Genomic DNA, 72,089 nt, shown 5'->3' on the forward strand with positions numbered 1-72,089 from the left:
GAAAGAGCAAATCAAAAGTTTTAGGAATCCGAGAATAAGCTTATTTTCATGAGTTCTGCACGATTATTGATTTTACTATAAATGAATGCCTTCACTCAAACTATGTTAAAACTGCTTTGTCCTTCATATTTATCAATGTCTAGATTGACTTCAACAAAGAACAACACTGGATTTTGCAGTAGAAGAAAGAGCAACACTGAAGGATCAGTAATCCGAGAATAAACTTATTTTCATACGTTCTGCATGATTTGGGATTTTATGTATAAAATGAATTCCTTCACTCAAACCAAGTTAAAACTGATTTGTCCTTCATATTTATCAATGTCTAGATCGACTTCAACAAAGAACAACATTGTATTTTGCAGTAGAAGAAAAAGCAACACTGAAGGATCAGGAATCCGAGAATAAGCTTCTTTTCATACGTTCTGCATGATTTGGGATTTTATGTATAAAATGAATTCCTTCACTCAAACCAAGTGAAAACTGCTTTGTCCTTCATATTTATCAATGTCTAGATTTACTTCAACAAAGAACAACATTGTATTTTGCAGTAGAAGAAAAAGCAACACTGAAGGATCAGGAATCCGAGAATAAGCTTATTTTCATACGTTCTGCATGATTTGGGATTTTATGTATAAAATGAATTCCTTTACTCAAACTATGTTAAAACTGCTTTGTCCTTCATATTTATCAATGTCTAGATTGACTTCAACAAAGAACAACATTGTATTTTGCAGTAGAAGAAATAGCAACACTGAAGGATCAGGAATCCGAAAACACGCTTTATTTTCATACGTTCTGCTTGATTTGGGATTTTGCTATAAAATTAATTCCTTCACTCAAACAAAGTGGAAACTGCTTTGTCCTTCATATTTATCAATGTCTATATCGATTTCAACAAAGAACAAGGCTGTATTTTGCAGTATAGGAAAGAGCAACACTGGAGGATCAGGAATCCGAGAATAAGCTTACTTTCATGAGTCCTGCACGATTTCGGATTTTCCTATAAAATGAATTGCTTTGCTCAAACCAAGTTAAAATTGCTTTGTCCTTCATAGTTATCCATGTCTAAAATGTATCAAGCATAAAGTTCCTCATATTACCCTGAATGAGAAAGAAGCATCCCTTTGGTTGAGCAATACGTTCCTTATGCAGAGTTATGCATGATTTCGGATTTTGCTATAAAATTCATTCCTTCACACCTTTTTTTTCACCGCATTTTATAGATTATGGTTGGAAATTTCAACCACTCTAATCCGAAGACCTCTCCTCCCGCTTTTGTTAATATATTTGAACTTTAGTTGGACATTCACCCCTTTTTGCAGCTAAACCACCTCCGCTCCCTGTTTTGATCATGTATGGTCTGGCAATACTACATTTTCTTACCCGTTTGTGAGTAATTATGGCTGGATATTGACACCTACTTGCAGCTGAACACAATCTCTATCGCTTTTAATTATGTTTGGATATTCGAACCTTTTCTTTACTGCTTTTTGCCAACTTTGGTCGGACGTTCACACCTTCTTGCAGCCGAACACCTCCGCTTCCGCTTTTGATGGTATATATTCGGGCATTCGAAACTTTTCTTACCAGCTTTTTACAAACGATGGTTGGACTTTCACACCTTCTTGTAGCCGAACACATCCACTCCTGCTTTTGATGATGTATGGTTGGGCATTTTCACCTTTTCTTACCCGCTTTTTACCAACTATGGTCGGACATTTACACCTTCTTACAGCGGAACACCTCCGCTCCCTCTTTTGATGGTCTATGTTCGGGCATTCGAACCTTTTCTTACCCGCTTATTACCAACTATGGTCAGACATTCAAACCTTCTTGTAGCCGAACACATCCACTCCTGCTTTTGATGATGTATGGTTGGGCATTTTCACCTTTTCTTACCCATTTTTCAGTAATTATGGGTGGACATTCACACCTTCTTGCAGCTGAACAACTCCTCTCCCGCTTATGATCATGTGCGGTTTGATATTCGAAAATTTTCTTTCATGTTTTAAAGCAATTATTGATGGACATTCAAATCTTCTTGTAGCCGAACACATCCACTCCTGCTTTTGATGATGTATGGTTTGGCATTCGCACCTATTTTTTACCCATTTCTCAGGAATTTTGGATGGACATTTAGACCTTCTTGCAGCCGAAAACCTCTGCTCCCTCTTTTGATCATACATTGTCGGGCATTCGCACCTTATCTTACCCTCTTTTTACAAACTATAGTCAGACATTCACACCTTGGTGCTGAACCACCTCAGCTCCCTGTTTTGATCATGTATGGTCTGGCAATACTACCTTTTCTTACACGTTTGTGAGTAATTATGGCTGGACATTCACACCTACTTGCAGTCGAACAGCTCTGCTCCCGCTTTTGATTATGTTTGGTTGGATATTCGAACCTTTTCTTAACTGCTTTTTACAAACTTTGGTCGGACGTTCACACCTTCTTGCAGCCGAACACATCCACTTCCACTTTTGATGGTATATATTCGGGCATTCGAACCTTTTCTTACCCGCTTTTTACAAACCGTGGTCGGACTTTCACACCTTCTTGTAGCCAAACAACTCCGCTCCCACTATTGATTGTGTACAGTCGGGTATTTTAACCTTTTCTTACCCGCTTTTTACCAACTATGGTCGGACATTTACACCTTCTTACAGCGGAACACCTCCGCTCCCTCTTTTGATGGTCTATGTTCGGGGCATTCAAACCTTTTCTTACCCGCTTATTACAAACTATGGTCAGACATTCAAACCTTCTTGTAGCCGAACACATCCACTCCTGCTTTTGATGATGTATGGTTGGGCATTTTCACCTTTTCTTACCCATTTTTCAGTAATTATGGGTGGACATTCACACCTTCTTGCAGCTGAACAACTCCTCTCCCGCTTATGATCATGTGCGGTTTGATATTCGAAAATTTTCTTTCATGTTTTAAAGCAATTATTGATGGACATTCAAATCTTCTTGTAGCCGAACACATCCACTCCTGCTTTTGATGATGTATGGTTTGGCATTCGCACCTATTTTTTACCCATTTCTCAGGAATTTTGGGTGGACATTCAGACCTTCTTGCAGCCGAAAACCTCTGCTCCCTCTTTTGATCATACATTGTCGGGCATTCGCACCTTATCTTACCCGCTTTTTACAAACTATAGTCAGACATTCACACCTTGGTGCTGAACCACCTCAGCTCCCTGTTTTGATCATGTATGGTCTGGCAATACTACCTTTTCTTACCCGTTTGTGAGTAATTATGGCTGGACATTCACACCTACTTGCAGTCGAACAGCTCTGCTCCCGCTTTTGATTATGTTTGGTTGGATATTCGAACCTTTTCTTAACTGCTTTTTACAAACTTTGGTCGGACGTTCACACCTTCTTGCAGCCGAACACCTCCGCTTCCGCTTTTGATGGTATATATTCGGGCATTCGAACCTTTTCTTAGCAGCTTTTTACAAACCATGGTTGGACTTTCACACCTTCTTGTAGCTGAACAACTCCGCTCCCGCTATTGATTGTGTACAGTCGGGTATTTTAACCTTTTCTTACCCGCTTTTTACCAACTATGATCGGACATTCACACCGTCTTACAGCGGAACACCTCCGCTCCCGCTTTTGATGGTGTATTGTCAGGCATTTGAACCTTTTCTTACCTGCTTTTTACAAACTATGGTCGGACATTCAAACCTTCTTGTAGCCAAAAACCTCCGCTCCCTCTTTTGATCATACATTGTCGGGCATTCGCACCTTTTCTTACCCGTTTTTTACAAACTATGGTCGGACTTTCAAACCTTCTTGTAGCCCAACACATCCACTCCTGCTTTTGATGATGTATGTTTGGGCATTCGCATCTTTTCTTACCCATTTTTCAGTAATTATGGGTGGACATTCACACCTTCTTGCAGCTGAACACCTCCTCTCCCGCTTATGATGGTGTATAGTCGGGCTTTCAAGCCTTTTCTTACCCGATTTTTACAAATTATAGTTGGACATTCAGACCTTCTTACAGCCGAAAACCTCCACTCCCTCTTTTGATCATACATTGTCGGGCATTAGCACCTTTTCTTACCCGCTTTTTACAAACCATAGTCGGACTTTCACATCTTTTAGTAGCCGAACCACTCCGCTCCCGCTATTGATTGTGTACAGTCGGGTATTTTAACCTTTTCTTACCCGCTTTTTACCAACTATGGTCGGACATTCACACCTTCTTACAGCGGAACACCTCCGCTCCCTCTTTTGATGGTGTATGTTCGGGCAGTCAAACCTTTTCTTACCTGCTTTTTACAAACTATGGTCAGACATTCAACCCTTCTTGGAGCCGAACACATCCACTCCTGCTTTTGATTATGTATAGTTAGGCATTCGCACCTTTTCTTACCCATTTTTCAGTAATTATGGGTGTACATTCACACCTTCTTGCAGCCGAACACCTCCGCTCCCTCTTTTGATCATACATTTTCGGGCATTCGCACCTTCTCTTACCCGCTTTTTACAAACCATGGTCGTACTTTCACACCTTTTAGTAGCCGAACAACTCCGCACCCGCTACTGATTGTGTACAGTCGGGTATTTTAACCTTTTCTTACCCGTTTTTTACCAACTATGGTCGGACATTCACACCTTCTTACAGCGGAACACCTCCGCTCCCTCCTTTGATGGTGTATGTTCGGGCATTTGAACCTTTTCTTACCCGCTTATTACAAACTATGGTCAGACGTTCAAACCTTCTTGTAGCCGAACATATCCACTCCTGCTTTTGATGATGTATGGTTGGGCATTCGAACCTACTTGTTGCCCGCTTTTCATTAATTATGGGTGGACATTCACACCTTGTCTCAGCCAAACACCTCCGCTCCCTGTTTTGATCATGTATGGTTTGACATTCGCACCTTTGCTTACCTTCTTTTTATACTGATTGCTCAAGATTAAGTTGTTCTTTCTCAAACTACAAAATTTTTTTAATTGTTGAAACTTGATTTGAAGTGGATGAATAAGGAAGACAAACAGTTTTAAGTCAGGCTGATAGCAATTCATTTTATAGCAAAATCTGTATTTCGTTATTTGTCGAGAGATGCTTATTGCTGAAGAAGTTCTTTCTCATTCTACAAAGTACAACGTTGTTTATCATTGAAACTTGATAAGACATGAATAAATATGAAGGACAAAGCAGTCTTAACTTGGTTTGAGTTAAGGAATTCGTTTTATAGGAGAATCCGAATTCGTGCATAACTCGTAAAATAGAGCTTATTTTCGGATTCCTGAAGAATGAGTCTGGTTCTTTCTCATAATACAAAGTTTGTGGTTTATTGTTGAAACTTCATCAGACCGTTAGATATAGTCGGACTCACCTCGACGCACGGCTTGGGATCTGGAACCAGTACTCTTGAGAGGGGTTGGACTCTCTTCCACTCTGGAGTTGCCCGTGGTGAGAGGCGCAGAGCAGGTGTGGGCATACTTATTGCCCCACGGCTGTGTGCCAGTACATTGGGGTTTACCCCAGTGAACGAGAGGGTAGCCTCCCTCCGCCTTGGGTGGGGGGACGAGTCCTGACTGTTGTTTGTGCCTATGCGCCAAACAGCAGTTCAGAGTACCTACCCTTTTTGGAGTCTCTGGGGGAGGCACTGGAGAATGCTCCTACCGGAGACTCCCTCATTCTGCTGGGGGACTTCAATGCTCACGTGGGCAATGACAGTGAGACCTGGAGGGGTGTGATTGGGAGGAACGGCCCCCCCGATCTGAATCAGAGTGGTGTTATGTTGTTGGACTTCTGTGCCAGTCATAGACTGTCCATAACGAACACCATGTTCAGGCATAAGGGTCTCCATATGTGCACTTGGCACCAGGACACCCTTGGCCGCAGTTCGATGATCGACTTTGTGGTTATATCATCAGACTTGCGGCCGTATGTCCTGGACACTCGGGTGAAGAGAGGGGCGGAGCTGTCAACTGATCACCACCTGGTGGTGAGTTGGCTCCGCTGGTGGGGGAGGATGCCGATCAGACCTGGCAGGCCCAAACGTATTGTGAGGGTCTGCTGGGAGCGTTTGTCAGAATCCCCCGTCAGAAGGAGCTTTAACTCCCACCTCCGGCAGAGCTTCAACCATATTTGAGGTGGGGGACATTGAATGGGCCATGTTCCGTGACTCCATTGCCGAGGCAGCTGGTCGGAGTTGTGGCCGTAAGGTGGTCGGTGCCTGTCATGGCGGCAACCCTCGAACCTGCTGGTGGACACCAGTGGTGAGGGAAGCCGTCAAGCTGAAGAAGGAGTCCTATCGGGCCTTTTTGGCCAGTGGGACCCTGGAAGAAGCTGATAGGTACCGACGGGCCAGACGGGCCGCGGCTTCGGCGGTTGCTGAGGCAAAAACTCGGGCCTGGGAGGAGTTCGGTAAGACCATGGAGAACGATTTCCGGACGGCCTCGAAAAGATTCTGGTCCACCATCCGGCGTCTCAGGGGGGGGAAGCGGCTCACAGTCAACACTGTTTACAGTGCGGACGGGGCTTTGCTGACCTCAACTAGGGATGTTGTGAGTCGGTGGGGGGAGTACTTCGAGGAACTCCTCAATCCTACCAACACGTGCTCGGAAGAGGCAGAGTCGGAGAGCTCGGAGACGGGGCCTCCCATTTCTGGGGCTGAGGTTGCCGAGGTGGTTAAAAAGTTCCTCGGTGGCAAGGCCCCGGGGGTGGATGAGGTCCGTCCTGAGTTTCTCAAGGCTCTGGATGTTGTAGGGCTGTCTTGGCTGACACGCCTCTGCAGTATCGCGTGGACATCGGGGACAGTGCCTCTGGACTGGCAGATTGGGGTGGTGGTCCCCCTCTTTAAAAAGGGGGACCGGAGGGTGTGTTCCAACTATAGGGGTATCACACTCCTCAGCCTCCCTGGTAAGGTCTATTCGGGGGTATTGGAGAGGAGGATCCGTCGGATAATCGAGCCTCGGATTCAGGAGATGCAGTGTGGCTTTCGTCCTGGCCGTGGAACAGTGGACCAGCTCTATACCCTCGGCAGGATCCTGGAGGGTGCATGGGAGTTCGCCCAACCAGTCTACATGTGTTTTGTGGACTTGGAGAAAGCGTTCGACCGTGTCCCTCGTGGAGTCCTGTGGGGGGTGCTCCGGGAATATGGAGTGCCGGACCCCTTCATAGGGGCCGTTCGGTCTCTGTATGACCGGTGCCAGAGTTTGGTCCGCATTGCCGGCAGTAAGTCGGATACGTTTCCGGTGAGAGTTGGACTCCGTCAGGGCTGCCCTTTGTCACCGATTCTGTTCCTAACTTTTATGGACAGAATTTCTAGGCGGAGCCAGGGCGTTGAGGGTGTCCCATTTGGCGACCTCAGAATCGGGTCTCTGCTTTTTGCAGATGATGTGGTTCTGTTAGCGTCGTCAGGCCGTGACCTTCAGCTCTCACTGGAGTGATTCGCAGCCGAGTGTGAAGCGGCTGGGATGAGAATCAGCACCTCCAAATCCGAGACTATGGTTCTCAGCCGGAAAAGGGTGGAATGCTCTCTCCGGGTCGGGAATGAGATCCTTCCCCAAGAGGAGGAGTTCAAGTATCTCGGGGTCTTGTTCACGAGTGACGGACGAATGAAGCGGGAGATTGACGGGCGGATCGGTGCGGCGCCTGCAGTGTTGCAGGCTCTGCACCGACCCGTCGTTGTGAAGAGGGAGCTGAGCCAGAAGGCGAAGCTCTCTACTTACTGGTCAATCTACGTTCCCATCCTCACCTATGGTCACGAGTTGTGGGTAGTGACCGAGAGAACAAGATCGCGAATACAAGTGGCCGAAATGGATTTCCTCCGCAGGGTGTCTGGGCTCTCCCTTAGAGATAGGGTGAGAAGCTCAGTCATCCGGGAGGGGCTCGGAGTAGAACCGCTGCTCCTCCGCATTGAGAGGAGTCAGATGAGGTGGCTCGGGCATCTGGTTAGGATGCCCCCTGGGCGCCTCCCTGGGGAGGTGTTCCGGGCACGTCGCACTGGGAGGAGACCCCGGGGGAGACCCAGGACACGTTGGAGAGACTATGTCTCTCGGCTGGCCTGGGAACGCCTCGGGGTCCCCCCGGAAGAGCTGGAGGAAGTGGCCGGGGACAGAGACGTCTGGGTTTCTCTGCTCAAGCTGCTGCCCCCGCGACCCGACCCCCGGATAAGCGGCAGATGATGGATGGATGGATGGATATATCCTCCACCAACCAGACTTACAACCCCCGACTAGGGTAGCAGAATTTCTAAGCAGCTGTACCCCAAAACTACTATCAAAAATATATAAATTATTGTCTAAGATAGATGACACAATGTCTCTTCCATCCTCAAAATGGGAGGCAGATTTATCCATCAGTTCTGGTCATAGCTTCTAAACACAAATATGTTTGAACACCTTCATAAAGACTCGAAATCCTAATTTACAGCTCATACAATACAAAATCCTTCATAGAACACACTATACAGGACAAAGGATGTTCAGGATGGGTCTAACACACTCAAACATCTGCTCACATTGCACAGATAACACACCTGATGATTATGCACACGCTTTGTGGTTTTCTGCGCCTGTCCAGAAGTTCTGGCTTGAAGTCTGTGAGGACCTATCAACATGGCTAAAGTGTAGCATCCCTGCATGCCCCACACTGTGCATACTGGGTGACTTAGACAACATCAACATGGAAATTAACTCAGCACACATGGTTGTCACAGTGTTATGTATCGCAAAGAAAACTATTCTCATGAACTGGAAAGCGAAGAACAATCTGTGTATTAACCAGTTTAGAAAATTTCTTTTAGATTATATTAGCATGGAAACAATGTCTGCCTCCTCAAAACATCAATTGGCTGAATTTCATTCTCTCTGGTCCCCTCTGATTAGTTTTATCACATAGTGGTGGTGGTGGGTTGCTGGGTGATGGTGGGTCTCAGGCCCGGGCTGCTGCAACTGGTGTGACCGGGTGGTTTGTTTGTTTGTTTTTTGTAGAGGTCCTCCTGGGTGGGGTTGGGTTGAGTGGGGTGGGGCGGGATGGGTACCTTCTGGGGGTACAGTAGCTCCCGGAATATGGTCGCTGCAGGCCCCGAGCCTGGTGGACATCAGGCCCTCCTGCCCATTGTTGGCTCCCAGGTAGCGGGGATGCCTATTGCAGCCAGTCCCTGGCTGCCCTCTCTCGGGGAGAGTAGCTCCCCCGGTATATATCCCCATACCCCTCTCCCTTCTGGCTCCTGTACACAGCACACACTCACACATGAAGGGTTTTGGGGGCGTGTGTGTTCGGTGGGGTGTAGTGGATGGGGCCACGTAGGTGGTCCCCTTTGGTTGCACTCTGCAGTTCCCTGCCCCTGTTTTAATTACACCTTAGACATTACTACTTATCAAACACACTCACACACACACATTAGGTCTTGGGGGGTGGTTACACTGAGTGGCATCTGGTGGGCGGGGCTCTTTGGGTATGTAGGCTGCCCAGAGTGCCGCGCTCCCAGTTCTACAAGTTTGGCTGCCCCTCAATTTTAATTGCTCACTATTAGAAAATATTGAAGAGCCAGAAGGGTGAGGGGAGGGGTCTTCTTCGCACACCCCTGCTTCCTGGTGTCTGCTCGGGGCAGGAGGGGCCAGGAGGATTAATTAATTGTTCTGCTGGTTCGGGGTCTGTGGTGGCTGGGGGGTTGCTGGCCTCCTGGTGTGCCCGCTGCACTACACCCCAGCAGAGTCGAGGGAGGTAGGATGTGTGGATGTGTGGATGTATGGGACGTGAAAGTGTGTGTGGTAATGATTGGGCCTGGATCTGGGACTTGCTGTCGCCTGGCCTGCCTGTGTTTCTCCCGATGGGGCATCAGCGTTGCCTCTCCCCACTGCTCACCCACCTGTGGGCACGTCTTGACTCCCAGGGCACTTGGCCAGGGGCGCTGGGGCAGGCGCTGACCCACTTTGTGGCTGTCTGGGGCGCTTGGCCCTCCTGGGTATTGGGTGGGGCCTCTGCCGGGGGGTTTGGGGGCGCTCGGGCTCCTGGGGCCCAGGTCCAGTGCACGGCCCATGTCTGGGCGGCTGGGGCCTGGCGGGGTCGGTGGGCTGTTGCCCCTGGTTCCCGGAGTGCCTCTGCCCTATGCTTATGGGGGCTCTTTCCGGGGGCTTCCTCTGCAGTCTTCTGGGTGGATGCGTGGTTGCCCCTGCGGTGGGCTGCCTGGGTTCTGTGCTCTGTGGGGGCTGCTGGTGGCCTGGGTCTTGTGGCCCTCTCTGCCTGCTTCTGATTGCTTGGGGGGGGGGCTGTGGATTGTGGCCCTGTACGCTTATACACTCATAACTAAGCACGGTTATCATGTAGGTCCTGTGCCATGGGTGTTGCATGTTCTCACACACACACACACACATTCATTAGTCCAGTAGCATGGTCACTAAGCAGTTGATGTATTATCATGTCGTCTCAGGTCATCTATATCCACAGCTGTGTTGTATGCGATTGCCGCTTCTTGTGCTTGTTTTTGTTTGTTTGTGTGTTTGTTTTTTCTCTGCTTGTCTGCTTTCAGGTGCTCTTGGTGGCGCTAAGGCTGGATTCCCCTCATAGGCCATGGATTGTTGTCTGTTTTGTTTTTTACAGGTGTAGCAGCTGGTTGTCTGGTTTTTGTTTCTATTTTTGTTCTGTTTCCTCTTCTTTCCTCTTCTTCTTTCCTTGTCCCCCGGTCCGGTTCAGTTCAGTTCATGTCATATATTGTAAACAGAAATAAATAAATTGGCATCAAGGGGAGCTTTACATTTATAAAACTTCCCTTGGCAAAACAAATCTGTTTGGCATCAAAGGTATTCAGACTACAATTCTTCTGACATAATGCTGAACAGGACAAGGGGAAAAAAAAGTAAAGAAGACAGTTCTGCCGAAAGCCAGGGATAGACCTGTTCTAAGTTCTATACTTTTTAAAAGGGGCGTGTTTATCAACTATGGAATTAGAAGATTTAAGAAAATGGTCAAGTGCTAGATCTTCATCTTCATCTTCAGACAGATGGGAGAAGAAGTGTAGTTTTGTAGGAAATCACAAAATTATTACATAGAATTAGTGAAATCAATTGAAGAATGCCTTTCTGAAGAGCTGTTTACCACAGATGAGCAGCTTTGCGACCAAACACATTGTAGATCGCTTTACTGCCAAAATGATCTAATTTAATGGATTGGTTTAGACATGCATAACAGCATTTTAAGAACAAAGAAAGAAACAAAAAGGGACAACGCTTCATGGTGGAAGGTGATGTATAAATAACTGTGTATATGATGAAGGGGGTGGCAACACCCATTCCGAAATCCCGCCATTCCGACATCCCGCTATTCCGACATCCCACCATTCCGACATACCACCATTCCGACATACCACCATTCCGACATGCAAACGTCCCACCATTCCGACATCCCACCATTGCGACATCCCGCTATTCTGACGTTCAAATGTCCCACCACTCCGACAAGGCTTTCCGTATAAGGAAATGTGTGTTACTCAACAGGTGAGTCCCTTCTTTCTGTTCATGCAATTTATATGTTTAACACATGTTTATAGACAAGCGTTATTAAAAACACAAAGTCTCGGCAACTGGAGGAGGAGAAGCAGTCCGCGGTGGTTTTCAATCACACACTCCAATGCCACTTGTTTCAACTTCCGAAAATTTAATCCAGGAAAAAAAGGCTTACAAACATGGACCAAAACGGCTCCATAACACGCACAAGAATCCAAAAGAAACGAAAGTTAACTAAAAGAAAGCAAATAAACAGTATGAAGTGGTCAAAATTGGTTTTACGCATGCCTATGTGCGTCTGGCACATGCGTCTTCGGGCTCTCCCACGTTGGTTTGTGGATGAAAGCTATATGTTCAGCTGTAATGTCATGTAAAAACAATCTCTACATGACATTTACTCCCAGGTGTGACCAGTTAGGTCCTTAAGATATCAACAGGCTGTATAAAGCTACAACCGTTGCGGCTGTGTGTTTGTGCCAAATGCGCAAAACCCATCCGCGCTTCCCAAAATTGGAGTGAGTACTCATAAATCACGTGAATAACATGAATAAACGTTTTTACTGCATTTTGTTGTGTTTTATACGTTCTATGCTGTCATTTCTCTCTTCTCCTATTGGCAAGGCAAGGCAGAGTGCTTGTCCTGTGCAGTAGCCGTGATATCTGTAATTGCAATTATTACTTTTGCATATGATGACAGCGTGCAAAAGACGCATGGGCTCTGTGGAGAGCTCCGCTCCAGCTGGCTGCTGTGACAGCTCACTGACACTGTATTTCTGCTTAATCAGTTTCAGTCTCGCCAGAGTTACATTAATATCTGTATTTTTATATTTGAAATTCAGGGGATTTTGATAATAGATTATTAAAGTTTGTTTGCGAGGCTGTGGCCTCTGCATGTGCAAAGCTTGTGCGCCAAACTTTAGGGCGTATTTGCGCCGGCATATCATTAGTGCAAAATGTTTTGGGTAAAAAATAGGCTATTAAAAGGAACTGTCGAAATGGCGGTATGTTAAAAAAAACAAAAAACATACCGCCATTCCGACCATAGGAGGAAAAAAGTGTCGGAATGGTGGGACGTTTGATAAAAAATTAAGTGTCGCCATTCCGACAATTGGAGACCCATGTCGGAATGGCGAGATGTCGGAATGGCAGCATGTAACCATGATGAAGGAGAGACCATTTGAGCAGCACAGCCATTTCGCAGCACAGGGACAGCAATCCAAGTTACAGGATCTCCCACGTGGTATCACCTGTCACATTGTGTCAAGGCATCAAAAGAAGAAAAAATCACCAAACTCAAGGACAAAAAGGACAAAGACTCCGGTGAACGAAGACAGAGGACTGACAAACCAGAAATACAAAAGGATTCTCGATATCAAGATCCAGAAGAAGAGGCTAACAATGCCACGAACACTTACGATGCTGGGAATGATGCCAGCAATGAACAGAGAAGAAGATTCAGTGTCATCAATCTGCATTACGTGCCTCTAATGAGGGGGTGAATATAGAATCCTCAACGATTACAACGTCTCTGGGAACTGTGACAACAACAAGGTTTAAACCATTTTGATATATATTGTAACCTATTGTCTAAGGAATAGTGCTGAAAATGAGGTAAATCTAATCCACCACTGTCCTTGGTCTTCTGTAGGGTTTTTAAACTAAGACGTGGTGGTTTGTTTTTCCACAGAAATTTGGAGATGCATGAATCTAGTGACTTAAACCAGATCATTGAGAACAAATAGTTAACTTTTGGTAGTATCATCATTTTAATGGATGTAACTCTCCCCATAAGTGATATAGGTAAGGACTTCCAACGAGAGATCGTCCTCTACTGTCTTTAATAATTGCACATAATTTAGCTTTGTTAGCTCTGAGAGCCTGGAGGAAATGTTTATGCCTAAATATCTAATATTTCCTGACTGTAAAGTGATCGCAGGTATATTATGGACCCTACAGTTAATGGACAGAACTGTGGTCTTAGACCAGTTGATAGAGTAGTCAGAAAGTGCTGAGAATTTATTTATGAGTGTGATCGTGTGACTGAGAGACGTCTGTGAGTTCTGAAGGAAAAGTAATACATCATCAGCATAAAGACTTATTTTATGCTCAATATTTTGGGATTAATTACTCACAAATGGGTAAGAAAAGGTAGTATTGCCAGACCATACATGATCAAAACAGGGAGCGGAGGTGGTTCAGCTGCAAGGTGTGAATGTCTGACTATAGTTTGTAAAAAGCGGGTAAGATAAGGTGCGAATGCCCGACAATGTATGATCAAAAGAGGGAGCGGAGGTTTTTGGCTACAAGAAGGTTTGAATGTCCGACCATAGTTTGTAAAAAGCGGGTAAGAAAAGGTTCAAATGCCTGACTATACACCATCAAAAGCGGGAGCGGAGGTGTTCGGCTACAAGAAGGTGTGAAAGTTCGACTGCAAGTAGGTGTGAATGTCAGATCATAATTTGTAAAAAGCTGATGAGAAAGGGTGAGAATGCCCGGCTATACACCATCAAATGCGGGAGCGGAAGTGTTCGGCTGTGAGTAGGTGTGAATGTCCAACCATAATTGCTGAAAAATGTGTTAGAAGAGACTAGAATGCCGGCCAAGACATCATCAAATGCGGGAGCGGAGTTGTTCGGCTGTGAGTAGGTGTGAATCTCCGAGCATAGTTTGTAAAAAGGGGGTAAGAATAGGTTCGAATGCCCGAACATACACTACCAAAACAGGGAGCTGAGGTGGCTCAGCTGCAAGGTGTGAATGTCTGACTATAGTTTGTAAATAAGGTGCGAATGCCCAACAATGTATAATCAAAAGAGGGAGCGGAGGTTTTCGGCTACAAGAAGGTTTGAATGTCCGACCATAGTTTGTAAAAAGCGGGTAAGAAAAGGTTCAAATGCCTGACTATACACCATCAAAAGCGGGAGCAGAGGTGTTCCGCTGTAAGACGGTGTGAATGTCCGACCATATTTGGTAAAAAGCGGGTAAGAAAAGGTTAAAATACCCGACTGTACACAATCAATAGCGGGAGAGTGTTCAGCTGCAAGAAGGTGTGAATGTCCACCCATAATTACTGAAAAATGGGTAAGAAAAGGTGAAAATGCCCAACCATACATCATCAAAAGCAGGAGTGGATGTGTTCGGCTACAAGAAGGTTTGAATGTCCGACCACAGTTTGTAAAAAGCGGGTAAGAAAAGGTTCGAATGCCCGAACATAGACCATCAAAAGAGGGAGCGGAGGTGTTCCGCTGTAAGAAGGTGTGAACGTCCGACTATAGTTGGTAAAAAGCGGGTAAGAAAAGGTTAAAATACCCGACTGTACACAATCAATAGCGGGAGCGGAGTTGTTTGGCTACAAGAAGGTGTGAAAGTCCGACCACGGTTTGTAAAAAGTGGGTAAGAAAAGGTTCGAATGCCCGAATATATACCATCAAAAGTGGAAGTGGATGTGTTCGGCTGCAAGAAGGTGTGAACGTCCGACCAAAGTTTGTAAAAAGCAGTTAAGAAAAGGTTCGAATATCCAACCAAACATAATCAAAAGCGAGAGCAGAGCTGTTCGACTGCAAGTAGGTGTGAATGTCAGATCATAATTTGCAAAAAGCTGATGAGAAAGGGTGAGAATGCCCGGCTATACACCATCAAATGCGGGAGCGGAAGTGTTCGGCTGTGAGTAGGTGTGAATGTCCGACCATAATTGCTGAAAAATGTGTTAGAAGAGACTAGAATGCCGGACAAGACATCATCAAATGCGGGAGCGGAGTTGTTCTGCTGTGAGTAGGTGTGAATCTCCGAGCATAGTTTGTAAAAAGGGGGTAAGAATAGGTTCGAATGCCCGAACATACACTATCAAAACAGGGAGCTGAGGTGGCTCAGCTGCAAGGTGTGAATGTCTGACTATAGTTTGTAAATAAGGTGCGAATGCCCAACAATGTATAATCAAAAGAGGGAGCGGAGGTTTTCGGCTACAAGAAGGTTTGAATGTCCGACCATAGTTTGTAAAAAGCGGGTAAGAAAAGGTTCAAGCGCCTGACTATACACCATCAAAAGTGGGAGCAGAGGTGCTCCGCTGTAAGACGGTGTGAATGTCCGACCATATTTGGTAAAAAGCGGGTAAGAAAAGGTTAAAATACCCGACTGTACACAATCAATAGCGGGAGAGGAGGTGTTCAGCTGCAAGAAGGTGTGAATGTCCACCCATAATTACTGAAAAATGGGTAAGAAAAGGTGCGAATGCCCAACCATACATTATCAAAAGCAGGTGTGAATGTCAGATCATAATTTGCAAAAAGCTGATGAGAAAGGGTGAGAATGCCCGACTATACACCATCAAATGCGGGAGCGGAGTTGTTCGGCTGTGAGTAAGTGTGAATCTCCGACCATAATTGCTGAAAAATGTGTTAGAAAAGGTAAGAATGCCGGTCCATACATCATCAAAAGCGGGAGAGGTGGTGTTCGGCTGCAAGTAGGTGTGAATGTCCAGCCATAATTACTAACAAACGGGTAAGAAAAGGTAGTATTGCCAGACCATACATGATCAAAGAAGGGAGCGGAGGTGGTTCAGCTGCAAGAAGGTGTGAATGTCCGACTAAAGTTCAAATATATTAACAAAAGCGGGAGGAGAGGTCTTCGGATGAGAGTGGTTGAGAATTTCCAAAAATAATCTATAAAATGCGGTGAAAAAAAAGGTGTGATAGAACACTAAAAGGTGGAGCGGAAGTGTTCGGCTGCAAGAAGGTGTGAATGTCCTACTATATTTGGTGAAAAGCAGGTGATGCAAGGTCTGAATGCCCAACCTTACATCATCAAAACCGAGATCAAAGGTGTTTGGCTGCATGAAGGCCATAGTTTGCCAAAAGCGGGTAAGCTGCGAATGACCAACTAAATATCAACAAAAGGTCTTCGGATGCAAGTGGGTGTGAATATCCCACCATACAAGTATGGTGGAGAGGAAGCTGTGAACAGCCGACCATAGTTGGCAAAAAGCGGGTGAGAAAAGGTGCGAATGTCCAACCATACATGATCAAAACAGGGAGCGGAGGTGTTTGGCTGTGACAAGGTGTGAATGTCCACCCAAAATTAATGAAAAGCGGGCAACAAGTAGGTTTGAAAACCCAACCATACATCATCAAAATCAGGAGTGGATGTGTTCGGCTACAATAAGGTTTGAATGTCCGAGCATAGTTTGTAAAAAGCGGGTAAGAAAAGGTTCGAATGCCCAAACATACACCATCAAAAGAGGGAGAGGAGGTGTTCCGCTGTAAGAAGGTGTGAATGTCAGACCATAGTTGGTAAAAAACGGGTAAGAAAAGGTTAAAATACCCGACTGTACACAATCAATAGCGGGAGCGGATGTGTTTGGCTACAAGAATGTGTGACAGTCCGACCAAGGTTTGTAAAAAACGGGTAAGAAAAGGTGTGAATGCCCGACAATGTATGATCAAAAGAGGGAGCGGAGGTTTTCGGCTACAAGAAGGTGTGAAAGTTCAGCCATGGTTTGTAAAAAGCTGCTAAGAAAAGGTGCGGAGGTTTTCGGCTACAAGAAGGTTTGAATGTCCGACCATAGTTTGTAAAAAGCGGGTAAGAAAAGGTTCAAATGCCTGACTATATACCATCAAAAGCGGAAGCGGAGGTGTTCGGCTGCAAGAAGGTGTGAACGTCCGACCAAAGTTTGCAAAAAGCAGTTAAGAAAAGGTTCGAATGCCCGAATATATACCATCAAACGCGGGAGCAGAGCTGTTCGACTGCAAGTAGGTGTGAATGTCCAGCCATAATTACTCACAAACGGGTAAGGAAAGGTAGTATTGCCAGACCATACATGATCAAAACAGGGAGCTGAGGTGGTTCAGCTGCAAGGTGTGAATGTCTGACTATAGTTTGTAAAAAGCGGGTAAGATAAGGTGCGAATGCCCGACAATGTATGATCAAAAGAGGGAGCGGAGGTTTTCGGCTGCAAGAAGGTCTGAATGTCCACCCAAAATTCCTGAAAAATGGGTAAAAAAAGGGTGCGAATGCCAAACCATACATCATCAAAAGCAGGAGTGGATGTGTTCGGCTACAAGAAGATTTGAATGTCCATCAATAATTGCTTTAAAACATGAAAGAAAATTTTCGAATATCAAACCGCACATGATCATAAGCGGGAGAGGAGTTGTTCAGCTGCAAGAAGGTGTGAATGTCCACCCATAATTACTGAAAAATGGGTAAGAAAAGGTGAAAATGCCCAACCATACATCATCAAAAGCAGGAGTGGATGTGTTCGGCTACAAGAAGGTTTGAATGTCCGACCATAGTTTGTAAAAAGCGGGTAAGAAAAGGTTCGAATGCCCGACTATACACCATCAAATGCGGGAGCGGAGTTGTTCGGCTGTGAGTAAGTGTGAATCTCCGACCATAATTGCTGAAAAATGTGTTAGAAAAGGTAAGAATGCCGGTCCATACATCATCAAAAGCGGGAGAGGTGGTGTTCGGCTGCAAGTAGGTGTGAATGTCCAGCCATAATTACTAACAAACAGGTAAGAAAAGGTAGTATTGCCAGACCATACATGATCAAAACAGGGAGCTGAGGTGGTTCAGCACCAAGGTGTGAATGTCTGACTATAGTTTGTAAAAAGCGGGTAAGATAAGGTGCGAATGCCCGACAATATATGATCAAAAGAGGGAGCGGAGGTTTTTGGCTACAAGAAGGTTTGAATGTCCGACCATAGTTTGTAAAAAGCGGGTAAGAAAAGGTTCAAATGCCTGACTATACACCATCAAAAGCGGGAGCGGAGGTGTTCCGCTGTAAGACGGTGTGAATGTCCGACCATAGTTGGTAAAAAGCGGGTAAGAAAAGGTTAAAATACCCGACTGTACACAATCAATAGGGGGAGCGGAGTTGTTCGGCTACAAGAAGGTGTGAAAGTCCAACCATGGTTTGTAAAAAGCTGGTAAGAAAAGGTTCGAATGCCCGAATATATACCATCAAAAGCGGAAGCGGAGGTGTTCGGCTGCAAGAAGGTGTGAACGTCCGACCAAAGTTTGTAAAAAGCAGTTAAGAAAAGGTTCGAATATCCAACCAAACATAATCAAAAGCGGGAGCAGAGCTGTTCGACTGCAAGTAGGTGTGAATGTCAGATCATAATATGCAAAAAGCTGATGAGAAAGGGTGAGAATGCCCGGCTATACACCATCAAATGCGGGAGCGGAAGTGTTCGGCTGTGAGTAGGTGTGAATGTCCAACCATAATTACTGAAAAATGTGTTAGAAGAGACTAGAATGCCGGAGAAGACATCATCAAATGCGGGAGCGGAGTTGTTCGGCTGTGAGTAGGTGTGAATCTCCGACCATAGTTTGTAAAAAGGGGGTAAGAATAGGTTCGAATGCCCGAACATACACTATCAAAACAGGGAGCTGAGGTGGCTCAGCTGCAAGGTGTGAATGTGTGACTATAGTTCGTAAATAAGGTGCGAATGCCCAACAATGTATAATCAAAAGAGGGAGCGGAGGTTTTCGGCTACAAGAAGGTTTGAATGTCCGACCATAGTTTGTAAAATGCGGGTAAGAAAAGGTTCAAGCGCCTGACTATACACCATCAAAAGCGGGAGCAGAGGTGTTCCGCTGTAAGACGGTGTGAATGTCCGACCATATTTGGTAAAAAGCGGGTAAGAAAAGGTTAAAATACCCGACTGTACACAATCAATAGCGGGAGAGGAGGTGTTCAGCTGCAAGAAGGTGTGAATGTCCACATAATTACTGAAAAATGGGTAAGAAAAGGTGTGAATGCCCAACCATACATTATCAAAAGCAGGTGTGAATGTCAGATCATAATTTGCAAAAAGCTGATGAGAAAGGGTGAGAATGCCCGACTATACACCATCAAATGCGGGAGCGGAGTTGTTCGGCTGTGAGTAAGTGTGAATCTCCGACCATAATTGCTGAAAAATGTGTTAGAAAAGGTAAGAATGCCGGTCCATACATCATCAAAAGCGGGAGAGGTGGTGTTCGGCTGCAAGTAGGTGTGAATGTCCAGCCATAATTACTAACAAACAGGTAAGAAAAGGTAGTATTGCCATACCATATATGATCAAAACAGGGAGCGGAGGTGGTTCAGCTGCAAGAAGGTGTGAATGTCCGACTAAAGTTCAAATATATTAACAAAAGCGGGAGGAGAGGTCTTCGGATGAGAGTGGTTGAGAATTTCCAACCATAATCTATAAAATGCGGTGAAACAAAGGTGTGATAGAACACTAAAAGGTGGAGCGGAAGTGTTCGGCTGCAAGAAGGTGTGAATGTCCTCCTATATTTGGTGAAAAGCAGGTGAAGCAAGGTCTGAATGCCCAACCTTACATCATCAAAAGCGAGATCAGAGGTGTTTGGCTGCATGAAGGCCATAGTTTGCCAAAAGCGGGTAAGCTGCGAATGACCGACTAAATATCAACAAAAGGTCTTCGGATGCAAGTGGGTGTGAATATCCCACCATACAAGTATGGTGGAGAGGAAGCTGTGAACAGCCGACCATAGTTGGCAAAAAGCGGGTGAGAAAAGGTGCGAATGTCCAACCATACACGATCAAAACAGGGAGCGGAGGTGTTTGGCTGTGACAAGGTGTGAATGTCCACCCAAAATTAATGAAAAGTGGGCTACAAGTAGGTTTGAATGCCCAACCATACATCATCAAAAGCAGGAGTGGATGTGTTCGGCTACAAGAAGGTTTGAATGTCCGAGCATAGTTTGTAAAAAGCGGGTAAGAAAAGGTTCGAATGCCCAAACATACACCATCAAAAGAGGGAGCGGAGGTGTTCCGCTGTAAGAAGGTGTGAATGTCCGACCATAGTTCGTAAAAAACGGGTAAGAAAAGGTTAAAATACCCGACTGTACACAATCAATAGGGGGAGCGGAGTTGTTCGGCCACAAGAAGGTGTGAAAGTCCAACCATGGTTTGTAAAAAGCTGGTAAGAAAAGGTTCGAATGCCCGAATATATACCATCAAAAGTGGAAGTGGATGTGTTCGGCTGCAAGAAGGTGTGAACGTCCGACCAAAGTTTGTAAAAAGCAGTTAAGAAAAGGTTCGAATATCCAACCAAACATAATCAAAAGCGGGAGCAGAGCTGTTCGACTGCAAGTAGGTGTGAATGTCCAGCCATAATTACTCATAAACGGGTAAGAAAAGGTAGTATTGCCAGACCATACATGATCAAAACAGGGAGCTGAGGTGGTTCAGCACCAAGGTGTGAATGTCTGACTATAGTTTGTAAAAAGCGGGTAAGATAAGGTGCGAATGCCCGACAATGTGTAATCAAAAGAGGGAGCAGAGGTTTTTTGCTACAAGAAGGTTTGAATGTCCGACCATAGTTTGTAAAAAGCGGGTAAGAAAAGGTTCAAATGCCTGACTATACACCATCAAAAGCGGGAGCGGAGATGTTCCGCTGTAAGACGGTGTGAATGTCCGACCATAGTTGGTAAAAAGCGTGTAAGAAAAGGTTAAAATACCCGACTGTACACAATCAATAGCGGGAGCGGAGTTGTTCGGCTACTAAAAGATGTGAAAGTCCGACTATGGTTTGTAAAAAGCGGGTAAGAAAAGGTGATAATGCCCGACAATGTATGATCAAAAGAGGGAGTGGAGGTTTTCGGCTGTAAGAAGGTCTGAATGTCCAACTATAATTTGTAAAAACCGGGTAAGAAAAGGCTTGAAAGCCCGACTATACACCATCATAAGCGGGAGAGGAGGTGTTCAGCTGCAAGAAGGTGTGAATGTCCACCCATAATTACTGAAAAATGGGTAAGAAAAGGTGCGAATGCCCAAACATACATCATCAAAAGAAGGAGTGGATGTGTTGGGCTACAAGAAGGTTTGAAAGTCCGACCATGGTTTGTAAAAAACGGGTAAGAAAAGGTGCGAATGCCTGACAATGTATGATCAAAAAAGGGAGCGGAGATTTTTGGCTACAAGAAGGTTTGAATGTCCGACCATAGTTTGTAAAAAGCGGGTAAGAAAAGGTTCAAATGCCTGACAATACACCATCAAAAGCGGGAGCGGAGGTGTTCCGCTGTAAGACGGTGTGAATGTCCGACCATAGTTGGTAAAAAGCGGGTAAGAAAAGGTTAAAATACCTGACTGTACACAATCAATAGCGGGAGCGGAGATGTTCGGCTACAAGAAGGTGTGAAAGTCCAACCATGGTTTGTAAAAAGCTGGTAAGAAAAGGTTCGAATGCCCGAATATATACCATCAAAAGCGGGAGCAGAGCTTTTTCGACTGCAAGTAGGTGTGAATGTCCAGCCATGCTTACTCACAAACGGGTAAGAAAAGCTAGTATTGCCAGACCATACATGATCAAAACAGGGAGCTGAGGTGGTTCAGCACCAAGGTGTGAATGTCTGACTATAGTTTGTAAAAAGCGGGTAAGATAAGGTGCGAATGCCCGACAATGTATAATCAAAAGAGGGAGCAGAGGTTTTCGGCTACAAGAAGGTTTGAATGTCCGACCATAGTTTGTAAAAAGCGGGTAAGAAAAGGTTCAAATGCCTGACTATACACCATCAAAAGCGGGAGCGGAGATGTTCCGCTGTAAGACGGTGTGAATGTCCGACCATAGTTCGTAAAAAGTGGGTAAGAAAAGGTTAAAATACCCGACTGTACACAATCAATAGTGGGAGCGGATGTGTTTGGCTACAAGAATGTGTGAAAGTCCGACCATGGTTTGTAAAAAACGGGTAAGAAAAGGTGCTAATGCCCGACTATGTATGATCAAAAGAGGGAGCGGAGGTTTTTGGCTACAAGAAGGTTTGAACGTCCGACCATAGTTTGTAAAAAGCGGGTAAGAAAAGGTTCAAATGCCTGACTATACACCATCAAAAGCGGGAGCTTACCAGTTTTTTACCAACTATGGTCGGACATTCACACCTTCTTACAGCGGAACACCTCCTCTCCCTCTTTTGATGGTGTATGTTTGGGCATTCGGACCTTTTCTTACCCGCTTTTTACAAACTATGCTCGGACATTCAAACCTTCTTGTAGCTGAACACATCCACTCCTGCTTTTGATGATGTATGGTTGGGCATTTTCACCTTTTCTTACCCATTTTTCAGTAATTATGGGTGGACATTCACACCTTCTTGCAGCTGAACAACTCCTCTCCCGCTTATGATCATGTGCGGTTTGATATTCGAAAATTTTCTTTCATGTTTTAAAGCAATTATTGATGGACATTCAAATCTTCTTGTAGCCGAACACATCCACTCCTGCTTTTCATGATGTATGGTTTGGCATTCGCACCTATTTTTTACCCATTTCTCAGGAATTTTGGGTGGACATTCAGACCTTCTTGCAGCTGAAAACCTCTGCTCCCTCTTTTGATCATACATTGTCGGGCATTCGCACCTTGTCTTACCCGCTTTTTACAAACTATAGTCAGACATTCACACCTTGCAGCTGAACCACCTCAGCTCCCTGTTTTGATCATGTATGGTCAGGCAATACTACCTTTCCTTACCCGTTTGTGAGTAATTATGGCTGGACATTCACACCTACTTGCAGTCGAAAAAGCTCTGCTCCCGCTTTTGATGGTATATATTCGGGCATTCGAACCTTTTCTTAACTGCTTTTTGCAAACTTTGGTCGGACGTTCACACCTTCTTGCAGCCGAACACCTCCGCTTCCGCTTTTGATGGTATATATTCGGGCATTCGAACCTTTTCTTAGCAGCTTCTTACAAACCATGGTTGAACTTTCACACCTTCTTGTAGCCGAACAACTCCGCTCCCGCTATTGATTATGTACAGTCAGGTATTTTAACCTTTTCTTACCCACTTTTTACCAACTATGGTTGGACATTCACACCGTCTTACAGCGGAACACCTCCGCTCCCGCTTTTGATGGTGTATAGTCAGGCATTTGAACCTTTTCTTACCCGCTTTTTACAAACTATGGTCGGACATTCAAACCTTCTTGTAGCCGAAAACCTCCGCTCCCTCTTTTGATCATACATTGTCGGGCATTCGCACCTTCTCTTACCCGTTTTTTACAAACCATGGTCGGACTGTCACACATTCTTGTAGCCAAACACATCCGCTCCCGCTATTGATTGTGTACAGTCGGGTATTTTAACCTTTTCTTACCAGTTTTTTACCAACTATGGTCGGACATTCACACCTTCTTACAGCGGAACACCTCCTCTCCCTCTTTTGATGGTGTATGTTTGGGCATTCGAACCTTTTCTTACCCGCTTTTTACAAACTATGCTCGGACATTCAAACCTTCTTGTAGCCGAACACATCCACTCCTGCTTTTGATGATGTATGGTTGGGCATTTTCACCTTTTCTTACCCATTTTTCAGTAATTATGGGTGGACATTCACACCTTCTTGCAGCTGAACAACTCCTCTCCCGCTTATGATCATGTGCGGTTTGATATTCGAAAATTTTCTTTCATGTTTTAAAGCAATTATTGATGGACATTCAAATCTTCTTGTAGCCGAACACATCCACTCCTGCTTTTCATGATGTATGGTTTGGCATTCGCACCTATTTTTTACCCATTTCTCAGGAATTTTGGGTGGACATTCAGACCTTCTTGCAGCTGAAAACCTCTGCTCCCTCTTTTGATCATACATTGTCGGGCATTCGCACCTTATCTTACCCGCTTTTTACAAACTATAGTCAGACATTCACACCTTGGTGCTGAACCACCTCAGCTCCCTGTTTTGATCATGTATGGTCAGGCAATACTACCTTTTCTTACCCGTTTGTGAGTAATTATGGCTGGACATTCACACCTACTTGCAGTCGAACAGCTCTGCTCCCGCTTTTGATTATGTTTGGTTGGATATTCAAACCTTTTCTTCACTGCTTTTTACAAACTTTGGTCGGACGTTCACACCTTCTTGCAGCCGAACACCTCCGCTTCCGCTTTTGATGGTATATATTCGGGCATTCGAACCTTTTCTTACCAGCTTTTTACAAACCATGGTTGGACTTTCACACCTTCTTGTAGCCGAACAACTCCGCTCCCGCTATTGATTGTGTACAGTCGGGTATTTTAACCTTTTCTTACCCGCTTTTTACCAACTATGGTCGGACATTCAAACCTTCTTGTAGCCGAAAACCTCCGCTCCCTCTTTTGATCATACATTGTCTGGCACCTTTTCTTACCCGTTTTTTTACAAACCATGGTCGGACTGTCACACATTCTTGTAGCCAAACACTTCCGCTCCCGCTATTGATTGTGTACAGTCGGGTATTTTAACCTTTTCTTACCCGTTTTTTACCAACTATGGTCGGACATTCACACCTTCTTACAGCGGAACACCTCCGCTCCCTCTTTTGATGGTTTATGTTTGGGCATTCGAACCTTTTCTTACCCGCTTTTTACAAACTATGCTCGGACATTCAAACCTTGTAGCCGAACACATCCACTCCTGCTTTTGATGATGTATGGTTGGGCATTCAAACCTACTTGTTGCCCGCTTTTCATTAATTTTGGGTGGACATTCACACCTTGTCACAGCCAAACACCTCCGCTCCCTGTTTTGATCATGTATGGTTGGACATTCGCACCTTGTCTCACCCGCTTTTTGCAAACTATGGTCGGCTGTTCACAGCTTCCTCTCCACCATACTTGTATGGTGGGATATTCACACCCACTTGCATCCGAAGACCTTTTGTTGATATTTAGTCGGTCATTCGCAGCTTACCCGCTTTTGGCAAACTATGGCCTTCATGCAGCCAAACACCTCTGATCTCGCTTTTGATGATGTAAGGTTGGGCATTCAGACCTTGCTTCACCTGCTTTTCACCAAATATAGTCGGACATTCACACCTTCTTGCAGCCGAACACTTCCGCTCCACCTTTTAGTGTTCTATCACACCTTTTTTTTCACCGCATTTTATAGATTATGGTTGGAAATTCTCAACCACTCTCATCCGAAGACCTCTCCTCCCGCTTTTGTTAATATATTTGAACTTTAGTCGGACATTCACACCTTCGTGCAGCTGAACCACCTCCGCTCCCTGTTTTGATCATGTATGGTCTGGCAATACTACCTTTTCTTACCCGTTTGTGAGTAATTAATCCCAAAATATTGAGCCTAAAATAAGTCTTTATGCTGATGATGTATTACTTTTCCTTCAGAACTCACAGACGTCTCTCAGTCACACGATCACACTCATAAATAAATTCTCAGCACTTTCTGACTACTCTATCAACTGGTCTAAGACCACAGTTCTGCCCATTAACTGTAGGGTCCATAATATACCTGCGATCACTTTACAGTCAGGAAATATTAGATATTTAGGCATAAACATTTCCTCCAGGCTCTCAGAGCTAACAAAGCTAAATTATGTGCAATTATTAAAGACAGTAGAGGACGATCTCTCGTTGGAAGTCCTTACCTATATCACTTATGGGGAGAGTTACATCCATTAAAATGATGATTCTACCAAAAGTTAACTATTTGTTCTCAATGATCCCCATAAAACCATCTGCTACTTGGTTTAAGTCACTAGATTCATGCATCTCCAAATTTCTGTGGAAAAACAAACCACCACGTATTAGTTTAAAAACCCTACAGAAGACCAAGGACAGTGGTGGATTAGATTTACCTCATTTTCGGCACTATTCCTTAGACAATAGGTTACAATATATATCAAAATGGTTTAAACCTTGTTGTTGTCACAGTTCCCAGAGACGTTGTAATCGTTGAGGATTCTATATTCACCCCCTCATTAGAGGCAAGTAATGCAGATTGATGACACTGAATCTTCTTCTCTGTTCATTGCTGGCATCATTCCCAGCATCGTAAGTGTTCGTGGCATTGTTAGCCTCTTCTTCTGGATCTTGATATCGAGAATCCTTTTGTATTTCTGGTTTGTCAGTCCTCTGTCTTCGTTCACCGGAGTCTTTGTCTTTTTGTCCTTGAGTTTGGTGATTTTTTCTTCTTTTGATGCCTTGACACAATGTGACAGGTGATACCACGTGGGAGATCCTGTAACTTGGACTGCTGTCCCTGTGCTGCGAAATGGCTGTGCTGCTCAAATGGTCTCTCCTTCATCATGGTTACATGCTGCCATTCCGACATCTCGCCATTCCGACATGGGTCTCCAATTGTCGGAATGGCGACACTTAATTTTTTATCAAACGTCCCACCATTCCGACACTTTTTTCCTCCTATGGTCGGAATGGCGGTATGTTTTTTTCTTTTTTTTAACATACCGCCATTCCGACAGTTCCTTTTAATAGCCTATTTTTTACCCAAAACATTTTGCACTAATGATATGCCGGCGCAAATACGCCCTAAAGTTTGGCGCACAAGCTTTGCACATGCAGAGGCCACAGCCTCGCAAACAAACTTTAATAATCTATTATCAAAATCCCCTGAATTTCAAATATAAAAATACAGATATTAATGTAACTCTGGCGAGACTGAAACTGATTAAGCAGAAATACAGTGTCAGTGAGCTGTCACAGCAGCCAGCTGGAGCGGAGCTCTCCACAGAGCCCATGCGTCTTTTGCACGCTGTCATCATATGCAAAAGTAATAATTGCAATTACAGATATCACGGCTACTGCACAGGACACAGTTGCGAGCACTCTGCCTTGCCTTGCCAATAGGAGAAGAGAGAAATGACAGCATAGAACGTATAAAACACAACAAAATTCAGTAAAAACGTTTATTCATGTTATTCACGTGATTTATGAGTACTCACTCCAATTTTGGGAAGCGCGGATGGGCTTTGCGCATTTGGCACAAACACACAGCCGCAACGGTTGTAGCTTTATACAGCCTGTTGATATCTTAAGGACCTAACTGGTCACACCTGGGAGTAAATGTCATGTAGAGATTGTTTTTACATGACATTACAGCTGAACATATAGCTTTCATCCACAAACCAACGTGGGAGAGCCCGAAGACGCATGTGCCAGACGCACATAGGCATGCGTAAAACCAATTTTGACCACTTAATACTGTTTATTTGCTTTCTTTTAGTTAACTTTCGTTTCTTTTGGATTCTTGTGCGTGTTATGGAGCCGTTTTGGTCCATGTTTGTAAGCCTTTTTTTCCTGGATTAAATTTTCGGAAGTTAAAACAAGTGGCATTGGAGTGTGTGATTGAAAACCACCGCGGACTGCTTCTCCTCCTCCAGTTGCCGAGACTTTGTGTTTTTAATAACGCTTGTCTATAAACATGTGTTAAACATATAAATTGCATGAACAGAAAGAAGGGACTCACCTGTTGAGTAACACACATTTCCTTATACGGAAAGCCTTGTCGGAATGGTGGGACATTTGAACGTCAGAATAGCGGGATGTCGCAATGGTGGGATGTCGGAATGGTGGGACGTTTGCATGTCGGAATGGTGGTTTGTCGGAATGGTGGTATGTCGGAATGGTGGTATGTCAGAATGGTGGGATGTCGGAATAGCGGGATGTCGGAATGGCGAAATTTCGGAATGGGTGTTGCCACCCCCTTCATCATATACACAGTTATTTATACATCACCTTCCACCATGAAGCGTTGTCCCTTTTTGTTTCTCTCTTTGTTCTTAAAATGCTGTTATGCATGTCTAAACCAATCCATTAAATTAGATCATTTTGGCAGTAAAGCGATCTACAATGTGCTTGGTCGCAAAGCTGCTCATCTGTGGTAAACAGCTCTTCAGAAAGGCATTCTTCAATTGATTTCACTAATTCTATGTAATAATTTTGTGATTTCCTACAAAACTACACTTCTTCTCCCATCTGTCTGAGTATTTAATATTGTCTGGGTCCCGTTAAAACATGTATTTTTCCCATCTAATTCCTTGTTTGCTTTAAAACAAGTATTCCCCATTTTCTATCCCTTCAGCAGCCAACCAGTTTGTATGGAGTACACTGGAGCAACTTGACTGATCAGTAAAACACTGCTTTTGTTGTCACCGCAAGGCTTCCCCCGTCGGTTGTTTCACTGAGACACTACTGAGTAACTATAACTCAACACAGTTTATACACATAACATTCCTATACATACTAACAAACAAACAAACAATTATTTATCGCAATTTTCTCATCTCTGTTTGAACGTACACCCAGGTCAATATTCCTGTAGTCTTCTCATACCGACTATGGACCCATTCATTGTTTAACTTCACTGTTTTGCAAATCCTAATTGAATATTACACATTGACATTGAACTTTACTTGATAAGCAGGTCTTCATTGCATTCAGCAGCCTATATGTGAGCATCTATGTGTAAGCTGTTCTTCTTTGCATTTATCAGCAGCAAGCAATTCTTCATTGCACATGCATATGAAAATAGTAAAACAATTCCAATGCGTTAGCGAAACCTTCTATATCAGGAGTGTCCATCATGATGCTGGGAATAGAACCTCTTTCCCAGAATAGTTCAACCTTCATTACTCAACTGATCATAACTCCGCAATGAGCACATTTCAAAGTATCATTCCTCTACATATATTCAAAAATCTATGTGTAAATGTTTAATATTTCTTATATTTGTTGATGTCATTCTGTGTGCATGTGGCCTAAACCCAATCTCTGTGTGGCAATTTTAATTTAAACAAGTTGAACTCTGCCTCTGATCATTTAAAAAAGGTGTGTACCAATATCAACCTTTCTCAGGTAATTACTGATCCTACAAAACCAAAGAGATCCTTCAAGGTTGTCCCTGATTGGCTCAATCTTAACATATCAAAGGTAGAAAATCTGCAGTATCTGAACTTGGTGTTAGTTATCACTGCTCAATAGCCTGTATCAGAATTGCAAAAATGAAAACATTAGGTCCACGCTTGGTATCCAGATCCTGAAACATCTCCATGAGCAGGCTTTTTTTTAACTGATCTGTTGAATAGTTATATGACACTGTTAAAATCCCAGATGAAGATCTAGCACTTGACCATTTTTGTAAATCTTCTAATTCCATAGTTGATAAACACGCCCCTTTTAAAAAGTATAGAACTTAGAACAGGTCTATCCCTGGCTTTCGGCAGAACTGTCTTCTTTACTTTTTTTTCCCCTTGTCCTGTTCAGCATTATGTCAGAAGAATTGTAGTCTGAATACCTTTGATGCCAAACAGATTTGTTTTGCCAAGGGAAGTTTTATAAATGTAAAGCTCCCCTTGATGCCCATTTATTTACTTCTGTTTACAATATATGACATGAACTGAACTGAACCGGACCGGGGGACAAGGAAAGAAGAAGAGGAAAGAAGAGGAAACAGAACAAAAATAGAAACAAAAACCAGACAACCAGCTGCTACACCTGTAAAAAATAAAACAGACAACAATCCATGGCCTATGAAGGGAATCCAGCCTTAGCGCCACCAGGAGCACCTGAAAGCAGACAAGCAGAGAAAAAACAAACACACAAACAAACAAAAACAAGCACAAGAAGCGGCAATCGCATACAACACAGCTGTGGATATAGATGACCTGAGACGACATGATAATACATCAACTGCTTAGTGACCATGCTACTGGACTAATGAATGTGTGTGTGTGTGTGTGTGAGAACATGCAACACCCATGGCACAGGACCTACATGATAACCGTGCTTAGTTATGAGTGTATAAGCGTACAGGGCCACAATCCACAGCCCCCCCCCAAGCAATCAGAAGCAGGCAGAGAGGGCCACAAGACCCAGGCCACCAGCAGCCCCCACAGAGCACAGAACCCAGGCAGCCCACTGCAGTGGCAACCACGCATCCACCCAGAAGACTGCAGAGGAAGCCCCCGGAAAGAGCCCCCATAAGCATAGGGCAGAGGCACTCCGGGAACCAGGGGTAACAGCCCACCGACCCCGCCAGGCCCCAGCCGCCCAGACATGGGCCGTGCACTGCGAAGCTGAGAATGACCGACTAAATATCAACAAAAGGTCTTCGGATGCAAGTGGGTGTGAATATCCCACCATACAAGTATGGTGGAGAGGAAGCTGTGAACAGCCGACCATAGTTGGCAAAAAGCGGGTGAGAAAAGGTGCGAATGTCCAACCATACATGATCAAAACAGGGAGCGGAGGTGTTTGGCTGTGACAAGGTGTGAATGTCCACCCAAAATTAATGATGTATAAATAACTGTGTATATGATGAAGGGGGTGGCAACACCCATTCCGAAATCCCGCCATTCCGACATCCCGCTATTCCGACATCCCACCATTCCGACATACCACCATTCCGACATACCACCATTCCGACATCCCACCATTCCGACATACCACCATTCCGACATACCACCATTCCGACATCCCACCATTGCGACATCCCGCTATTCTGACGTTCAAATGTCCCACCATTCCGACAAGGCTTTCCGTATAAGGAAATGTGTGTTACTCAACAGGTGAGTCCCTTCTTTCTGTTCATGCAATTTATATGTTTAACACATGTTTATAGACAAGCGTTATTAAAAACACAAAGTCTCGGCAACTGGAGGAGGAGAAGCAGTCCGCGGTGGTTTTCAATCACACACTCCAATGCCACTTGTTTCAACTTCCGAAAATTTAATCCAGGAAAAAAAGGCTTACAAACATGGACCAAAACGGCTCCATAACACGCACAAGAATCCAAAAGAAACGAAAGTTAACTAAAAGAAAGCAAATAAACAGTATGAAGTGGTCAAAATTGGTTTTACGCATGCCTATGTGCGTCTGGCACATGCGTCTTCGGGCTCTCCCACGTTGGTTTGTGGATGAAAGCTATATGTTCAGCTGTAATGTCATGTAAAAACAATCTCTACATGAAATTTAGTCCCAGGTGTGACCAGTTAGGTCCTTAAGATATCAACAGGCTGTATAAAGCTACAACCGTTGCGGCTGTGTGTTTGTGCCAAATGCGCAAAACCCATCCGCGCTTCCCAAAATTGGAGTGAGTACTCACGTGAATAACATGAATAAACGTTTTTACTGCATTTTGTTGTGTTTTATACGTTCTATGCTGTCATTTCTCTCTTCTCCTATTGGCAAGGCAAGGCAGAGTGCTCGCAACTGTGTCCTGTGCAGTAGCCGTGATATCTGTAATTGCAATTATTACTTTTGCATATGATGACAGCGTGCAAAAGACGCATGGGCTCTGTGGAGAGCTCCGCTCCAGCTGGCTGCTGTGACAGCTCACTGACACTGTATTTCTGCTTAATCAGTTTCAGTCTCGCCAGAGTTACATTAATATCTGTATTTTTATATTTGAAATTCAGGTGATTTTGATAATAGATTATTAAAGTTTGTTTGCGAGGCTGTGGCCTCTGCATGTGCAAAGCTTGTGCGCCAAACTTTAGGGCATATTTGCGCCGGCATATCATTAGTGCAAAATGTTTTGGGTAAAAAATAGGCTATTAAAAGGAACTGTCGGAATGGCGGTATGTTAAAAAAACATACACATAGATTTTTGAATATATGTAGAGGAATGATACTTTGAAATGTGCTCATTGCGGAGTTATGATCAGTTGAGTAATGAAGGTTGAACTATTCTGGGAAAGAGGTTCTATTCCCAGCATCATGATGGACACTCCTGATATAGAAGGTTTCGCTAACGCATTGGAATTGTTTCACTATTTTCATATGCATGTGCAATGAAGAATTGCTTGCTGCTGATAAATGCAAAGAAGAACAGCTTACACATAGATGCTCACATATAGGCTGCTGAATGCAATCAAGACCTGCTTATCAAGTAAAGTTCAATGTCAATGTGTAATATTCAATTAGGATTTGCAAAACAGTGAAGTTAAACGCTTAGTCGGTATGAGAAGACTACAGGAATATTTACCTGGGTGTACGTTCAAACAGAGATGAGAAAATTGCGATAAATAATTGTTTGTTTGTTTGTTAGTATGTATATGAATGTTATGTGTATAAACTGTGTTGAGTTATAGTTACTCAGTAGTGTCTCAGTGAAACAACCGACGGGGGAAGCCTTGCGGTGACAACAAAAGCAGTGTTTTACTGATCAGTCAAGTTGCTCCAGTGTACTCCATACAAACTGGTTGGCTACTGAAGGGATAGAAAATGGGGAATACTTGTTTTAAAGCAAACAAGGAATTAGATGGGAAAAATACATGTTTTAACGGGACCCAGACAATATTAAATACTCAGACAGATGGGAGAAGAAGTGTAGTTTTGTAGGAAATCACAAAATTATTACATAGAATTAGTGAAATCAATTGAAGAATGCCTTTCTGAAGAGCTGTTTACCACAGATGAGCAGCTTTGCGACCAAACACATTGTAGATCGCTTTACTGCCAAAATGATCTAATTTAATGGATTGGTTTAGACATGCATAACAGCATTTTAAGAACAAAGAGAGAAACAGAAAGGGACAACGCTTCATGGTGGAAGGTGATGTATAAATAACTGTGTATATGATGAAGGGGGTGGCAACACCCATTCCGAAATCCCGCCATTCCGACATCCCACCATTCCGACATCCCACCATTCCGACATACCACCATTCCGACATGCAAACGTCCCACCATTCCGACATCCCACCATTGCGACATCCCGCTATTCTGACGTTCAAATGTCCCACCATTCCGACAAGGCTTTCCGTATAAGGAAATGTGTGTTACTCAACAGGTGAGTCCCTTCTTTCTGTTCATGCAATTTATATGTTTAACACATGTTTATAGACAAGCGTTATTAAAAACACAAAGTCTCGGCAACTGGAGGAGGAGAAGCAGTCCGCGGTGGTTTTCAATCACACACTCCAATGCCACTTGTTTCAACTTCCGAAAATTTAATCCAGGAAAAAAAGGCTTACAAACATGGACCAAAACGGCTCCATAACACGCACAAGAATCCAAAAGAAACGAAAGTTAACTAAAAGAAAGCAAATAAACAGTATGAAGTGGTCAAAATTGGTTTTACGCATGCCTATGTGCGTCTGGCACATGCGTCTTCGGGCTCTCCCACGTTGGTTTGTGGATGAAAGCTATATGTTCAGCTGTAATGTCATGTAAAAACAATCTCTACATGAAATTTAGTCCCAGGTGTGACCAGTTAGGTCCTTAAGATATCAACAGGCTGTATAAAGCTACAACCGTTGCGGCTGTGTGTTTGTGCCAAATGCGCAAAACCCATCCGCGCTTCCCAAAATTGGAGTGAGTACTCACGTGAATAACATGAATAAACGTTTTTACTGCATTTTGTTGTGTTTTATACGTTCTATGCTGTCATTTCTCTCTTCTCCTATTGGCAAGGCAAGGCAGAGTGCTCGCAACTGTGTCCTGTGCAGTAGCCGTGATATCTGTAATTGCAATTATTACTTTTGCATATGATGACAGCGTGCAAAAGACGCATGGGCTCTGTGGAGAGCTCCGCTCCAGCTGGCTGCTGTGACAGCTCACTGACACTGTATTTCTGCTTAATCAGTTTCAGTCTCGCCAGAGTTACATTAATATCTGTATTTTTATATTTGAAATTCAGGGGATTTTGATAATAGATTATTAAAGTTTGTTTGCGAGGCTGTGGCCTCTGCATGTGCAAAGCTTGTGCGCCAAACTTTAGGGCATATTTGCGCCGGCATATCATTAGTGCAAAATGTTTTGGGTAAAAAATAGGCTATTAAAAGGAACTGTCGGAATGGCGGTATGTTAAAAAAAACAAAAAACATACCGCCATTCCGACCATAGGAGGAAAAAAGTGTCGGAATGGTGGGACGTTTGATAAAAAATTAAGTGTCGCCATTCCGACAATTGGAGACCCATGTCGGAATGGCGAGATGTCGGAATGGCAGCATGTAACCATGATGAAGGAGAGACCATTTGAGCAGCACAGCCATTTCGCAGCACAGGGACAGCAATCCAAGTTACAGGATCTCCCACGTGGTATCACCTGTCACATTGTGTCAAGGCATCAAAAGAAGAAAAAATCACCAAACTCAAGGACAAAAAGACAAAGACTCCGGTGAACGAAGACAGAGGACTGACAAACCAGAAATACAAAAGGATTCTCGATATCAAGATCCAGAAGAAGAGGCTAACAATGCCACGAACACTTACGATGCTGGGAATGATGCCAGCAATGAACAGAGAATAAGATTCAGTGTCATCAATCTGCATTACGTGCCTCTAATGAGGGGGTGAATATAGAATCCTCAACGATTACAACGTCTCTGGGAACTGTGACAACAACAAGGTTTAAACCATTTTGATATATATTGTAACCTATTGTCTAAGGAATAGTGCTGAAAATGAGGTAAATCTAATCCACCACTGTCCTTGGTCTTCTGTAGGGTTTTTAAACTAATACGTGGTGGTTTGTTTTTCCACAGAAATTTGGAGATGCATGAATCTAGTGACTTAAACCAAGTAGCAGATGGTTTTATGGGGATCATTGAGAACAAATAGTTAACTTTTGGTAGTATCATCATTTTAATGGATGTAACTCTCCCCATAAGTGATATAGGTAAGGACTTCCAACGAGAGATCGTCCTCTACTGTCTTTAATAATTGCACATAATTTAGCTTTGTTAGCTCTGAGAGCCTGGAGGAAATGTTTATGCCTAAATATCTAATATTTCCTGACTGTAAAGTGATCGCAGGTATATTATGGACCCTACAGTTAATGGGCAGAACTGTGGTCTTAGACCAGTTGATAGAGTAGTCAGAAAGTGCTGAGAATTTATTTATGAGTGTGATCGTGTGACTGAGAGACGTCTGTGAGTTCTGAAGGAAAAGTAATACATCATCAGCATAAAGACTTATTTTATGCTCAATATTTTGGGATTAATTACTCACAAACGGGTAAGAAAAGGTAGTATTGCCAGACCATACATGATCAAAACAGGGAGCGGAGGTGGTTCAGCTGCAAGGTGTGAATGTCTGACTATAGTTTGTAAAAAGCGGGTAAGATAAGGTGCGAATGCCCGACAATGTAAGATCAAAAGAGGGAGCGGAGGTTTTCGGCTGCAAGAAGGTCTGAATGTCCACCCAAAATTCCTGAAAAATGGGTAAAAAAAGGGTGCGAATGCCAAACCATACATCATCAAAAGCAGGAGTGGATGTGTTCGGCTACAAGAAGATTTGAATGTCCATCAATAATTGCTTTAAAACATGAAAGAAAATTTTCGAATATCAAACCGCACATGATCATAAGCGGGAGAGGAGTTTTTCAGCTGCAAGAAGGTGTGAATGTTCACCCATAATTACTGAAAAATGGGTAAGAAAAGGTGAAAATGCCCAACCATACATCATCAAAAGCAGGAGTGGATGTGTTCGGCTACAAGAAGGTTTGAATGTCCGACCATAGTTTGTAAAAAGCGGGTAAGAAAAGGTTAAAATACCCGACTGTACACAATCAATAGCGGGAGTGGAGTTGTTTGGCTACAAGAAGGTGTGAAAGTCCAACCACGGTTTGTAAAAAGCGGGTAAGAAAAGGTTAGAATGCCTGAATATATACCATCAAAAGTGGAAGTGGATGTGTTCGGCTGCAAGAAGGTGTGAACGTCCGACCAAAGTTTGTAAAAAGCAGTTAAGAAAAGGTTTGAATATCCAACCAAACATAATCAAAAGCGGGAGCAGAGCTGTTCGACTGCAAGTAGTTGTGAATGTCAGATCATAATTTGCAAAAAGCTTATGAGAAAGGGTGAGAATGCCCGGCTATACACCATCAAATGCGGGAGTGGAAGTGTTCGGCTGTGAGTAGGTGTGAATGTCCGACCATAATTGCTGAAAAATGTGTTAGAAGAGACTAGAATGCCGGACAAGACATCATCAAATGCGGGAGCGGAGTTGTTCGGCTGTGAGTAGGTGTGAATCTCCGAGCATAGTTTGTAAAAAGGGGGTAAGAATAGGTTCGAATGCCCGAACATACACTATCAAAACAGGGAGCTGAGGTGGCTCAGCTGCAAGGTGTGAATGTCTTACTATAGTTTGTAAATAAGGTGCGAATGCCCAACACTGTATAATCAATAGAGGGAGCGGAGGTTTTCGGCTACAAGAAGGTTTGAATGTCCGACCATATTTGGTAAAAAGCGGGTAAGAAAAGGTTAAAATACCCGACTGTACACAATCAATAGCGGGAGAGGAGGTGTTCAGCTGCAAGAAGGTGTGAATGTCCACCCATAATTACTGAAAAATGGGTAAGAAAAGGTGCGAATGCCCAACCATACATTATCAAAAGAAGGTGTGTATGTCAGATCATAATTTGCAAAAAGCTGATGAGAAAGGGTGAGAATGCCTGACTATACACCATCAAATGCGGGAGCGGAGTTGTTCGGCTGTGAGTAAGTGTGAATCTCCGACCATAATTGCTGAAAAATGTGTTAGAAAAGGTAAGAATGCCGGTCCATACATCATCAAAAGCGGGAGAGGTGATGTTCGGCTGCAAGTAGGTGTGAATGTCCAGCCATAATTACTAACAAACGGGTAAGAAAAGGTAGTATTGCCAGACCATACATGATCAAAACAGGGAGCGGAGGTGGTTCAGCTGCAAGAAGGTGTGAATGTCCGACTAAAGTTCAAATATATTAACAAAAGCGGGAGGAGAGGTCTTCGGATGAGAGTGGTTGAGAATTTCCAACCATAATCTATAAAATGCGGTGAAAAAAAAGGTGTGATAGAACACTAAAAGGTGGAGCGGAAGTGTTCGGCTGCAAGAAGGTGTGAATGTCCGACTGTATTTGGTGAAAAGCAGGTGAAGCAAGGTCTGAATGCCCAACCTTACATCATCAAAAGCGAGATCAGAGGTGTTTGGCTGCATGAAGGCCATAGTTTGCCAAAAGCGGGTAAGCTGCGAATGACCGACTAAATATCAACAAAAGGTCTTCGGATGCAAGTGGGTGTGAATATCCCACCATACAAGTATGGTGTAGAGGAAGCTGTGAACAGCCGACCATAGTTGGCAAAAAGCGGGTGAGAAAAGGTGCGAATGTCCAACCATACATGATCAAAACAGGGAGCGGAGGTGTTTGGCTGTGACAAGGTGTGAATGTCCACCCAAAATTAATGAAAAGCGGGCAACAAGTAGGTTTGAATGCCCAACCATACATCATCAAAAGCAGGAGTGGATGTGTTCGGCTACAAGAAGGTTTGAATGTCCGAGCATAGTTTGTAAAAAGCGGGTAAGAAAAGGTTAAAATACCCGACTGTACACAATCAATAGCGGGAGCGGATGTGTTTGGCTACAAGAATGTGTGACAGTCCGACCATGGTTTGAAAAAAACGGGTAAGAAAAGGTGCGAATGCCCGACAATGTATGATTAAAAGAGGGAGCGGAGGTTTTCGGCTACAAGAAGGTTTGAATGTCCGACCATAGTTTGTAAAAAGCGGGTACGAAAAGGTTCAAATGCCTGACTATACACCATCAAAAGCGGGAGCGGAGGTATTCGGCTACAAGAAGGTGTGAAAGTTCAACCATGGTTTGTAAAAAGCTGCTAAGAAAAGGTTCGAATGCCCGAATATATACCATCAAAAGCGGAAGCGGAGGTGTTCGGCTGCAAGAAGGTGTGAACGTCCAACCAAAGTTTGCAAAAAGCAGTTAAGAAAAGGTTCGAATGCCCGAATATATACCATCAAAAGCGGGAGCAGAGCTGTTCGACTGCAAGTAGGTGTGAATGTCCAGCCATAATTACTCACAAACGGGTAAGAAAAGGTAGTATTGCCAGACCATACATGATCAAAACAGGGAGCTGAGGTGGTTCAGCTGCAAGGTGTGAATGTCCGACTATAGTTTGTAAAAAGCGGGTAAGACAAGGTGCGAATGCCCGACAATGTATGATCAAAATAGGGAGTGGATGTCTTCGGCTGCAAGGTCTGAATGTCCAACCATAATTTCTAAAAACCGGGTAAGAAAAGGCTTTAAAGCCCGACTATACACAATCAAAAGCGGGAGCGGGAGGTTTTCAGCTGCAAATCCTTCACTCAAACCAAGTGAAAACTGCTTTGTCCTTCATATTTATCAATGTCTAGATTTACTTCAACAAAGAACAACATTGTATTTTGCAGTAGTAGAAAGAGCAACACTTGAAGGAACAGGAATCCGAGAATAAGCTTATTTTCATACGTTCTGCATGATTATGGATTTTATGTATAAAATGAATTCCTTTACTCAAACTATGTTAAAACTGCTTTGTCCTTCATATTTATCAATGTCTAGATTGACTTCAACAAAGAACAACATTGTATTTTGCAGTAGAAGAAATAGCAACACTGAAGGATCAGGAATCCGAAAACAAGCTTATTTTCATACGTTCTGCTTGATTTGGGATTTTGCTATAAAATTAATTCCTTCACTCAAACAAAGTGGAAACTGCTTTGTCCTTCATATTTATCAATGTCTAGATTTACTTCAACAAAGAACAACATTGTATTTTGCAGTAGTAGAAAGAGCAACACTTGAAGGAACAGGAATCCGAGAATAAGCTTATTTTCATACGTTCTGCATTATTTGGGATTTTATGTATAAAATGAATTCCTTTACTCAAACTATGTTAAAACTGCTTTGTCCTTCATATTTATCAATGTCTAGATTGACTTCAACAAAGAACAACATTGTATTTTGCAGTAGAAGAAATAGCAACACTGAAGGATCAGGAATCCGAAAACAAGCTTATTTTCATACGTTCTGCTTGATTTGGGATTTTGCTATAAAATTAATTCCTTCACTCAAACAAAGTGGAAACTGCTTTGTCCTTCATATTTATCAATGTCTATATCGATTTCAACAAAGAACAAGGCTGTATTTTGCAGTATAGGAAAGAGCAACACTGGAGGATCAGGAATCCGAGAATAAGCTTACTTTCATGAGTCCTGCACGATTTCGGATTTTCCTATAAAATGAATTGCTTTGCTCAAACCAAGTTAAAATTGCTTTGTCCTTCATAGTTATCCATGTCTAAAATGTATCAAGCATAAAGTTCCTCATATTACCCTGAATGAGAAAGAAGCATCCCTTTGGTTGAGCAATACGTTCCTTTTGCGGAGTTATGCATGATTTCGGATTTTGCTATAAAATTCATTCCTTCACACCTTTTTTTTTCACCGCATTTTATAGATTATGGTTGGAAATTTCAACCACTCTAATCCGAAGACCTCTTCTCCCGCTTTTGTTAATATATTTGAACTTTAGTTGGACATTCACCCCTTTTTGCAGCTAAACCACCTCCGCTCCCTGTTTTGATCATGTATGGTCTGGCAATACTACATTTTCTTACCCGTTTGTGAGTAATTATGGATATTCACACCTACTTGCAGCTGAACACAATCTCTCTCGCTTTTAATTATGTTTGGATATTCGAACCTTTTCTTTACTGCTTTTTGCGAACTTTGGTCGGACGTTCACACCTTCTTGCAGCCGAACACCTCCGCATTCGCTTTTGATGGTATATATTCGGGCATTCGAACCTTTTCTTACCAGCTTTTTACAAACTTTGGTTGGACTTTCACACCTTCTTGTAGCCGAACAACTCCGCTCCCGCTATTGATTGTGTACAGTCGGGTATTTTAACCTTTTCTTACCCGCTTTTTACCAACTATGGTCGGACATTCACACCGTCTTACAGCGGAACATCTCCGCTCCCGCTTTTGATGGTGTATAGTCAGGCATTTGAACCTTTTCTTTTTACAAACTATGGTCGGACATTCAAACCTTCTTGTAGCCGAAAACCTCTGCTCCCTCTTTTGATTATACATTGTCAGGCATTCGCACCTTATCTTACCCGCTTTTTACAAACTATAGTCAGACATTCACACCTTGGTGCTGAACCACCTCAGCTCCCTGTTTTGATCACGTATGGTCTGGCAATACTACCTTTTCTTACCCGTTTGTGAGTAATTATGGCTGGACATTCACACCTACTTGCAGTCGAACAGCTCTGCTCCCGCTTTTGATTATGTTTGGTTGGATATTCGAACCTTTTCTTAACTGCTTTTTACAAACTTTGGTCGGACGTTCACACCTTCTTGCAGCCGAACACCTCCGCTTCCGCTTTTGATGGTATATATTCGGGCATTCGAACCTTTTCTTACCAGCTTTTTACAAACCATGGTTGGACTTTCACACCTTCTTGTAGCCGAACAACTCCGCTCCCCCTATAGATTGTGTACAGTCGGGTATTTTAACCTTTTCTTACCCACTTTTAACAACTATGGTCGGACATTCACACCTTCTTACAGCGGAACACCTGCGCTCCCTCTTTTGATGGTGTATGTTTGGGCATTCGAACCTTTTCTTACCCGCTTTTTACAAACTATGCTCGGACATTCAAACCTTCTTGTAGCCGAACACATCCACTCCTTCTTTTGATGATGTATGCTTGGGCATTCAAACCTACTTTTTGCCCGCTTTTCATTAATTTTGGGTGGACATTCACACCTTGTCACAGCCAAACACCTCCGCTCCCTGTTTTGATCATGTATGGTTGGACATTCGCACCTTGTCTCACCCGCTTTTTGCAAACTATGGTCGGCTGTTCACAGCTTCCTCTCCACCATACTTGTATGGTGGGAATTTCACACCCAGTTGCATCCGAAGACCTCCGCCCTCACTTTTGTTGATATTTAGTCGGTCATTCGCAGCTTACCCGCTTTTGGCAAACTATGGCCTTCTTGCAGCCAAACACCTCTGATCTCGCTTTTGATAATGTAAGGTTGGGCATTCAGACCTTGCTTCACCTGCTTTTCACCAAATATAGTCGGACATTCACACCTTCTTGCAGCCGAACACTTCCGCTCCACCTTTTAGTGTTCTATCACACCTTTTTTTCACCGAATTTTATAGATTATGGTTGGAAATTCTCAACCACTCTCATCCGAAGACCTCTCCTCCCGCTTTTGTTAATATATTTGAACTTTAGTCGGACATTCACACCTTCTTGCAGCTGAACCACCTCCGCTCCCTGTTTTGATCATGTATGGTCTGGCAATACTACCTTTTCTTACCCGTTTGTGAGTAATTATGGCTGGACATTCACACCTACTTGCAGCCGAACACCACCACTCTCGCTTTTGATGATGTATGGACCGGCATTCTTACCTTTTCTAACACATTTTTCAGAAATTACGGTCGGAGATTCACACCTACTCACAGCCGAACAACTCCGCTCCCGCATTTGATGGTGTGCAGTCGGACATTCTCACCCTTTCTCATCAGCTTTTTGCAAATTATGATCTGACATTCACACCTACTTGCAGTCGAAAAGCTATGCTCCCGCTTTTGATTATGTTTGGTTGGATATTCAAACCTTTTCTTAACTGCTTTTTACAAACTTTGGTTGGACGTTCACACCTTATTGTAGCCGAACACATCCACTCCTGCTTTTGATGATGTATGGTTGGGCATTCGCACCTTTTTTTTACCCATTTGTCAGGAAAAAATGTGTGGACATTCACACCTTCTTGCAGCTGAACACCTCCTCTCCCACTTATGATCATGTGCGGTTTGATTTTCGAAAATTTTCTTTCATGTTTTCTAGCAATTATTGATGGACATTTAGACCTTCTTGCAGCTGAACACCTCCGCTCCTGCTTTTGATCATACCTTGTCAGGCATTCGCACCATGTCTTACCCGCTTTTTACAAACTTTAGTCGAACATTTACACCTTTTTGCAGCCGAACACCACCTCTCTCGCTTTTGATGATGTATGGTCCGGCATTCTTTCCTTTTCTAACACATTTTTCAGCAATTATGGTCGGACATTCACACCTACTCAGAGCCGAACACCTCCGCTCCCGCATTTGATGGTGTATAGTCGGGCATTCTCACCCTATCTCATCAGCTTTTTGCAAATTATGATCTGACATTCACACCTGCTTTTGATAATGTATGGTTGGGCATTCGCACCTTTTTTTACCCATTTTTCAGGAATTATGGGTGGACATTCACACCTTCTTGCAGCTGAACACCTCCTCTCCTTCTTATGATCATGTGCGGATGATATTCGAAAATTTTCTTTCATGTTTTAAAGCAATTATTGATGGACACTCAGACCTTCTTGCAGCTGAACCACTCTGCTCCCGCTTTTGATGGTGTATAGTCGGGCTTTCGAGCCTTTCCTTCCCGGTTTTTACAAATTATGGTTGGACATTCAGACCTTCTTGCAGCCGAACACCTCCGCTCCCTCTTTTGATCATACATTGTCGGGCATTAGCACCTTTTCTTACCCGCTTTTTACAAACCATAGTCGGACTTTCACATCTTTTAGTAGCCAAACAACTCCGCTCCCGCTATTGATTGTGTACAGTCGGGTATTTTAACCTTTTCTTACCCGCTTTTTACCAACTATGGTCGGACATTCACACCTTCTTACAGCGGAACACCTCCGCTCCCTCTTTTGATGGTGTATGTTCGGGCAATCAAACCTTTTCTTACCTGCTTTTTACAAACTATGGTCAGACATTCAACCCTTCTTGGAGCCGAACAAATCCACTCCTGCTTTTGATTATGTATAGTTGGGCATTCGCACCTTTTCTTACCCATTTTTCAGTAATTATGGGTTTACATTCACACCTTCTTGCAGCCAAACACCTCCGCTCCCTCTTTTGATCATACATTTTCGGGCATTCGCACCTTTTCTTACCCGCTTTTTACAAACCATGGTTGGACTTTCACACCTTTTAGTAGCCGAACAACTCCGCACCCGCTACTGATTGTGTACAGTCGGGTATTTTAACCTTTTCTTACCCGTTTTTTACCAACTATGGTCGGACATTCACACCTTCTTACAGCGGAACACCTCCGCTCCCTCCTTTGATGGTGTATGTTCGGGCATTCGAACCTTTTCTTACCCGCTTTTTACAAACTATGGTCAGACGTTCAAACCTTCTTGTAGCCGAACATATCCACTCCTGCTTTTGATGATGTATGGTTGGGCATTCGAACCTACTTGTTTCCCGCTTTTCATTAATTATGGGTGGACATTCACACCTTGTCTCAGCCAAACACCTCCGCTCCCTGTTTTGATCATGTATGGTTTGACATTCGCACCTTTGCTTACCCTCTTTTTATACTGATTGCTCAAGATTAAGTTGTTCTTTCTCAAACTACAAAATTTTTTTAATTGTTGAAACTTGATTTGAAGTGGATAAATAAGGAAGACAAACAGTTTTAAGTCAGGCTGATAGCAATTAATTTTATAGCAAAATCTGTATTTCGTCATTTGTCCAAGGGTGTCCATATGTGCACTTGGCACCAGGACACCCTTGGCCGCAGTTCGATGATCGACTTTGTGGTTGTATCATCGGACTTGCGGCCGTATGTCCTGGACACTCGGGTGAAGAGAGGGGCGGAGCTGTCAACTGATCACCACCTGGTGGTGAGTTGGCTCCGCTGGTGGGGGAGGATGCCGATCAGACCTGGCAGGCCCAAACGTATTGTGAGGGTCTGCTGGGAGCGTTTGTCAGAATCCCCCGTCAGAAGGAGCTTTAACTCCCACCTCCGGCAGAGCTTCAACCATATTTGAGGTGGGGGACATTGAGTCCGAATGGGCCATGTTCCGTGACTCCATTGCCGAGGCAGCTGGTCGGAGTTGTGGCCGTAAGGTGGTCGGTGCCTGTCGTGGCGGCAACCCTCGAACCTGCTGGTGGACACCAGTGGTGAGGGAAGCCGTCAAGCTGAAGAAGGAGTCCTATCGGGCCTTTTTGGCCAGTGGGACCCTGGAAGAAGCTGATAGGTACCGACGGGCCGGACGGGCCACGGCTTCGGCGGTTGCTGAGGCAAAAACTCGGGCCTGGGAGGAGTTCGGTGAGACCATGGAGAACGATTTCCGGACGGCCTCGAAAAGATTCTGGTCCACCATCCGGCGTCTCAGGGGGGGGGAAGCGGCTCACAGTCAACACTGTTTACAGTGGGGACGGGCTTTGCTGACCTCAACTAGGGATGTTGTGAGTCGTGGGGGGAGTACTTCGAGGAACTCCTCAATCCTACCAACACGTGCTCGGAAGAGGCAGAGTCGGAGAGCTCGGAGACGGGGCCTCCCATTTCTGGGGCTGAGGTTGCCGAGGTGGTTAAAAAGCTCCTCGGTGGCAAGGCCCCGGGGGTGGATGAGGTCCGTCCTGAGTTTCTCAAGGCTCTGGATGTTGTAGGGCTGTCTTGGCTGACACGCCTCTGCAGTATCGCGTGGACATCGGGGACAGTGCCTCTGGACTGGCAGATTGGGGTGGTGGTCCCCCTCTTTAAAAAGGGGGACCGGAGGGTGTGTTCCAACTATAGGGGTATCACACTCCTCAGCCTCCCTGGTAAGGTCTATTCGGGGGTATTGGAGAGGAGGATCCGTCGGATAATCGAGCCTCGGATTCAGGAGATGCAGTGTGGCTTTCGTCCTGGCCGTGGAACAGTGGACCAGCTCTATACCCTCGGCAGGATCCTGGAGGGTGCATGGGAGTTCGCCCAACCAGTCTACATGTGTTTTGTGGACTTGGAGAAAGCGTTCGACCGTGTCCCTCGTGGAGTCCTGTGGGGGGTGCTCCGGGAATATGGAGTGCCGGACCCCTTGATAGGGGCCGTTCGGTCTCTGTATGACCGGTGCCAGAGTTTGGTCCGCATTGCCGGCAGTAAGTCGGATACGTTTCAGGTGAGAGTTGGACTCCGTCAGGGCTGCCCTTTGTCACCGATTCTGTTCCTAACTTTTATGGACAGAATTTCTAGGCGGAGCCAGGGCGTTGAGGGTGTCCCATTTGGCGACCTCAGAATCGGGTCTCTGCTTTTTGCAGATGATGTGGTTCTGTTAGCGTCGTCAGGCCGTGACCTTCAGCTCTCACTGGAGTGATTCGCAGCCGAGTGTGGAGCGGCTGGGATGAGAATCAGCACCTCCAAATCCGAGACTATGGTTCTCAGCCGGAAAAGGGTGGAATGCTCTCTCCGGGTCGGGAATGAGATCCTTCCCCAAGAGGAGGCGTTCAAGTATCTCGGGGTCTTGTTCACGAGTGACGGACGAATGGAGCGGGAGATTGACGGGCGGATCGGTGCGGCGCCTGCAATGTTGCAGGCTCTGCACCGACCCGTCGTTGTGAAGAGGGAGCTGAGCCAGAAGGCGAAGCTCTCTACTTACTGGTCAATCTACGTTCCCATCCTCACCTATGGTCACGAGTTGTGGGTAGTGACCGAAAGAACAAGATCGCGAATACAAGCGGCCGAAATGGGTTTCCTCCGCAGGGTGTCTGGGCTCTCCCTTAGAGATAGGGTGAAAAGCTCAGTCAAGATAGATGACACAATGTCTCTTCCATCCTCAAAATGGGAGGCAGATTTATCCATCAGTTCTGGTCATAGCTTCTAACCACAAATATGTTTGAACACCTTCATAAAGACTCGAAATCCTAATTTACAGCTCATACAATACAAAATCCTTCATAGAACACACTATACAGGACAAAGGATGTTCAGGATGGGTCTAACACACTCAAACATCTGCTCACATTGCACAGATAACACACCTGATGATTATGCACACGCTTTGTGGTTTTCTGCGCCTGTCCAGAAGTTCTGGCTTGAAGTCTGTGAGGACCTATCAACATGGCTAAAGTGTAGCATCCCTGCATGCCCCACACTGTGCATACTGGGTGACTTAGACAACATCAACATGGAAATTAACTCAGCACACATGGTTGTCACAGTGTTATGTATCGCAAAGAAAACTATTCTCATGAACTGGAAAGCGAAGAACAATCTGTGTATTAACCAGTTTAGACATTTTCTTTTAGATTATATTAGCATGGAAACAATGTCTGCCTCCTCAAAACATCAATTGGCTGAATTTCATTCTCTCTGGTCCCCTCTGATTAGTTTTATCACATAGTGGTGGTGGTGGGTTGCTGGGTGATGGTGGGTCTCAGGCCCGGGCTGCTGCGACTGGTGTGACCGGGTGGTTTGTTTGTTTGTTTTTTGATGTTGTTTGTTTGTTTTTTGTAGAGGTCCTCCTGGGTTGGGTTGGGTTGAGTGGGGTGGGGCGGGATGGGTACCTTCTGGGGGTACAGTAGCTCCCGCAATATGGTCGCTGCAGGCCCCGAGCCTGGTGGACATCAGGCCCTCCTGCCCATTGTTGGCTCCCAGGTAGCGGGGATGCCTATTGCAGCCAGTCCCTGGCTGCCCTCTCTGGGGGAGAGTAGCTCCCCCGGTATATATCCCCATACCCCTCTCCCTTCTGGCTCCTGTACACAGCACACACTCACACATGAAGGGTTTTGGGGGCGTGTGTGTTCGGTGGGGTTGCACTCTGCAGTTCCCTGCCCCTGTTTTAATTACACCTTAGACATTACTACTAATCAAACACACTCACACACACACATTAGGTCTTGGGGGGTGGTTACACTGAGTGGCATCTGGTGGGCGGGGCTCTTTGGGTATGTAGGCTGCCCAGAGTGCCGCGCTCCCAGTTCTACAAGTTTGGCTGCCCCTCAATTTTAATTGCTCACTATTAGAAAATATAGAAGAGCCAGAAGGGTGAGGGGAGGGGTCTTCTTCGCACACCCCTGCTTCCTGGTGTCTGCTCGGGGCAGGAGGGGCCAGGAGGATTAATTAATTGTTCTGCTAGTTCGGGGTCTGTGGTGGCTGGGGGGTTGCTGGCCTCCTGGTGTGCCCGCTGCACTACACCCCAGCAGAGTCGAGGGAGGTAGGATGTGTGGATGTGTGGATGTATGGGACGTGAAAGTGTGTGTGGTAATGATTGGGCCTGGATCTGGGACTTGCTGTCGCCTGGCCTGCCTGTGTTTCTCCCGATGGGGCATCAGCGTTGCCTCTCCCCACTGCTCGCGACTTCACCCACCTGTGGGCACGTCTTGACTCCCAGGGCACTTGGCCAGGGGCGCTGGGGCAGGCGCTGACCCACTTTGTGGCTGTCTGGGGCGCTTGGCCCTCCTGGGTATTGGGTGGGGCCTCTGCCGGGGGGTTTGGGGGCGCTCGGGCTCCTGGGGCCCAGGTCCAGTGCACGGCCCATGTCTGGGCGGCTGGGGCCTGGCGGGGTCGGTGGGCTGTTACCCCTGGTTCCCGGAGTGCCTCTGCCCTATGCTTATGGGGGCTCTTTCCGGGGGCTTCCTCTGCAGTCTTCTGGGTGGATGCGTGGTTGCCCCTGCAGTGGGCTGCCTGGGTTCTGTGCTCTGTGGGGGCTGCTGGTGGCCTGGGTCTTGTGGCCCTCTCTGCCTGCTTCTGATTGCTTGGGGGGGGGGGGGGGGGGGGGGGGGGCTGTGGATTGTGGCCCTGTACGCTTATACACTCATAACTAAGCACGGTTATCATGTAGGTCCTGTGCCATGGGTGTTGCATGTTCTCACACACACACACACACATTCATTAGTCCAGTAGCATGGTCACTAAGCAGTTGATGTATTATCATGTCGTCTCAGGTCATCTATATCCACAGCTGTGTTGTATGCGATTGCCGCTTCTTGTGCTTGTTTTTGTTTGTTTGTGTGTTAGTTTTTTCTCTGCTTGTCTGCTTTCAGGTGCTCCTGGTGGCGCTAAGGCTGGATTCCCCTCATAGGCCATGGATTGTTGTCTGTTTTGTTTTTTACAGGTGTAGCAGCTGGTTGTCTGGTTTTTGTTTCTATTTTTGTTCTGTTTCCTCTTCTTTCCTCTTCTTCTTTCCTTGTCCCCCGGTCCGGTTCAGTTCAGTTCATGTCATATATTGTAAACAGAAATAAATAAATGGGCATCAAGGGGAGCTTTACATTTATAAAACTTCCCTTGGCAAAACAAATCTGTTTGGCATCAAAGGTATTCAGACTACAATTCTTCTGACATAATGCTGAACAGGAAGAGGGGAAAAAAAAGTAAAGAAGACAGTTCTGCCGAAAGCCAGGGATAGACCTGTTCTAAGTTCTATACTTTTTAAAAGGGGCGTGTTTATCAACTATGGAATTAGAAGATTTACAAAAATGGTCAAGTGCTAGATCTTCATCTGGGATTTTAACAGTGTCATATAACTATTCAACAGATCAGTTAAAAAAAAGCCTGCTCATGGAGATGTTTCAGGATCTGGATACCAAGCGTGGACCTAATGTTTTCATTTTTGCAATTCTGATACAGGCTATTGAGCAGTGATAACTAACACCAAGTTCAGATACTGCGGATTTTCTACCTTTGATATGTTAAGATTGAGCCAATCAGGGACAACCTTGAAGGATCTCTTTGGTTTTGTAGGATCAGTAATTACCTGAGAAAGGTTGATATTGGTACACACCTTTTTTAAATGATCAGAGGCAGAGTTCAACTTGTTTAAATTAAAATTGCCACACAGAGATTGGGTTTAGGCCACATGCACACAGAATGACATCAACAAATATAAGAAATATTAAACATTTACACATAGATTTTTGAATACATGTAGAGGAATGATACTTTGAAATGTTCTCATTGCGGAGTTATGATCAGTTGAGTAATGAAGGTTGAACTATTCTAGGAAAGAGGTTCTATTCCCAGCATCATGATGGACACTCCTGATATAGAAGGTTTCGCTAACGCATTGGAATTGTTTTACTATTTTCATATGCATGTGCAATGAAGAATTGCTTGCTGCTGATAAATGCAAAGAAGAACAGCTTACACATAGATGCTCACATATAGGCTGCTGAATGCAATGAAGACCTGCTTATCAAGTAAAGTTCAATGTCAATGTGTAATAGTCGGTATGAGAAGACTACAGGAATATTTACCTGGGTGTACGTTCAAACAGAGATGAGAAAATTGCGATAAATAATTGTTTGTTTGTTTGTTAGTATGTATATGAATGTTATGTGTATAAACTGTGTTGAGTTATAGTTACTCAGTAGTGTCTCAGTGAAACAACCGACGGGGGATGCCTTGCGGTGACAACAAAAGCAGTGTTTTACTGATCAGTCAAGTTGCTCCAGTGTACTCCATACAAACTGGTTGGCTACTGAAGGGATAGAAAATGGGGAATTCTTGTTTTAAAGCAAACAAGGAATTAGATGGGAAAAATACATGTTTTAACGGGACCTAGACAATATTAAATACTCAGACAGATGGGAGAAGAAGTGTAGTTTTGTAGGAAATCACAAAATTATTACATAGAATTAGTGAAATCAATTGAAGAATGCCTTTCTGAAGAGCTGTTTACCACAGATGAGCAGCTTTGCGACCAAGCACAATGTAGATCGCTTTACTGACAAAATGATCTAATTTAATGGATTGGTTTAGAGATGCATAACAGCATTTTAAGAACAAAGAGAGAAACAAAAAGGGACAACGCTTCATGGTGGAAGGTGATGTATAAATAAAAGTGTATATGATGAAGGGGGTGGCAACACCCATTCCGAAATCCCGCCATTCCGACATCCCGCTATTCCGACATCCCACCATTCCGACATACCACCATTCCGACATACCACCATTCCGACATGCAAACGTCCCACCATTCCGACATCCCACCATTGCGACATCCCGCTATTCTGACGTTCAAATGTCCCACCATTCCGTCAAGGCTTTCCGTATAAGGAAATGTGTGTTACTCAACAGGTGAGTCCCTTCTTTCTGTTCATGCAATTTATATGTTTAACACATGTTTATAAACAAGCGTTATTAAAAACACAAAGTCTCGGCAACTGGAGGAGGAGAAGCAGTCCGCGGTGGTTTTCAATCACACACTCCAATGCCACTTGTTTCAACTTCCGAAAATTTAATCCAGGAAAAAAAGGCTTACAAACATGGACCAAAACGGCTCCATAACACGCACAAGAATCCAAAAGAAACGAAAGTTAACTAAAAGAAAGCAAATAAACAGTATGAAGTGGTCAAAATTGGTTTTACGCATGCCTATGTGCGTCTGGCACATGCGTCTTCGGGCTCTCCCACGTTGGTTTGTGGATGAAAGCTATATGTTCAGCTGTAATGTCATGTAAAAACAATCTCTACATGACATTTACTCCCAGGTGTGACCAGTTAGGTCCTTAAGATATCAACAGGCTGTATAAAGCTACAACCGTTGCGGCTGTGTGTTTGTGCCAAATGCGCAAAGCCCATCCGCGCTTCCCAAAATTGGAGTGAGTACTCATAAATCACGTGAATAACATGAATAAACGTTTTTACTGAATTTTGTTGTGTTTTATACGTTCTATGCTGTCATTTCTCTCTTCTCCTATTGGCAAGGCAAGGCAGAGTGCTCGCAACTGTGTCCTGTGCAGTAGCCGTGATATCTGTAATTGCAATTATTACTTTTGCATATGATGACAGCGTGCAAAAGACGCATGGGCTCTGTGGAGAGCTCCGCTCCAGCTGGCTGCTGTGACAGCTCACTGACACTGTATTTCTGCTTAATCAGTTTCAGTCTCGCCAGAGTTACATTAATATCTGTATTTTTATATTTGAAATTCAGGGGATTTTGATAATAGATTATTAAAGTTTGTTTGCGAGGCTGTGGCCTCTGCATGTGCAAAGCTTGTGCGCCAAACTTTAGGGCGTATTTGCGCCGGCATATCATTAGTGCAAAATGTTTTGGGTAAAATATAGGCTATTAAAAGGAACTGTCGGAATGGCGGTATGTTAAAAAAAACAAAAAACATACCGCCATTCCGACGATAGGAGGAAAAAATTGTCGGAATGGTGGGACGTTTGATAAAAAATTAAGTGTTAAGAAAAGGTAGTATTGCCAGACCATACATGATCAAAACAGGGAGCAGAGGTGGTTCAGCTGCAAGGTGTGAATGTCTGACTATAGTTTGTAAAAAGCGGGTAAGATAAGGTGCGAATGCCCGACAATGTATGATCAAAAGAGGGAGCGGAGGTTTTCGGCTGCAAGAAGGTCTGAATGTCCACCCAAAATTCCTGAAAAATGGGTAAATAAAGGGTGCGAATGCCAAACCATACATCATCAAAAGCAGGAGTGGATGTGTTCGGCTACAAGAAGATTTGAATGTCCATCAATAATTGCTTTAAAACATGAAAGAAAATTTTCGAATATCAAACCGCACATGATCATAAGCGGGAGAGGAGTTGTTCAGCTGCAAGAAGGTGTGAATGTCCACCCATAATTACTGAAAAATGGGTAAGAAAAGGTGAAAATGCCCAACCATACATCATCAAAAGCAGGAGTGGATGTGTTCGGCTACAAGAAGGTTTATATACAAGAAATATATTAACAAAAGCGGGAGGAGAGGTCTTCGGATGAGAGTGGTTGAGAATTTCCAACCATAATCTATAAAATGCAGTGAAAAAAAAGGTGTGATAGAACACTAAAAGGTGGAGCGGAAGTGTTCGGCTGCAAGAAGGTGTGAATGTCCGACTATATTTGGTGAAAAGCAGGTGAAGCAAGGTCTGAATGCCCAACCTTACATCATCAAAAGCGAGATCAGAGGTGTTTGGCTGCATGAAGGCCATAGTTTGCCAAAAGCGGGTAAGCTGCGAATGACCGACTAAATATCAACAAAAGGTCTTCGGATGCAACTGGGTGTGAATATCCCACCATACAAGTATGGTGGAGAGGAAGCTGTGAACAGCCGACCATAGTTTGCAAAAAGCGGGTGAGACAAGGTGCGAATGTCCAACCATACATGATCAAAACAGGGAGCGTAGGTGTTTGGCTGTGACAAGGTGTGAATGTCCACCCAAAATTAATGAAAAGCGGGCAAAAAGTAGGTTTGAATGCCCAAGCATACATCATCAAAAGAAGGAGTGGATGTGTTTGGCTACAAGAAGGTTTGAATGTCCGACCATAGTTTGTAAAAAGCGGGTAAGAAAAGGTTCGAATGCCCGAACATAGTCCATCAAAAGAGGGAGCGGAGGTGTTCCGCTGTAAGAAGGTGTAAATGTCCGACCATAGTTGGTAAAAAGCGGGTAAGAAAAGGTTAAAATACCCGACTGTACACAATCAATAGCGGGAGCGGAGTTGTTTGGCTACAAGAAGGTGTGAAAGTCCGACCACGGTTTGTAAAAAGCGGGCAAGAAAAGGTTCGAATGCCCAAATATATACCATCAAAAGTGGAAGTGGATGTGTTTGGCTGCAAGAAGGTGTGAACGTCCGACCAAAGTTTGTAAAAAGCAGTTAAGAAAAGGTTCGAATATCCAACCAAACATAATCAAAAGCGGGAGCAGAGCTGTTCGACTGCAAGTAGGTGTGAATGTCAGATCATAATTTGCAAAAAGCTGATGAGAAAGGGTGAGAATGCCCGGCTATACACCATCAAATGCGGGAGCGGAAGTGTTCGGCTGTGAGTAGGTGTGAATGTCCGACCATAATTGCTGAAAAATGTGTTAGAAGAGACTAGAATGCCGGACAAGACATTATCAAATGCGGGAGCGGAGTTGTTCGGCTGTGAGTAGGTGTGAATCTCCGAGCATAGTTTGTAAAAAGGGGGTAAGAATAGGTTCGAATGCCCGAACATACACTATCAAAACAGGGAGCTGAGGTGGCTCAGCTGCAAGGTGTGAATGTCTGACTATAGTTTGTAAATAAGGTGCGAATGCCCAACAATGTATAATCAAAAGAGGGAGCGGAGGTTTTCGGCTACAAGAAGGTTTGAATGTCCGACCATAGTTTGTAAAAAGCGGGTAAGAAAAGGTTCAAATGCCTGACTATACACCATCAAAAGCGGGAGCAGAGGTGTTCCGCTGTAAGACGGTGTGAATGTCCGACCATATTTGGTAAAAAGCGGGTAAGAAAAGGTTAAAATACCCGACTGTACACAATCAATAGCGGGAGCGGAGTTGTTCGGCTACTAAAAGATGTGAAAGTCCGACTATGGTTTGTAAAAAGCGGGTAAGAAAAGGTGCTAATGCCCGACAATGTATGATCAAAAGAGGGAGCGGAGGTTTTCGGCTGTAAGAAGGTCTGAATGTCCAACTATAATTTGTAAAAATCGGGTAAGAAAAGGCTTGAAAGCCCGACTATACACCATCATAAGCGGGAGAGGAGGTGTTCAGCTGCAAGAAGGTGTGAATGTCCACCCATAATTACTGAAAAATGGGTAAGAAAAGGTGCAAATGCCCAAACATACATCATCAAAAGCAGGAGTGGATGTGTTGGGCTACAAGAAGGTTTGAAAGTCCGACCATGGTTTGTAAAAAACGGGTAAGAAAAGGTGCGAATGCCCGACAATGTATAATCAAAAGAGGGAGCGGAGGTTTTTGGCTACAAGAAGGTTTGAATGTCCGACCATAGTTTGTAAAAAGCGGGTAAGAAAAGGTTAAAATGCCCGACTGTACACAATCAATAGCGGGAGCGGAGTTGTTCGGCTACAAGAAGGTGTGAAAGTCCAACCATGGTTTGTAAAAAGCTGCTAAGAAAAGGTTCTAATGCCCGAATATATACCATCAAAAGCGGAAGCGGAGGTGTTCGGCTACAAGAAGGTGTGAACGTCCGACCAAAGTTTGTAAAAAGCAGTTAAGAAAAGGTTCGAATATCCAACAAAACATAATCAAAAGCGGGAGAAGAGCTGTTCGACTGCAAGTAGGTGTGAATGTCCAGCCATAATTACTCACAAACGGGTAAGAAAAGGTAGTATTGCCAGACCATACATGATCAAAACAGGGAGCGGAGGTGGTTCAGCTGCAAGGTGTGAATGTCTGACTATAGTTTGTAAAAAGCGGGTAAGATAAGGTGCGAATGCCCGACAATGTATGATCAAAAGAGGGAGCAGAGGTTTTCGGCTGCAAGAAGGTCTGAATGTCCACCCAAAATTCCTGAAAAATGGGTAAAAAAAGGGTGCGAATGCCAAACCATGCATCATCAAAAGCAGGAGTGGATGTGTTCGGCTACAAGAAGATTTGAATGTCCATCAATAATTGCTTTAAAACATGAAAGAAAATTTTCGAATATCAAACCGCACATGATCATAAGCGGGAGAGGAGTTGTTCAGCTGCAAGAAGGTGTGAATGTCCACCCATAATTACTGAAAAATGGGTAAGAAAAGGTGAAAATGCCCAACCATACATACTCAAAAGCAGGAGTGGATGTGTTCGGCTACAAGAAGGTTTGAATGTCCGACCATAGTTTGTAAAAAGCGGGTAAGAAAAGGTTCGAATGCCCGAACATAGACCATCAAAAGAGGGAGCGGAGGTGTTCCGCTGTAAGAAGGTGTAAATGTCCGACCATAGTTGGTAAAAAGCGGGTAAGAAAAGGTTAAAATACCCGACTGTACACAATCAATGGCGGGAGCGGAGTTGTTTGGCTACAAGAAGGTGTGAAAGTCCGACCACGGTTTGTAAAAAGCGGGTAAGAAAAGGTTCGAATGCCCGAATATATACCATCAAAAGTGGAAGTGGATGTGTTCGGCTGCAAGAAGGTGTGAACGTCCGACCAAAGTTTGTAAAAAGCAGTTAAGAAAAGGTTCGAATATCCAACCAAACATAATCAAAAGCGGGAGCAGACCTGTTCGACTGCAAGTAGGTGAGAATGTCAGATCATAATTTGCAAAAAGCTGATGAGAAAGGGTGAGAATGCCCGGCTATACACCATCAAATGCAGGAGCGGAAGTGTTCGGCTGTGAGTAGGTGTGAATGTCCAACCATAATTGCTGAAAAATGTGTTAGAAGAGACTAGAATGCCGGACAAGACATCATCAAATGCGGGAGCGGAGTTGTTCGGCTGTGAGTAGGTGTGAATCTCCGAGCATAGTTTGTAAAAAGGGGGTAAGAATAGGTTCGAATGCCCGAACATACACTATCAAAACAGGGAGCTGAGGTGGCTCAGCTGCAAGGTGTGAATGTTTGACTATAGTTTGTAAATAAGGTGCGAATGCCCAACAATGTATAATCAAAAGAGGGAGCGGAGGTTTTCGGCTACAAGAAGGTTTGAATGTCCGACCATAGTTTGTAAAAAGCGGGTAAGAAAAGGTTCAAGCGCCTGACTATACACCATCAAAAGCGGGAGCAGAGGTGTTCCGCTGTAAGACGGTGTGAATGTCCGACCATATTTGGTAAAAAGCGGGTAAGAAAAGGTTAAAATACCCGACTATACACCATCATAAGCGGGAGAGGAGGTGTTCAGCTGCAAGAAGGTGTGAATGTCCACCCATAATTACTGAAAAATGGGTAAGAAAAGGTGCGAATGCCCAAACATACATCATCAAAAGCAGGAGTGGATGTGTTGGGCTACAAGAAGGTTTGAAAGTCCGACCATGGTTTGTAAAAAACGGGTAAGAAAAGGTGCGAATGCCCGACAATGTATGATCAAAAGAGGGAGCGGAGGTTTTTGGCTACAAGAAGGTTTGAATGTCCGACCATAGTTTGTAAAAAGCGGGTAAGAAAAGGTTAAAATGCCCGACTGTACACAATCAATAGCGGGAGCGGAGTTGTTCGGCTACAAGAAGGTGTGAAAGTCCAACCATGGTTTGTAAAAAGCTGCTAAGAAAAGGTTCTAATGCCCGAATATATACCATCAAAAGCGGAAGCGGAGGTGTTCGGCTACAAGAAGGTGTGAACGTCCGACCAAAGTTTGTAAAAAGCAGTTAAGAAAAGGTTCGAATATCCAACAAAACATAATCAAAAGCGGGAGAAGAGCTGTTCGACTGCAAGTAGGTGTGAATGTCCAGCCATAATTACTCACAAACGGGTAAGAAAAGGTAGTATTGCCAGACCATACATGATCAAAACAGGGAGCGGAGGTGGTTCAGCTGCAAGGTGTGAATGTCTGACTATAGTTTGTAAAAAGCGGGTAAGATAAGGTGCGAATGCCCGACAATGTATGATCAAAAGAGGGAGCAGAGGTTTTCGGCTTCAAGAAGGTCTGAATGTCCACCCAAAATTCCTGAAAAATGGGTAAAAAAAGGGTGCGAATGCCAAACCATGCATCATCAAAAGCAGGAGTGGATGTGTTCGGCTACAAGAAGATTTGAATGTCCATCAATAATTGCTTTAAAACATGAAAGAAAATTTTCGAATATCAAACCGCACATGATCATAAGCGGGAGAGGAGTTGTTCAGCTGCAAGAAGGTGTGAATGTCCACCCATAATTACTGAAAAATGGGTAAGAAAAGGTGAAAATGCCCAACCATACATCATCAAAAGCAGGAGTGGATGTGTTCGGCTACAAGAAGGTTTGAATGTCCGACCATAGTTTGTAAAAAGCGGGTAAGAAAAGGTTCGAATGCCCGAACATAGACCATCAAAAGAGGGAGCGGAGGTGTTCCGCTGTAAGAAGGTGTAAATGTCCGACCATAGTTGGTAAAAAGCGGGTAAGAAAAGGTTAAAATACCCGACTGTACACAATCAATGGCGGGAGCGGAGTTGTTTGGCTACAAGAAGGTGTGAAAGTCCGACCACGGTTTGTAAAAAGCGGGTAAGAAAAGGTTCGAATGCCCGAATATATACCATCAAAAGTGGAAGTGGATGTGTTCGGCTGCAAGAAGGTGTGAACGTCCGACCAAAGTTTGTAAAAAGCAGTTAAGAAAAGGTTCGAATATCCAACCAAACATAATCAAAAGCGGGAGCAGACCTGTTCGACTGCAAGTAGGTGAGAATGTCAAATCATAATTTGCAAAAAGCTGATGAGAAAGGGTGAGAATGCCCGGCTATACACCATCAAATGCGGGAGCGGAAGTGTTCGGCTGTGAGTAGGTGTGAATGTCCAACCATAATTGCTGAAAAATGTGTTAGAAGAGACTAGAATGCCGGACAAGACATCATCAAATGCGGGAGCGGAGTTGTTCGGCTGTGAGTAGGTGTGAATCTCCGAGCATAGTTTGTAAAAAGGGGGTAAGAATAGGTTCGAATGCCCGAACATACACTATCAAAACAGGGAGCTGAGGTGGCTCAGCTGCAAGGTGTGAATGTTTGACTATAGTTTGTAAATAAGGTGCGAATGCCCAACAATGTATAATCAAAAGAGGGAGCGGAGGTTTTCGGCTACAAGAAGGTTTGAATGTCCGACCATAGTTTGTAAAAAGCGGGTAAGAAAAGGTTCAAGCGCCTGACTATACACCATCAAAAGCGGGAGCAGAGGTGTTCCGCTGTAAGACGGTGTGAATGTCCGACCATATTTGGTAAAAAGCGGGTAAGAAAAGGTTAAAATACCCGACTGTACACAATCAATAGCGGGAGAGGAGGTGTTCAGCTGCAAGAAGGTGTGAATGTCCACCCATAATTACTGAAAAATGGGTAAGAAAAGGTGCGAATGCCCAACCATACATTATCAAAAGCAGGTGTGAATGTCAGATCATAATTTGCAAAAAGCTGATGAGAAAGGTTGAGAATGCCCGACTATACACCATCAAATGCGGGAGCGGAGTTGTTCGGCTGTGAGTAAGTGTGAATCTCCGACCATAATTGCTGAAAAATGTGTTAGAAAAGGTAAGAATACCGGTCCATACATCATCAAAAGCGGGAGAGGTGGTGTTTGGCTGCAAGTAGGTGTGAATGTCCAGCCATAATTACTAACAAACGGGTAAGAAAAGGAAGTATTGCCATACCATATATGATCAAAACAGGGAGCGGAGGTGGTTCAGCTGCAAGAAGGTGTGAATGTCCGACTAAAGTTCAAATATATTAACAAAAGCGGGAGAAGAGGTCTTCGGATGAGAGTGGTTGAGAATTTCCAACCATAATCTATAAAATGCGGTGAAAAAAAGGTGTGATAGAACACTAAAAGGTGGAGCGGAAGTGTTCGGCTGCAAGAAGGTGTGAATGTCCTACTATATTTGGTGAAAAGCAGGTGAAGCAAGGTCTGAATGCCCAACCTTACATCATCAAAAGCGAGATCAGAGGTGTTTGGCTGCATGAAGGCCATAGTTTGCCAAAAGCGGGTAAGCTGCGAATGACCGACTAAATATCAACAAAAGGTCTTCGGATGCAAGTGGGTGTGAATATCCCACCATACAAGTATGGTGGAGAGGAAGCTGTGAACAGCCGACCATAGTTGGCAAAAAGCGGGTGAGAAAAGGTGCGAATGTCCAACCATACATGATCAAAATAGGGAGCGGAGGTGTTTGGCTGTGACAAGGTGTGAATGTCCACCCAAAATTAATGAAAAGTGGGCAACAAGTAGGTTTGAATGCCCAACCATACATCATCAAAAGCAGGAGTGGATGTGTTCGGCTACAAGAAGGTTTGAATGTCCGACCATAGTTTGTAAAAAGCGGGTAAGAAAAGGTTCGAATGCCCAAACATACACCATCAAAAGAGGGAGCGGAGGTGTTCCGCTGTAAGAAGGTGTGAATGTCCGACCATAGTTGGTAAAAAACGGGTAAGAAAAGGTTAAAATACCCGACTGTACACAATCAATAGCGGGAGCGGATGTGTTTGGCTACAAGAATGTGTGAAAGTTCGACCATGGTTTGTAAAAAGCTGCTAAGAAAAGGTTCGAATGCCCGAATATATACCATCAAAAGCGGAAGCGGAGGTGTTCGGCTGCAAGAAGGTGTGAACGTCCGACCAAAGTTTGCAAAAAGCAGTTAAGAAAAGGTTCGAATGCCCGAATATATACCATCAAAAGCGGGAGCAGAGCTGTTCGACTGCAAGTAGGTGTGAATGTCCAGCCATAATTACTCACAAACGGGTAAGGAAAGGTAGTATTGCCAGACCATACATGATCAAAACAGGGAGCTGAGGTGGTTCAGCTGCAAGGTGTGAATGTCTGACTATAGTTTGTAAAAAGCGGGTAAGACAAGGTGCGAATGCCCGAGAATGTATGATCAAAAGAGGGAGTGGAGGTTTTCGGCTGCAAGGTCTGAATGTCCAACCATAATTTCTAAAAACCGGGTAAGAAAAGGCTCGAAAGCCCGACTATACACAATCAAAAGCGGGAGCGGGAGGTTTTCAGCTGCAAATCCTTCACTCAAACCAAGTGAAAACTGCTTTGTCCTTCATATTTATCAATGTCTAGATCGACTTCAACAAAGAACAACATTGTACTTTGCAGTAAAGAAAGAGCAAATCAAAAGTTTTAGGAATCCGAGAATAAGCTTATTTTCATGAGTTCTGCACGATTATTGATTTTACTATAAATGAATGCCTTCACTCAAACTATGTTAAAACTGCTTTGTCCTTCATATTTATCAATGTCTAGATTGACTTCAACAAAGAACAACACTGGATTTTGCAGTAGAAGAAAGAGCAACACTGAAGGATCAGTAATCCGAGAATAAGCTTATTTTCATACGTTCTGCATGATTTTGGATTTTATGTATAAAATGAATTCCTTCACTCAAACCAAGTTAAAACTGCTTTGTCCTTCATATTTATCAATGTCTAGATCGACTTCAAAAAAGAACAACATTGTATTTTGCAGTAGAAGAAAAAGCAACACTGAAGGATCAGGAATCCGAGAATAAGCTTATTTTCATACGTTCTGCATGATTTGGGATTTTATGTATAAAATTAATTCCTTCACTCAAACCAAGTGAAAACTGCTTTGTCCTTCATATTTATCAATGTCTAGATTTACTTCAACAAAGAACAACATTGTATTTTGCAGTAGAAGAAATAGCAACACTGGAGGATCAGGAATCCGAGAATAAGCTTACTTTCATGAGTCCTGCACGATTTCGGATTTTCCTATAAAATGAATTGCTTTGCTCAAACCAAGTTAAAATTGCTTTGTCCTTCATAGTTATCCATGTCTAAAATGTATCAAGCATAAATTTCCTCATATTACCCTGAATGAGAAAGAAGCATCCCTTTGGTTGAGCAATACGTTCCTTTTGCGGAGTTATGCATGATTTCGGATTTTGCTAAAAAATTCATTCCTTCACACCTTTTTTTTTCACCGCATTTTATAGATTATGGTTGGAAATTCTCAACCACTCTAATCCGAAGACCTCTCCTCCCGCTTTTGTTAATATATTTGAACTTTAGTTGGACATTCACCCCTTTTTGCAGCTAAACCACCTCCGCTCCCTGTTTTGATCATGTATGGTCTGGCAATACTACATTTTCTTACCCGTTTGTGAGTAATTATGGCTGGATATTCACACCTACTTGCAGCTGAACACAATCTCTCTCGCTTTTAATTATGTTTGGATATTCGAACCTTTTCTTTACTGCTTTTTGCCAACTTTGGTCGGACGTTCAAACCTTCTTGCAGCCGAACAACTCCGCTCCCGCTATTGATTGTGTACAGTCGGGTATTTTAACCTTTTCTTACCCGCTTTTTACCAACTATGGTCGGACATTAAAACCGTCTTACAGCGGAACATCTCCGCTCCCTCTTTTGATGGTGTATAGTAAGGCATTTGAACCTTTTCTTACCCGCTTTTTACAAACTATGGTCGGACATTCAAACCTTCTTGTAGCCGAAAACCTCTGCTCCCTCTTTTGATTATACATTGTCGGGCATTCGCACCTTATCTTACCCGCTTTTTACAAACTATAGTCAGACATTCACACCTTGGTGCTGAACCACCTCAGCTCCCTGTTTTGATCATGTATGGTCTGGCAATAATACCTTTTCTTACCCGTTTGTGAGTAATTATGGCTGGACATTTACACCTACTTGCAGTCGAACAGCTCTGCTCCCGCTTTTGATTATGTTTGGTTGGATATTCGAACCTTTTCTTAACTGCTTTTTACAAACTTTGGTCGGATGTTCACACCTTCATGCAGCCGAACACCTCCGCTTCCGCTTTTGATGGTATATATTCGGGCATTCGAACCTTTTCTTACCAGCTTTTTACAAACCATGGTTGGACTTTCACACCTTCTTGTAGCCGAACAACTCCGCTCCCCCTATTGATTGTGTACAGTCGGGTATTTTAACCTTTTCTTACCCGCTTTTTAGCAACTATGGTCGGACATTCAAACCTTCTTGTAGCCAAAAACCTCCGCTCCCTCTTTTGATCATATATTGTCGGGCATTCGCACCTTATCTTACCCGCTTTTTACAAACTATAGTCAGACATTCACACCTTGGTGCTGAACCACCTCAGCTCCCTGTTTTGATCATGTATGGTCTGGCAATACTACCTTTTCTTACCTGTTTGTTAGTAATTATGGCTGGACATTCACACCTACTTGCAGCCGAACACCACCTCTCCCGCTTTTGATGATGTATGGACCGGCATTCTTACCTTTTCTAACACATTTTTCAGCAATTATGGTCGGAGATTCACACTTACTCACAGCCGAACAACTCCGCTCCCGCATTTGATGGTGTATAGTCGGGCATTCGAACCTTTTCTTACCCGCTTTTTACAAACTATGGTCGGACATTCAAACCTTCTTGTAGCCGAACACATCCACTCCTGCTTTTGATGATGTATGGTTGGGCATTTTCACCTTTTCTTACCCATTTTTCAGTAATTATGGTTGGACATTCACACCTTCTTGCAGCTGAACAACTCCTCTCCCGCTTATGATCATGTGCGGTTTGATATTCGAAAATTTTCTTTCATGTTTTAAAGCAATTATTGATGGACATTCAAATCTTCTTGTAGCCGAACACATCCACTCCTGCTTTTGATGATGTATGGTTTGGCATTCGCACCCTTTTTTTACCCATTTTTCAGGAATTTTGGGTGGACATTCAGACCTTCTTGCAGCCGAAAACCTCCGCTCCCTCTTTTGATCATACATTGTCGGGCATTCGCACCTTATCTTACCCGCTTTTTACAAACTATAGTCAGACATTCACACCTTGCAGCTGAACCACCTCCGCTCCCTGTTTTGATCATGTATGGTCTGGCAATACTACCTTTTCTTACCCGTTTGTGAGTAATTAATCCCAAAATATTGAGCATAAAATAAGTCTTTATGCTTATGATGTATTACTTTTCCTTCAGAACTCACAGACGTCTCTCAGTCACACGATCACACTCATAAATAAATTCTCAGCACTTTCTGACTACTCTATCAACTGGTCTAAGACCACAGTTCTGCCCATTAACTGTAGGGTCCATAATATACCTGCGATCACTTTACAGTCAGGAAATATTAGATATTTAGGCATAAACATTTCCTCCAGGCTCTCAGAGCTAACAAAGCTAAATTATGTGCAATTATTAAAGACAGTAGAGGACGATCTCTCGTTGGAAGTCCTTACCTATATCACTTATGGGGAGAGTTACATCCATTAAAATGATGATTCTACCAAAAGTTAACTATTTGTTCTCAATGATCCCCATAAAACCATCTGCTACTTGGTTTAAGTCACTAGATTCATGCATCTCCAAATTTCTGTGGAAAAACAAACCACCACGTATTAGTTTAATAACCCTACAGAAGACCAAGGACAGTGGTGGATTAGATTTACCTCATTTTCAGCACTATTCCTTAGACAATAGGTTACAATATATATCAAAATGGTTTAAACCTTGTTGTTGTCACAGTTCCCAGAGACGTTGTAATCGTTGAGGATTCTATATTCACCCCCTCATTAGAGGCACGTAATGCAGATTGATGACACTGAATCTTCTTCTCTGTTCATTGCTGGCATCATTCCCAGCATCGTAAGTGTTCGTGGCATTGTTAGCCTCTTCTTCTGGATCTTGATATCGAGAATCCTTTTGTATTTCTGGTTTGTCAGTCCTCTGTCTTCGTTCACCGGAGTCTTTGTCTTTTTGTCCTTGAGTTTGGTGATTTTTTCTTCTTTTGATGCCTTGACACAATGTGACAGGTGATACCACGTGGGAGATCCTGTAACTTGGACTGCTGTCCCTGTGCTGCGAAATGGCTGTGCTGCTCAAATGGTCTCTCCTTCATCATGGTTACATGCTGCCATTCCGACATCTCGCCATTCCGACATGGGTCTCCAATTGTCGGAATGGCGACACTTAATTTTTTATCAAACGTCCCACCATTCCGACACTTTTTTCCTCCTATGGTCGGAATGGCGGTATGTTTTTTGTTTTTTTTTAACATTCCGACAGTTCCTTTTAATAGCCTATTTTTTACCCAAAACATTTTGCACTAATGATATGCCGGCGCAAATACGCCCTAAAGTTTGGCGCACAAGCTTTGCACATGCAGAGGCCACAGCCTCGCAAACAAACTTTAATAATCTATGATCAAAATCCCCTGAATTTCAAATATAAAAATACAGATATTAATGTAACTCTGGCGAGACTCAAACTGATTAAGCAGAAATACAGTGTCAGTGAGCTGTCACAGCAGCCAGCTGGAGTGGAGCTCTCCACAGAGCCCATGCGTCTTTTGCACGCTGTCATCATATGCAAAAGTAATAATTGCAATTACAGATATCACGGCTACTGCACAGGACACAGTTGCGAGCACTCTGCCTTGCCTTGCCAATAGGAGAAGAGAGAAATGACAGCATAGAACGTATAAAACACAACAAAATTCAGTAAAAACGTTTATTCATGTTATTCACGTGATTTATGAGTACTCACTCCAATTTTGGGAAGCGCGGATGGGCTTTGCGCATTTGGCACAAACACACAGCCGCAACGGTTGTAGCTTTATACAGCCTGTTGATATCTTAAGGACCTAACTGGTCACACCTGGGAGTAAATGTCATGTAGAGATTGTTTTTACATGACATTACAGCTGAACATATAGCTTTCATCCACAAACCAACGTGGGAGAGCCCGAAGACGCATGTGCCAGACGCACATAGGCATGCGTAAAACCAATTTTGACCACTTCATACTGTTTATTTGCTTTCTTTTAGTTAACTTTCGTTTCTTTTGGATTCTTGTGCGTGTTATGGAGCCGTTTTGGTCCATGTTTGTAAGCCTTTTTTTCCTGGATTAAATTTTCGGAAGTTGAAACAAGTGGCATTGGAGTGTGTGATTGAAAACCACCGCGGACTGCTTCTCCTCCTCCAGTTGCCGAGACTTTGTGTTTTTAATAACGCTTGTCTATAAACATGTGTTAAACATATAAATTGCATGAACAGAAAGAAGGGACTCACCTGTTGAGTAACACACATTTCCTTATACGGAAAGCCTTGTCGGAATGGTGGGACATTTGAACGTCAGAATAGCGGGATGTCGCAATGGTGGGATGTCGGAATGGTGGGACGTTTGCATGTCGGAATGGTGGTATGTCGGAATGGTGGGATGTCGGAATAGCGGGATGTCGGAATGGCGGGATTTCGGAATGGGTGTTGCCACCCCCTTCATCATATACACAGTTATTTATACATCCCCTTCCACCATGAAGCGTTGTCCCTTTTTGTTTCTCTCTTTGTTCTTAAAATGCTGTTATGCATGTCTAAACCAATCCATTAAATTAGATCATTTTGGCAGTAAAGCGATCTACAATGTGCTTGGTCGCAAAGCTGCTCATCTGTGGTAAACAGCTCTTCAGAAAGGCATTCTTCAATTGATTTCACTAATTCTATGTAATAATTTTGTGATTTCCTACAAAACTACACTTCTTCTCCCATCTGTCTGAGTATTTAATATTGTCTGGGTCCCGTTAAAACATGTATTTTTCCCATCTAATTCCTTGTTTGCTTTAAAACAAGTATTCCCCATTTTCTATCCCTTCAGTAGCCAACCAGTTTGTATGGAGTACACTGGAGCAACTTGACTGATCAGTAAAACACTGCTTTTGTTGTCACCGCAAGGCTTCCCCCGTCGGTTGTTTCACTGAGACACTACTGAGTAACTATAACTCAACACAGTTTATACACATAACATTCCTATACATACTAACAAACAAACAAACAATTATTTATCGCAATTTTCTCATCTCTGTTTGAACGTACACCCAGGTAAATATTCCTGTAGTCTTCTCATACCGACTATGGACCCATTCATTGTTTAACTTCACTGTTTTGCAAATCCTAATTGAATATTACACATTGACATTGAACTTTACTTGATAAGCAGGTCTTCATTGCATTCAGCAGCCTATATGTGAGCATCTATGTGTAAGCTGTTCTTCTTTGCATTTATCAGCAGCAAGCAATTCTTCATTGCACATGCATATGAAAATAGTAAAACAATTCCAATGCGTTAGCGAAACCTTCTATATCAGGAGTGTCCATCATGATGCTGGGAATAGAACCTCTTTCCTAGAATAGGTCAACCTTCATTACTCAACTGATCATAACTCTGCAATGAGCACATTTCAAAGTATCATTCCTCTACATGTATTCAAAAATCTATGTGTAAATGTTTAATATTTCTTATATTTGTTGATGTCATTCTGTGTGCATGTGGCCTAAACCCAATCTCTGTGTGGCAATTTTAATTTAAACAAGTTGAACTCTGCCTCTGATCATTTAAAAAAGGTGTGTACCAATATCAACCTTTCTCAGGTAATTACTGATCCTACAAAACCAAAGAGATCCTTCAAGGTTGTCCCTGATTGGCTCAATCTTAACATATCAAAGGTAGAAAATCCGCAGTATCTGAACTTGGTGTTAGTTATCACTGCTCAATAGCCTGTATCAGAATTGCAAAAATGAAAACATTAGGTCCACGCTTGGTATCCAGATCCTGAAACATCTCCATGAGCAGGCTTTTTTTTAACTGATCTGTTGAATAGTTATATGACACTGTTAAAATCCCAGATGAAGATCTAGCACTTGACCATTTTTGTAAATCTTCTAATTCCATAGTTGATAAACACGCCCCTTTTAAAAAGTATAGAACTTAGAACAGGTCTATCCCTGGCTTTCGGCAGAACTGTCTTCTTTACTTTTTTTTCCCCTTGTCCTGTTCAGCATTATGTCAGAAGAATTGTAGTCTGAATACCTTTGATGCCAAACAGATTGGTTTTGCCAAGGGAAGTTTTATAAATGTAAAGCTCCCCTTGATGCCCATTTATTTATTTCTGTTTACAATATATGACATGAACTGAACTGAACCGGACCGGGGGACAAGGAAAGAAGAAGAGGAAAGAAGAGGAAACAGAACAAAAATAGAAACAAAAACCAGACAACCAGCTGCTACAACTGTAAAAAACAAAACAGACAACAATCCATGGCCTATGAGGGGAATCCAGCCTTAGCGCCACCAGGAGCACCTGAAAGCAGACAAGCAGAGAAAAAACAAACAGACAAACAAACAAAAACAAGCACAAGAAGCGGCAATCGCATACAACACAGCTGTGGATATAGATGACCTGAGACGACATGATAATACATCAACTGCTTAGTGACCATGCTACTGGACTAATGAATGTGTGTGTGTGTGTGTGAGAACATGCAACACCCATGGCACAGGACCTACATGATAACCGTGCTTAGTTATGAGTGTATAAGCGTACAGGGCCACAATCCACAGCCCCCCCCCCAAGCAATCAGAAGCAGGCAGAGAGGGCCACAAGACCCAGGCCACCAGCAGCCCCCACAGAGCACAGAACCCAGGCAGCCCACTGCAGGGGCAACCACGCATCCACCCAGAAGACTGCAGAGGAAGCCCCCGGAAAGAGCCCCCATAAGCATAGGGCAGAGGCACTCCGGGAACCAGGGGTAACAGCCCACCGACCCCGCCAGGCCCCAGCCGCCCAGACATGGGCCGTGCACTGGACCTGGGCCCCAGGAGCCCGAGCGCCCCCAAACCCCCCGGCAGAGGCCCCACCCAATACCCAGGAGGGCCAAGCGCCCCAGACAGCCACAAAGTGGGTCAGCGCCTGCCCCAGCGCCCCTGGCCAAGTGCCCTGGGAGTCAAGACGTGCCCACAGGTGGGTGAAGTCGTGAGCAGTGGGGAGAGGCAACGCTGATGCCCCATCGGGAGAAACACAGGCAGGCCAGGCGACAGCAAGTCCCAGATCCAGGCCCAATCATTACCACACACACTTTCACGTCCCATACATCCACACATCCACACATCCTACCTCCCTCGACTCTGCTGGGGTGTAGTGCAGCGGGCACACCAGGAGGCCAGCAACCCCCCAGCCACCACAGACCCCGAACCAGCAGAACAATTAATTAATCCTCCTGGCCCCTCCTGCCCCGAGCAGACGCCAGGAAGCAGGGGTGTGCGAAGAAGACCCCTCCCCTCACCCTTCTGGCTCTACAATATTTTCTAATAGTGAGCAATTAAAATTGAGGGGCAGCCAAACTTGTAGAACTGGGAGCGTGGCACTCTGGGCAGCCTACATACCCAAAGAGCCCCGCCCACCAGATGCCACTCAGTGTAACCACCCCCCAAGACCTAATGTGTGTGTGTGAGTGTGTTTGATAAGTAGTAATGTCTAAGGTGTAATTAAAACAGGGGCAGGGAACTGCAGAGTGCAACCAAAGGGGACCACCTACGTGGCCCCATCCACTACACCCCACCGAACACACACGCCCCCAAAACCCTTCATGTGTGAGTGTGTGCTGTGTACAGGAGCCAGAAGGGAGAGGGGTATGGGGATATATACCGGGGGAGCTACTCTCCCCCAGAGAGGGCAGCCAGGGACTGGGAGCCAACAATGGGCAGGAGGGCCTGATGTCCACCAGGCTCGGGGCCTGCAGCAACCATATTCCGGGAGCTACTGTACCCCCAGAAGGTACCCATCCCGCCCCACCCCACTCAACCCAACCCCACCCAGGAGGACCTCTACAAAAAACAAACAAACAACATCAAAAAACAAACAAACAAACCACCCGGTCACACCAGTCGCAGCAGCCCGGGCCTGAGACCCACCATCACCCAGCAACCCACCACCACCACTATGTGATAAAACTAATCAGAGGGGACCAGAGAGAATGAAATTCAGCCAATTGATGTTTTGAGGAGGCAGACATTGTTTCCATGCTAATATAATCTAAAAGAAAATTTCTAAACTGGTTAATACACAGATTGTTCTTCGCTTTCCAGTTCATGAGAATAGTTTTCTTTGCGATACATAACACTGTGACAACCATGTGTGCTGAGTTAATTTCCATGTTGATGTTGTCTAAGTCACCCAGTATGCACAGTGTGGGGCATGCAGGGATGCTACACTTTAGCCATGTTGATAGGTCCTCACAGACTTCAAGCCAGAACTTCTGGACAGGCGCAGAAAACCACAAAGCGTGTGCATAATCATCAGGTGTGTTATCTGTGCAATGTGAGCATATGTTTGAGTGTGTTAGACCCATCCTGAACATCCTTTGTCCTGTATAGTGTGTTCTATGAAGGATTTTGTATTGTATGAGCTGTAAATTAGGATTTCGAGTCTTTATGAAGGTGTTCAAACATATTTGTGGTTAGAAGCTATGACCAGAACTGATGGATAAATCTGCCTCCCATTTTGAGGATGGAAGAGACATTGTGTCATCTATCTTAGACAATAATTTATATATTTTTGATAGTAGTTTTGGGGTACAGATGCTTAGAAATTCTGCTACCCTAGACGGGGGTTGTAAGTCTGGTTGGTGGAGGATATATCCATCCATCCATCCATCATCTGCCGCTTATCCGGGGGTCGGGTCGCGGGGGCAGCAGCTTGAGCAGAGAAACCCAGACGTCTCTGTCCCCGGCCACTTCCTCCAGCTCTTCCGGGGGGACCCCGAGGCGTTCCCAGGCCAGCCGAGAGACTTAGTCTCTCCAACGTGTCCTGGGTCTCCCCCGGGGTCTCCTCCCAGTGCGACGTGCCCGGAACACCTCCCCAGGGAGGCGCCCAGGGGGCATCCTAACCAGATGCCCGAGCCACCTCATCTGACTCCTCTCAATGCGGAGGAGCAGCGGTTCTACTCCGAGCCCCTCCCGGATGACTGAGCTTCTCACCCTATCTCTAAGGGAGAGCCCAGACACCCTGCGGAGGAAACCCATTTCGGCCGCTTGTATTCGCGATCTTGTTCTTTCGGTCACTACCCACAACTCGTGACCATAGGTGAGGATTGGAACGTAGATTGACCAGTAAGTAGAGAGCTTCGCCTTCTGGCTCAGCTCCCTCTTCACAACGACGGGTCGGTGCAGAGCCTGCAACACTGCAGGCGCCGCACCGATCCGCCCGTCAATCTCCCGCTCCATTCATCCGTCACTCGTGAACAAGACCCCGAGATACTTGAACTCCTCCTCTTGGGGAAGGATCTCATTCCCGACCCGGAGAGAGCATTCCACCCTTTTCCGGCTGAGAACCATAGTCTCGGATTTGGAGGTGCTGATTCTCATCCCAGCCGCTTCACACTCGGCTGCGAATCACTCCAGTGAGAGCTGAAGGTCACGGCCTGACGACGCTAACAGAACCACATCATCTGCAAAAAGCAGAGACCCGATTCTGAGGTCGCCAAATGGGACACCCTCAACGCCCTGGCTCCGCCTAGAAATTCTGTCCATAAAAGTTAGGAACAGAATCGGTGACAAAGGGCAGCCCTGACGGAGTCCAACTCTCACCGGAAACGTATCCGACTTACTGCGGACCAAACTCTGGCACCGGTCATACAGAGACCGAACGGCCCCTATCAAGGGGTCCGGCACTCCATATTCCCGGAGCACCCCCCACAGGACTCCACGAGGGACACGGTCGAACGCTTTCTCCAAGTCCACAAAACACATGTAGACTGGTTGGGCGAACTCCCATGCACCCTCCAGGATCCTGCCGAGGGTATAGAGCTGGTCCACTGTTCCACGGCCAGGACGAAAGCCACACTGCATCTCCTGAATCCGAGGCTCGATTATCCGACGGATCCTCCTCTCCAATACCCCCGAATAGACCTTACCAGGGAGGCTGAGGAGTGTGATACCCCTATAGTTGGAACACACCCTCCGGTCCCCCTTTTTAAAGAGGGGGACCACCACCCCAATCTGCCAGTCCAGAGGCACTGTCCCCGATGTCCACGCGATACTGCAGAGGCGTGTCAGCCAAGACAGCCCTACAACATCCAGAGCCTTGAGAAACTCAGGACGGACCTCATCCACCCCCGGGGCCTTGCCACCGAGGAGCTTTTTAACCACCTCGGCAACCTCAGCCCCAGAAATGGGAGGCCCCGTCTCCGAGCTCTCCGACTCTGCCTCTTCCGAGCACGTGTTGGTAGGATTGAGGAGTTCCTCGAAGTACTCCCCCCACCGAAACTCAGAACATCCCTAGTTGAGGTCAGCAAAGCCCCGTCCCCACTGTAAACAGTGTTGACTGTGAGCCACTCCCCCCCCCCTGAGACGCCGGATGGTGGACCAGAATCTTTTCGAGGCCGTCCGGAAATCGTTCTCCATGGTCTCACCGAACTCCTCCCAGGCCCGAGTTTTTGCCTCAGCAACCACCGAAGCCGTGGCCCGTCTGGCCCGTCGGTACCTATCAGCTTCTTCCAGGGTCCCACTGGCCAAAAAGGCCCGATAGGACTCCTTCTTCAGCTTGACGGCTTCCCTCACCACTGGTGTCCACCAGCAGGTTCGAGGGTTGCCGCCACGACAGGCACCGACCACCTTACGGCCACAACTCCGACCAGCTGCCTCGGCAATGGAGTCACGGAACATGGCCCATTCGGACTCAATGTCCCCCACCTCAAATATGGTTGAAGCTCTGCCGGAGGTGGAAGTTAAAGCTCCTTCTGACGGGGGATTCTGACAAACGCGCCCAGCAGACCCTCACAATACGTTTGGGCCTGCCAGGTCTGATCGGCATCCTCCCCCACCAGCGGAGCCAACTCACCACCAGGTGGTGATCAGTTGACAGCTCCGCCCCTCTCTTCACCCGAGTGTCCAGGACATACGGCCGCAAGTCCGATGATACAACCACAAAGTCGATCATCGAACTGCGGCCAAGGGTGTCCTGGTGCCAAGTGCACATATGGACACCCTTATGCCTGAACATGGTGTTCGTTATGGACAGTCTATGACTGGCACAGAAGTCCAACAACATAACACCACTCTGATTCAGATCGGGGGGGCCGTTCCTCCCAATCACACCCCTCCAGGTCTCACTGTCATTGCCCACGTGAGCATTGAAGTCCCCCAGCAGAATGAGGGAGTCTCCGGTAGGAGCATTCTCCAGTGCCTCCCCCAGAGACTCCAAAAAGGGTACTGGGGTAAACCCCAATGTACTGGCACACAGCCGGGGGGCAATAAGTATGCCCACACCTGCTCTGCGCCTCTCACCACGGGCAACTCCAGAGTGGAAGAGAGTCCAACCCCTCTCAAGAGTACTGGTTCCAGATCCCAAGCCGTGCGTCGAGGTGAGTCCGACTATATCTAACGGTCTGATGAAGTTTCAACAATAAACAACAAACTTTGTATTATGAGAAAGAACCAGACTCATTCTTCAGGAATCCGAAAATAAGCTCTATTTTACGAGTTATGCACGAATTCGGATTCTCCTATAAAACGAATTCCTTAACTCAAACCAAGTTAAGACTGCTTTGTCCTTCATATTTATTCATGTCTAATCAAGTTTCAATGATAAACAACGTTGTACTTTGTAGAATGAGAAAGAACTTCTTCAGCAATAAGCATCTCTCGACAAATGACGAAATACAGATTTTGCTATAAAATTAATTGCTATCAGCCTGACTTAAAACTGTTTGTCTTCCTTATTTATCCACTTCAAATCAAGTTTCAACAATTAAAAAAATTTTGTAGTTTGAGAAAGAACAGCTTAATCTTGAGCAATCAGTATAAAAAGAGGGTAAGCAAAGGTGCGAATGTCAAACCATACATGATCAAAACAGGGAGCGGAGGTGTTTGGCTGAGACAAGGTGTGAATGTCCACCCATAATTAATGAAAAGCGGGCAACAAGTAGGTTCGAATGCCCAACCATACATCATCAAAAGCAGGAGTTGATATGTTCGGCTACAAGAAGGTTTGAACGTCTGACCATAGTTTGTAAAAAGCGGGTAAGAAAAGGTTCGAATGCCCGAACATACACCATCAAAGGAGGGAGCGGAGGTGTTCCGCTGTAAGAAGGTGTGAATGTCCGACCATAGTTGGTAAAAAACGGGTAAGAAAAGGTTAAAATACCCGACTGTACACAATCAGTAGCGGGTGCGGAGTTGTTCGGCTACTAAAAGGTGTGAAAG

This window comes from Leuresthes tenuis, unplaced genomic scaffold (genome assembly GCF_036924035.1).
Source record: "Leuresthes tenuis unplaced genomic scaffold, fLeuTen1.0.hap1 SCAF_8, whole genome shotgun sequence".
NCBI lineage: Eukaryota > Metazoa > Chordata > Actinopteri > Atheriniformes > Atherinopsidae > Leuresthes > Leuresthes tenuis.